Source organism: Propithecus coquereli, unplaced genomic scaffold (genome assembly GCF_000956105.1).
Source record: "Propithecus coquereli isolate 6110/MARCELLA unplaced genomic scaffold, Pcoq_1.0 Scaffold24, whole genome shotgun sequence".
Taxonomy (NCBI): domain Eukaryota; kingdom Metazoa; phylum Chordata; class Mammalia; order Primates; family Indriidae; genus Propithecus; species Propithecus coquereli.
In genome coordinates, this window is record NW_012147952.1 from 7,777,304 (window position 1) to 7,828,057 (window position 50,754).

General features: G+C 38.6%; 1 protein-coding gene across 5 annotated transcripts; it reads right to left on the reverse strand.

Moving 5' to 3' along the window:
* Positions 1–10,689: 10,689 nt before the first annotated feature.
* On the reverse strand, positions 10,690–41,598 carry HMGN3 (high mobility group nucleosomal binding domain 3). Of its 5 annotated transcripts, none has more exons than XM_012646074.1 (7): positions 41,411–41,598; positions 21,711–21,761; positions 15,536–15,565; positions 12,975–13,025; positions 11,694–11,807; positions 11,474–11,573; positions 10,690–11,172 (listed from the first exon to the last, which is right to left on the reverse strand). In XM_012646074.1, the coding sequence occupies exons 1-7, from the start codon at positions 41,423–41,425 to the stop codon at positions 11,159–11,161; spliced, it is 375 nt and encodes a 124-aa protein (XP_012501528.1). In that variant the 5' UTR covers positions 41,426–41,598; the 3' UTR covers positions 10,690–11,158. The 5 variants fall into 5 exon arrangements, with proteins under 5 accessions (XP_012501528.1, XP_012501529.1, XP_012501531.1 ...); XM_012646075.1 differs by having other exon boundaries at positions 11,531–11,573; positions 41,411–41,569; XM_012646077.1 differs by lacking the exon at positions 11,474–11,573 and having other exon boundaries at positions 11,735–11,807.
* Positions 41,599–50,754: the final 9,156 nt, after the last annotated feature.

Sequence of the window (50,754 nt, forward strand, 5' to 3'; positions counted from 1 at the left end):
AAAAAAAAAAAAAAGAATAACTATAATACCACTATCATAGCCTAGAAAGCTAACAATAATTCCCTAACATGCAATATCCAGACTATATTCTAGTTAAAGAGTAAATATGAGTTGATTGAGGGATCCAGTTAGTTGTTTGACTCCTTTTCCCCGGATACCATGCTCATCCTGTCCCCTCTAGGGAAGAATCTAGAGCGGCTTCATGTTTCTTGCTGAATCAAGTCTAAACACTGATAATCACCATTCACAGCTTTCTGTGATCATGTGGGTCTCATGTACCTAGCCACTTTCCCACATATATTTACACAGCATTTCCTGAGTACGTACTGTGTGCCAGGCATGCACATGCCAGGTGCAGTGCTTCGTGTTCACAGTCTCAGTTCCCACTGCTTCACACCATCAACCCTCCACTCAGTCATGGTGTCTTCCTATACGAATTGTGCACATTGATCATTGGGAGGAGTTATCCTGTCACCTTGGCCTTTAGAAATTCCTTGGTGTGGTAGTCTTCACATTGTGTCCTGTGGATTCAACTGATAAGCCTAGCAGCCACCTAGAAGGTCAGGTGATGGCCAAGAAGGTGGGTCATAGAGTCCCTGAAGGTCTCCTACCACCACTAAGGAAGAATTACTTGTATTACTGGTATTCTATTGCTTTAAAAAATGGTCTTATAAGTCATTAATCAAATTCAACCCAATCATTTTACTGAAGAAATGGAAGCATGAAATAGTGAATCAATTTGCTCAAATATCCAAAACTTGGTTTGGGAGAAGAACCTACTCCAGGAATATTTGACTCCTCACATTTCCCTCCAGGCTTTGGAAAGGTCGTCTGAACAACTACTCACACTCCTCTCTGATCCACTTGTTCCTCCTTAAAGGATTGGGAGCATCTACACTTTCTCCACCATTCAGTCTCCCCAGAGCTGCTCAAGATGGTTACCTTCTCTGGTCTCCTACAGCCTTTTTTAGTCTGAACTATACACGTTGAACGCTTAATTTTGTTGCTTGGAAAATATTTTCTCCTTTTTTATGTGTGTTAGTTTTGCCTCCCTGATTCAAGATTAATAGTATTCTGAAAGTCAGGTGAACAATTTAAACTTTTCATTTAGCCCACCAAAACATTTCAATAAACATTCACTGAACAATTACTGTGTACCAGGCACCCACTTAGGGGCTTCGGAGAACGTAAGGATGAATAAGTACCTGCTTCCAGAGGCTCAGATTCTACTTGTGGAAATAGACAAGGCAACAATGTTCTACAATATGAATGAAATATGTACAAAATATAGGTCAAGAAAGGCACTGTGAGAATGCAAGAGAAAAAGCAACTCATTGTGACAGAAATGATCAACAGAATTTCCATTTTTTTCTGTCTACCATGGGGCACACTATAGACAAGGGTTGTTGATTAATAGAAGGTCTTATTCTATCTCAGTTTTGAGGAATTGTTATTCAACTTTGCTGTAAAAAAAATCCAGAAGTGAATATGGCCAAAGTCCTGTCTTGCCTCATAAGAATAAAGCCAAAAATTACATCTCTTCTTGTGGTTGTGATTACTCTTAGCACAAGGCTCAGAACACAGTAGCTGCTTAACAGTTGCTTGTCAAATGCAGCTCCTGGTGCTTTGTATATATTGAGTAAACCAGTTTTTAAGAGTACCATTCTTTATCAGTTTCTCACATTGAATTCCATCAGAGTGAAAGCATATTTTTGAACCACTTTATTCTGATTTAGATCCTACCATTGAAAGATTTCACAAATTTCTCTAGAAAAAAAACATTTTTTTTTAATTCAAAGGAGACTCAGCTCCAAGAATAAAACTATATTAAATAATCACTAAGGTCAATGCCAGTTCTGATTCTCAGGCCACCTTCCTCTCATCCTTCATTCCCCCAAAACTCTATTTTACCTGTCAAGTCATTCAAATTTCATAGGTAATTTGTGTGACGACGGGGGTCTTCTAGTCCAAAAAAACATCAGTGCAAGAGCCACAAGAAGTACTCAAGAGTAATTATTTCTTGGAAGTACAACTAAACATTAATTATGCCAAACCCAAATTGCCATTTTTGGCAGGCACTCTATGGCAATCAGATGAATAATACTTTTAAAATGTTATTCACTACGTTAACTTGTTTAGTTTCTTGTGGGTTTGTTTATGGCTAACATCTGTTAAGGTCATCGACATGTAGTCCTCAAAATGAAATCCATTAGAGGAACTACATTAAAGGTTTACCATGGAAGAGGTTAGAATTCGGTAATGGCTGTTGTAAATGTACATTTATTTGTGTTACAATGTAATTAATGTTGGCTTCCCCCACTAGACTCTGAGTGCCATAAGAGTGGCGAAATTGACCTCACTACCATAACCCTAGTACCTTGCAAAATTGCCTACTATTTGATATTCAATATATTATTGATGAATGGATGAACCTGGAAGATAGACTTTGGGGGCAATTCTGGAGTATTCTTTGCTTGGTAAAACATATTTGTTAGAGATCAGGATGAACTCACAGAAGATACACTAATCAAATTTGCAGAGGGGGAAAAACTGGGAAAAGTGTAAATTGAGCAATATGGAATTGCTGTTTTTGCAAGTCCAAATGAGAAGAGAAGATAGGCATTTCATATGGTTCAACCTAATGTGATTGTTTTGAAAATTTCTGTTCCCATTTCTCAACCATCCAAACTTGTAAGACTCATATAAATGTATCATACTTTTCAAAGAGATCTATGTCCTATAACCATAACCTATGAGTATGGGTGAGAGAAAGAGGTGTTTCAGATGGGATGTGATATACATCTTCATATATCTGAGGAGCTACTGGAGGAAGAATCCAATTAGTTTACATGTCCCTGATCCTAGTTAAACTGGAATCAATAATTGGAAGCTGCAAGAAGACAGTACTTGCCTCAGCAATAAGAAAGTACTTTGTAACTTTCGGAATTGTTGGGATGATAACTTCTCTAAAACTGGATGTATTCAATGTCTGAGAAACTCTTTTCTTGGTCCTATTGCAAAGGGGAATCTACACCAAATCAGAGAGAAACTAGTTGACCTCTGAGATTCTTCCCATCCACAGAGTTTATGAATTGGCTTCAAGGAATTCAGTGAGACCCTTAACCTAGGTCCAGGTGTATTTATCTCTAAAGAAATATTTCCTGTTCAATTTTTAAGTACTTTATGATCTAAAAAAAAAAAGTATTACAGATCATGGTATAATTTTTCTAGAAAAGTGAAGTTGGATCCAGGTTAAAAATAAATGTTGAGTACACAGGCTAAACAAATATTGCCACAAATATAGTACCACAATCAACAGAAAGATGTTCTTAAAGTTATGGTATCAGTATTTTAAAAGTCTTTAGCTAAATACAAACTAAATGAGATAGAGATGACTTAATATTTGCATTAACTCCAAGGAATACTTGCCAGAATTCTGGTTCATATGTTTGGATGACACTGTCCATCTAGCTTAACTTGGAGATGGATATAGTGATGGTAACAACCCTGAGTTTGATTCTTTCCTGTCCATTGAAGACCATGTTCAGTTCAACATGTATTTATTGAGTCTCTACTATGTATCAGGCCCTATAGGCACAAGGGAGGATGAAAAAAATGCTACCTGCCCCAAAGGAGCTAATGTCTCACCTTCTCCACATTTTGACTAATAATATTAATGTTATCCAAACTGCAAAGAGGTTTTGGCTTAAGTCCAGCTACTTGTCACACAAAGAGCCAACTATTGAGATGACCCAAAGCGATCTACAGATTCAATGCAATCCCTATTAAATATCAACATCATTTTTCACAGATCTAGAAAAAATAATTCTATGCTTTGTGCAGAACCAGAGAAGACCCCGTATAGCTAAAGCAACCTTAAGCAAAAAGAATAAATTGGGAGGTATCAATTTACCAGACTTCAAGCTATACCATAAGGCTATAGTAACCAAAACAGCATAGTACTGACACAAGAACAGAGACATAGATCAATGGAACAGGACTGAAACATAAAACCATCCTCATGTAGCCATCTGATCTTTGCCAAACGAGACAAAAACATACACTGCGGAAAACAATCCCTATTCAATAAATGGTGCTGGGAAAATTGGATAGCCACATGTAGAAGACTGAAACAGGATCCATACCTCTCACCTCTCACAAAAATCAACTAATGATGGATAAAGACTTAAACCTACACCAACTAGGTGCGGTGGCTCACGCCTGTAATCCTAGCACTCTGGGAGGCTGAGGCAGGAGGATCTCTAGAGGTCAGGATTTCGAGACTAGCCTGAGCAAGAGCGAGACCCCGTCTCTACTAAAAATAGAAAGAAATTAGCTGGACAACTAAAAATATATATAGAAAAAATCATCCAGGCATAGTGGTGCATGCCTGTAGTCCCAGCTACTTGGGAGGCTGAGGCAGAAGGATTGTTTGAGCCCAGGAGTTTGAGGTTGCTGTGAGCCAGGCTGACGTCATGGCACTTTAGCCCAGACAACAGAGTGAGACTTGGTCTCCAAAAAAAAAAAAAAGACTTAAACCTATGGCATGAAACCCTAAGAACTCTAGAAGAAAATGTTGGAAAAACTCTTACAGACATTGGCCTAGGGAACGAATTTATGAGGAAGACCCCAAAAGCAATCATAGCATCAACAAAATAAACAAATGGGACATGATCAAATTAAAAAGCTTCTGCACAGCCAAATAAATTATCGCTAGAGTGAATAGACAACCTACAGAATGGGAGAAAATATTTGCATGCTATGCATCTGATAAAGGGCTGATTACTAGAATCTATATAGAACTCAGGAAAATCAGCAAGAAAAAAATGAAACAACCCCATTAAAAAGTAAGCAAAGGACATGATCAGAAACTTTTCAAAAGAAGATAGACTAATGGCCAACAAGCATATGAAAAAATGCTCATCTCTAATCATCAGGAAAATGTAAATCAAAACTACAATGAGATATCACTTAACTCCAGTGAGAATGGCTTTTATCAAGAAGTCCCAAAACAACAAATGCTGGCATGGATGTGGAGAGTTAGGGACACTTATACACTGCTTGGTGGGACTGCAAACTAGCACAAACTCTGTGGAAAGTAGTATGGAGAGACCTTGAAGAACTAAAAATAGAACTACGATTTGATCCAGCAATCCCATTACTGGGCATCTACCCAAAGGAAAAAAAGACATTCTATAAAAAAGACATCTGCACTAGAATGTTTATAGCAGCACAATTCACAATTGTAAAGATGTGAAAATCACCCAAGTGCCCATTGGTACATGAGTGGATAAAATGTAGTATATGTATACCATGGAGTACTACTCAGTGATAAAAAAAAAAGTGATGAACTCCCTATTGTATTATCCTGGATGGAGCTAGAGCCCGTTCTTCTAAGTGAAGTATCACAAAAATGGAAAAACAAACACCACATGTCTCACCATTAAATTGGTGCACACTAATGTGCACATATGGAAATAACACTCATAGGGTGTTGGGCAGGTGGGAGTGGGGAGGAGGAGATGAATAAATCTACATCTAAAGGATGCAGTGTGCACTGTCTGGGGAATGGGCATGCTTGTCAGGTGGTGTAAAGGCAATTTATGTAATCAAAGCATTTGTACCCCTGGAAATTATTAAAAAAAAATACATATAGGGGTCATTGAAATTTGTTTATAGAGCCAGTTACATTAGTACTTCCTGAACACTTACTTTGTACCACTTAACACTTATAACACTCCATAAAATAAGGACTATTTTTCTTTTTTTTTTTTTTTTTTTTGAGACAGTCTTGCTCTGTTGCCCGGGCTAGAGTGCCGTGGTGTCAGCCTAGCTCACAGCAACCTCAAACTCCTGGGCTCAAGCGATCCTTCTGCCTCAGCCTCCCGAGCAGCTGGGACTACAGGCATGCACCACCATGCCCGGCTAATTTTTTCTATGTATTTTTAGTTGTCCAGATCATTTCTTTCTATTTTTTAGTAGAGATGGGGGTCTCACTCTTGCTCAGGCTGGTCTCGAACTCCTGACCTTGAGCGATCCACCTGCCTCGGCCTCCTCGAGTGTTAGGATTACAGCCGTGAGCCACCGCGCCCGGCCAATAAGGACTATTTTTATTCCCATTTACAGATGGGAACACGAAAATATAGAAGTAACAATGACAGGACTGAACCCAGACAGTCTGGCTTCAGAGTTCACAAGTTTAACTATTCCAGTATATTGTCTTCTAAGAGAGGCACAATTCTTCCTTTTGCACTGTTCAAGGGAGACTCATGGACCTGAGTCTGACTGCCCATGACAAACATATGTGGTGTGTACTCATCAGAGCATGCTGCAAAGCCCATTTGTATCCATCTAATTCCAGTTCAGTTAGCATTTGTGGAAAACCTACTGTATTTTAGTCATCACACTGGATAATTTGCAGTGACTATCTCATTCAATTCTAACAGCTCTGTTAAACAGATATTATATTTATTTTAGAGATGAGAAAATTGAGAAGTAGAACTTAAATGACCTGTCTGTGTTCACACAATTAGTAAGAAATAGTGTTGAGATTTAAACCCAGACCTCCTGATTCTAAGTTCTGTGCTTTCAGTAGCCTTATAAATGTCATTTTTTTTTTAAAGAATACAAGTCAGTGGTTGTTAGGATATTTACAAAGTTGTGCAAACATCTAAACTATTTAATTCCAGAACATTTCTATCATCCTTAAAGACACTCTGTACCCCTTAGCATCCACTTTCCATCCTACCCACCTCCAGCTCCTGGCAACCAGTGATCTACTTTGTATCTCTGTAAATTTGCCTATTCTGGACATTTCACATACATGGCCTTTTATGTTTGGCTTCGTTTACTTCGCATATTGTTTCCAAGGTTCATCTGTGGAGTAGCATGTACCAATATTTCATTCTTTTTTATGGCTGGATAATATCCCATTGTATGGACATATATTTTATTTACCTACTCATCAGTTTATGGACATCTGAATTGTTTACTTTTTGGCTATTATGAATAACGCTGCTATGAACGTTCATGTACAAGTTTTTGTGTGAACATCTATTTTCAGTTCTCTTGGGTATGTACTTAGGAGTGGAATTGCTGGGTCACATGGTAACTCTATGTTTAACTTTTTGAGGAGCTGCCAAACTGTTTTCCAAAGAGGCTGCCCATTTTACGTTCCCATCAGCAAAGAATGAAAGCTTAACTTTCTCCACATCCTCTCTAATACTTGTTATTTTCATTTTATTATTATTATAGTCATCCCAGTGGTTATAAAGAGATATCTCATTGTGGTTTTGAGTTGCTTTTCCGTAATTACTAATGATGTTAAATATCCTTTCATGTGCTTATTGGCTACTGGTATATGTTTTCGGAGAAATGTCTATTAGAATCTTTGCCCATTTTTAAAGTGGTTTGTCTTTTTGTTGTAAGAGTTGTTTATATATTCTGGATGCTAGACCCTTGTCAGATATATGATTTGACAATGTTTTCCATCCTTTGGATTGTCTTCACTTCCTTGAAATTTTTCATTTTGGTGTCATCCAAGTTGCCTATTTTTTATTTGGTTTCTTGTGCTTTTGATGTCATATCTAAGAAATCATTGCTTAATTCAAAGTCATGAAGATATACATGTAAATATTAAAATTGAGCTTTCAAAGACTTTCTCTTTTCCCATGAGGGAGAGATGCATTATCACAAAGCTCTCTTTTTAGTTTTAAATGAGCCTAAGTCTCTATTCGGTGTTGAAATATTGAGCTTATTTTTACTAGAGGATAAGAACATTAAAATAATTAAAGAATTTGTAACTTTTTCCCCCAAATTAATTTATGTGAAGTACTTATTACAGGACATTAAATAAATTGTGGCTATTATTATCTTAATCATTATAATCATTCTAAGAAATGTTAAGTCAATGCTCTGAATAAAATAATAACTAAAAAATAATAATAAGTTTGGAATTCATGGTTAAGAGAAATGCATTCAAGGAAGAGACACATCAGCATGTGACAGCTAAGAGTTGAGATGGCGTCCCCAAGCCTGCTACAGTTGGCAACCTAAGGGATAGCACTTGTACCTCTAGCCAAGAATGAAGTCCCCTAAAATCTGGGACAGAAGGAAACCATTTCATACTTTGTTTTAAACTTCTTAGTTATGTAAATGTACATTCAAGATTTTATGGAATGGTTCACCTATTGTTAGATCAATATATCTTTCCTTTTGGTTCAGATTCTTTTCACAGAACTTATAATTGGGACTTCAAGGGCCATGTGCCCCTTGAAGCCCACTCTTACTCCACCAGAATCCACAGGGCATCCTTCAGAGAGAATTTTAAGAATGCAGACTACCTACCACCTGGGATTGTACAAGTAGTGCAACTCAACTACAGGAGACACCATCTGACTCACAGTTATTGTAGATTCACAGGGTTTTTATGATTTTTCAGCAGATTGGCAGGTAAGTGTCTTGCAGAAGAGGACCTTTTTCTAATGTGCGTAATAAATTCAGCAAATTAGCAGTGGGGCAGTGGATGGGTATTCCCACACCTTCCATGTGGTTGCAGGCAGTCTGTCCTTATCTTTGGCTGTGTGTTAATCAGGTCTTCAAGTTCTAGAGGACCGATTTGGACTTCTTGGATTATTCTGGGTAGCTGTCAGCTCTACAGTGTTCATTCACTTTGTCAATGCGGTAATGATAATACCCATATACTGTACTTAAATAGACACATACTAAGGGCCTACAGAAACCCTGATCTTTGTTTGAAACAAAGGTAATGGCATCAATGGTCATTATGAATAATAATGATTTAAAACATAGACTCCCCAATAGAAAAATACACTTGATCTTAGCCAAAAGGCTGAGAAGCAATCTCAATAGAAAAATAGACAAAATCAGAATTCATAAAAACAATTCAAACAACCATTAAACATAAGAAAAGCTCAGTTTTACTAGTAATAACATAAACTTAAAACAGGGAGGCATACTTCTCATTTATTAGACTGACCAAAATAAGAGTGTTGGCCAAGGTGTGAAAAGATGGCATTTGTATACCACTGATGGGAGTGGAAACTGGTACAACTTTTTGGCATTAGTCAAGATGTCAAATGTGCATTCCCTTTGATCCAGACATTCCATTTCTGGGAAAGTATTTAGTTGAGCAGAAATATGTAAGTAGGCAAAGTTTTGTGTACAAGCATGTTTACTGCAGTATCACTGGCAGCATTGTAATTGGAAATGATCTAAATCTCCAACTAGAGTTTACTGGCTGAGTAAATTCAAAATAGGATGTATAGTACGATTCTTTTAAAAATTATATGTGCATTTGTATGTGTGTATGTTCACATATACATACATACATATATACACATACACACATAGAGATACATATAATTAAAGAAAATGGTGTGCAGTGATTATCTCTGGGATGTAGGAAAGGGGAAAAGATTTTGACTTTTTGCTTTATATATTATTGTAATGTCTTATTTTTTAAAAAATCACCTGTATCGCTTTTGTAATTTTTAAAAAAGTAAACCTATGGAGTTTATGGTCCACTTCTGGACTGGAAACTAGCCAGCAATATGCTGTGTACTAACTGCATGTTGAAAATATTTTTGTAAAGTGTTCACAGGTATCAGATATTTTTCTTTAAGATAAAAGTGGTTTTCAAGATATCCAAAACTCATAAATTAAGGTACACTTCATAATAAGAAGCCAAGGAAATTATGAACAAGATTATTTTGCATATAATAGGGCTGATATCTACAGTCAACTAATGATAGACTTGGGACAATGACACAGGTTTAAGTTCTTAGCCCCAAAATATAAGCCGGAGGAGGGATCTCGTTTTTGGTGATAACCACAATGTAAAAGCATCTAAGGCTTAGAGGAACAACGGTTTTTTTGCAGGAGTCCCTTGGCAGTGCAGACACTACTCTCCATCTTAAAAGATTCAAATCTTCTTCATTTATGCAGAATTCCCAGAATTCAGCTTTCCTGGAGTGCTCATGCAGTTACCAAACTTCTCAGAAACATGATCAACAAAAAATTACATATATAATATAACTCCTTTGTTCCTGGCACTGCTATGTCCTTTCATAGACATATGGACACTCTTTAAAATTCAAAAGATTCAAGCCTAGATTTTCTCTTTCCAATAAGCCACATACTCTTCCACATTCCTATTTCTTAGCCTATAAGGGAGCTTTTACGATACCTACTCCAACTTCATTCTCAAATTGATACAAGGCTGAGATGTGGTCATGTTGGGTAAAGAGCTTTCAAAGCTTTGAAGTCCTCAATTGAATGTGAAAGTATTTTAATAACAAATGTGACTTAGTATTATTTTGAAAATGGGAGATTTTCAAAGATGAGACCTAGTTTACTAGCTCTTGTTTAACAGAACTCTATCCTGTTTATAAGGGTTTTTAAAAAATGTGTTTTACAAAGTTTTATTATGTGGTAATCTTTGCTGGCCACTTCTGATATAAAGTAAATTAGATGTAATTCTTCTACACTAGCAGCCACAGATGATTTTATTTAAATAATGTCAATGTTAAAGTCCAGAAAATTAAGAAACAATCCCATTTAACCTATTAGAGGTACCACCATGGCAAAGACTGCAGAAATTCTTTCTATCTTCTGCAACAATAAAATGAAACACTCCCTAAATTTAGTAAAGATACGAAGAGGCAGGTGTTTTGCAGACAAGAAAACCTTTTATTTTAAACCACAAATAGTCAGCAGGTGGCCACAACTATCCATGTTTCATTAAAACCACATAAAACCTAGATACAAAAGCACCACTGATTATTGCTCTAGAAAAACTGCATGAAAAATTCAAATATGCACAGTAAAAACACCACAGTATGCACAGGACTAAAATTTTAAAGCAAGTGCATGGAATGCTGAATCAATTTTACACACAGCTTCCAATATTAAATTGATATTTATTTTGCTGGAGGATGATGGAAATTTCCAAAAAGCATGACTATGAGAGGGTAAAATGTCCATCTTTATATATTTTTGTATGCCAACTAGTAGAGTCCTAAAAAATTAGCATTTACAAAATACTTGGTAAAAATAGCTTTTAAAAGTTGTCCCAAGAGATACATAAAATCAACCCCAATTTTTCACGACAACTCATTCTCCCTCGTTATCTACAGATTCAGTTTTCTGTGCCTGTGAAAAAGAAAGGAAAAAAAAAGATACAGTTACTACTAAAACTACTATAACGAAAGAAAATTCCACCCACCAACACACACACTTCTGAACATTTGTTTTTTTTTTGCAGTATTTCAATTCTGGGTGTAAAACAGACAAGGCAGGAATATATTACGCAAACACTTTGTTGCATTTATTGCTTTCTGCTTTTCGAACAGCCACAGAAGCCTTACCTGCAAGCTCCCACTGTTCATAATAAAAAACACCACACTACTATCTGATTCTAGTCACTGCAAACATGCAGAATTTTCTACTGTACCCTTAACTCTCACTGTTTCAATCTGCCCCTTTACTGACAGTGTGCTGGGTGGGGTACCTCTGGAGGTTGAGACATTAACAGTTGAGCGAGAGATGTGGATCTGTAATAACATTACAGGCAATAAAAAGAGACATTAAGAACATGCTATCACCGGCTGAAGGATTGAGCAATTTCTTTAAAGACACTGATTCAATCAGTGGGAGGTATTTATGGAAAGTACCTCTTCAGCTTTAGTTTCACCATTTTCAGATGGTGCAGTACCTTCCTTTCCAGCTTCCTGCTTTTCCTCCTTCTTCCCTTTAGCACCTCTGTTAAGCTTTGTTCCAGGTTCTTTCTAACAGAGGATCAAACCACAGGGAAACAGAGCATGTTAGACATGGTGTGATGCTGGCTAAAATCAACCAGCCTCCATCCAAACACAAGGGGAAGTGCAACCATAGTCACCATGGTGGCCTTTCAGGAGACATGGGAACCCGATTTTGTCAGGTTTCAACTGAGTTACACTGAGTCTCTATGAAAATGTAACAGGCTGCTGGGAGAGTCCCTCCCGTGGGAAACACGATGACATCCCCCTACTAAGGTGAGACGTGGCTCTGCCGTGGAGAGCAGCAGCATCAGGCCCTGGCGAAGGAGGCGGCAGAGCTGGGGAAGGACCAGCCGGGGGCGGCCTTGCTGCTGCTTTCCAGTGAAACACCTCGCGTGGAGACACGTGGCTTGCCGGACTAGAAAGTTGGAAAAGCACTTAAAAATGAAGCCCAGATGAAAAAAAAAACTTCCTGATTTTAAGACCAAGCCATAGAATTGAGTTCTGCTTCTGGAATCACCTACTCGTATCACTATACACATAGTTTCAAACAATTCACAACACAGAACAATGCTCTCAAGGGTAGAGTGCAGAAAAGCCATTTTGGGTAAATTTTCTAATAATTCTGTCCTTCAGTTTCCTCATCTGCAAAGCAGGATATTCAAATCTATCTCAATAGGGTTGATGTGAGGATCATATGAATAAAGCAATCAGAACAGTATCTGGCATAGTATAAGGGCTACACAAATGTTTGCTAGTATTATTTACTGGATTATAACATTATTATTAGTCATGCATGAGATTGGCCTGCTAAAATCAGTTATACAAAGTGAGAAGCCCCTCCGCCCACTCCTCGTGCTGGGGAGCAGGGTTTCCAGGGCCCAGCCTCACCCCCGCCAAGTGCCAGGCGAACTGTACGTTTGCGAGGCAGTTGCCAAACCCTCTTTGGACACGAGGCTTCGCAGAGCCACATATTCGGACTTCCTGTGCCTCACTGACCAAATGAAAAACGCATTCCTGGTAAAGCATAAAACTCTGTTTTGGGCGTTTTAAGAAAGCCTATAACAGTGGTAATGGTTTTCTGGTCAGTACATTTTAGCCTGAATCATTAAATGTGGACTTTCCTTGATTTTGGGGTATAGAATTATAATTTATTCATTGTTTAAAAAGCCAAAGGTGGGAAAGAGCACCTCTTACCTTAGTAGATGTTTTTCTTGGTTTAGGTTCGGGTTTCGGTGGAGCAGGTTTCTGCAAAGACAATTTAAGTTACACAAATATTGAAAAAGACAACTGTCAGCACCAAAAGGAACACATTTTGATTATGGCTTTGATCATTTAAAAAAGGTTCTGTCCTATTTTCAGTACCAGGTAACAACATAAAGACCTCTGCATTTCATAATTATTTTCACCCTGGGTTCACAAGAGAACGGTAGGTGAGATTGAAAAGCCAACTTCTTATCCCCTGGTCCAGGACAGCTCTCCAGAAACAGGTTTAAGCGTCTATCTCCAATGTGTCTGTACTTCTTTTTATCACAGCACAGCAGCAAGAGGAATGACTCAGGCCCTTGGCCAAATGACTCAATGAATTCAGTTGCGCTGGCCTTCCCAACAGTCTAGAAATCACAGCACAATCACAGGCAAAGTCCAACGGGTAATGAAGACTGCTGCCTGTGAAGTAGTTCAAAATCATTTCAAATCCTTCCACCTCTGGTGTAGATTCCAAGTTCTGTAGCCAAGCTTCTTCCTACTTTTATCCTCTCCGATGCCAGCTCAAGGTGAGAATCTCTGGCCCACCCAGACACTGGGCTCATTTGTCTCTAGAGCTTTTCATTAAGAACACAATTATAATGATAAGATGTCCACTCCCAATGTTTAAGATTTTTCACAGATATTATTAGCCAAAGAACCCCTGGGAAACTCTTTTTTGCCTGCCCCGTGTGCTCCTATTCCAGTCCCTGCAAACTGCGCCACAAGCCCTGTGGCCATGGTGCCCCTCCACACAAGGTTTCAGGCCTGGCCAGCTTCCCAGGCGCCTGACACCAGGTGGCACGTGGGGACCCCGGGGAAAGATAACCAGTTTAAGCCACGAGTTTTCTGTAGATATTTTAGGGCAAATATTTCTCTCCTAGAGCCAGAAAAAAATAAGTGTACATCTCTCCTGGCACTAGGAGAATAGTTTTTGAATAGAAAACACTGACCAGGGTTTCCTCCTGTGGAGAAAAATACATGTTCCTCCCCAATTCCTCTAGGTGGTTTAGGTTCGCACTGAATCTGGCCCTTTTCATCAAGGGCATAAAGTGAAATTGTAGACAGTTCAATTCCAGAAGATTGGCTGTTAGAAATGACCTTTCAAATAAAAAAAAGAAAATTGAGCTTGAAAAGTAAGGAATGTTTTTATTAATCTTCTTACCGCCCCTAAATCTGCAGTCTGCTCCCCAAACACAGCAGCTTTTATAGCTCTTAAATTTTTAGGATTTAAAAAATTTTGTTATTCCAAGCTTTGATATATTACACTAATATATATATGTTTTCTCAATTTATAGCAAACAATTTCCTTTTATATTATTTTCTGTAAGACAGACCTTTCCCCCTGACCCAGCACTCAAGTGTTTTGATGGGACCAGGAAATGAGGTTTCATAGTCTGTAATCCTGCTGACCTCTGAGGCTCTGTGTTGGCAGCACAGGGAATGATTTCAGTGGTTCCTGGTGCTGAGGAAAAGCCTTGTTTTAAATTTTGGTTTTCATTTGACGTACAAGGTCTACTCCCTTAACTGGCTAGAGATCCACAACATCACCCCAGATCTTAAGTCTTCCTTACGACTCTGATATTGCTTCCTTATAGGACTCATGTGAAACACTGGTTCACCCAATCCAAACTCAGCTATGCTTCTGAACTTGTAAGTGGTCCTAACGCCCATTTCTGCTTTGATTACCTCCACTGTACCAGGCATGGGCGTGAGCTGAGGATGAAGCCCATGAGTCTCTGAAGGCCAGAGTAGCTTGCAGTTCCCGTAGTATCTAGCATGGGGATACGTGCTGTTGGTCAAGGTGTCAGTGCCTTTCCCCCTGCCTTCTCAGTGGGCAGCCTGGGCTGTAGGAATTTTAACCAAAATCCTGCACCAGGGAGTCAGGCTGATCTGTCAAGAGGCCAGCAGCAGGGAGGAGCACAAGAGCCAGCAAGGAGCATGGACTGATGAGGAAGAGCTGGAGCACATTCAAGTCTGAGGCTCAGCCACATCTGCCCATCTCAGCTGTGTTCTAACCCTGAGCCTGGCCCACAGGAGAAGGCTTCAAGTGCAAAGTAGAATTACTACTTTTACAAAGATTCTCTAAGTCTGGAATGAGGCTGAGGTGTATGGACTCAGACAACTTTCAGAACATTCTGACACTGGACTGAAAAATGTTCTAAAGTATGGGTTGTGGACAGAAAGTCAGAATTCTGTCGACTTCAGCACGTCATAGGTAGAATCTGAAGGCTAGGACTTTGCCTAACGTATGTCTTTTGTTTCTGAGATCTAGAACTGTCAAACAACATCCTGGGCTTTATAGTCTTGCTAATGGGGCTGGCCACTGTTTTCCACTGACACATCTGATCAAGTGAACTGCTTGGCAACACTGGTTAATTCTGCTAGAAAGGATGACCCCAGGTAATTTTCAGAAAGAAAATAAACAAGCTCATTCTTTTTGCTGCTTTGCTTTGGACAAAGGGAACACGTATTCTTAAGAATGAACACCAAAGGGGTTCTACAGTACTTACTGCTGATAATCTGGCAGATCGTCTTGTGGGCTACAAAGGAAATGGGAAAAAAATTTTTTTTGGTGATTATATACAACCAGGTTAATTTCAAAAATCCATTCTTAATATATATTACTTTGTTCAAAGAATATAATGTATGACTCCCATCACCCTCTGCAGGTTAGCACAGTGAAACAGACTCCAAGTCTCCTGGGCACCGTAATACTCGAGAGGAAGTATTTCTAAAGAGGTGTAGGCACATTGTTCAACTAAGTGGCCCAATTAAGAGTGTGGTGAGTAAGAAAAGGGAAGGAAGATGAATTTAGGCTTCATCCCAAACCATAACCTCTACCTTTATGATAAAATCAACAGTGAGAACAGTGATGTGCTATTTAAGAACTAGTTTCCAGTCTGACTATTGTTCCTTAAAAAATGGAACTAAAACTTTTAAGTTAATACAAGAGACTTATGTAATGGTGTAGAAACTAAAATAGGAGTTCCCCCATCTTGCTGCTAGGTTGGAAAAGAAAATGACTACAAATCTTAGGCAGTTAACAAGAGAGACTTATCTTTACCTGAAACAAAATAAACACATTTATCTATAATATTAAAAGTCTATGTTCAAAGATTTAACTACAGTGAAAAGTTCATTAATCTTTTCTTTCAATCTCAAAGTGTGGAAAATTCAGAGAGGAACTGTGTGTAGAGATTGATACTTTTTGGGAATTCTTTTTTGCTTCAAGGACGTTACAAGTTAACAGCAAATGAGACTGTACAGAAAATTTAAAATAACAGAACTGTCCTAGGCACTTTAGCAACAGCATACAGAATTGATATTCTACTGTGGCTCCCCAAGAAATTCCACATTCTAAAAGTAGAAATTGCCTTTAAGTGTTCCAGAAATAAATGTTCCATTCGTTTTGTCTGCTTTGTTCATTGCTCTATCTCCAGTACAACAGTATACTACCTAACACACAGCACATACTCAAGAATACTTGCTGAACAAATGGATTCAAGCTTTCTCCTAATTCTTGCTGCCTTATGCAGACTTTTCCTCATTATAATAGCTCCAATGTTTCAAATGATTTTTCTTAAGAGGGTCAGCAAAAATGGTCAGTAGGAACCTGTGCCATGCTTACGAGGAATCACGGAATTCTCGAAGTGGTGCTTAGGTCAGCCTAGGCCAGCTGGTCAGGCCAAACTGGAAGAAATGTATCTTACCACCACATCTAAGAACTTTCTTGCTGCAAACAGAGAAACTAAATTCATCTTTCTTTAAACTACAGAAGGAAATGAAGGGCCAGAGCCTCCATGAATAATTTTAACCCTGAGGTCTCAGAGAAAGATCAGAGATGGACTGAAGGCCAGTTAGCGGAATGCGCCGAGAATAGGAGACTGTGCAGGTTAAGTGGTTGGCTGGGACACGCTCACTGCACAGAGCAAGAGGACGCACAGCTCAGCATACAGCCTGGTGGATTAGTACGGGAGGAGCGTGCGTATCAGGTTCTCCACAGGGAACACCGCAGCACCTGCTATGATTGTCATCGGTGCAGTCCATGACATCCCAATCCCTCGTGATCGGAATCCAAATCCTGCAGTAACTTTCCCAGGATGGTTAACTGCATTAATTACCAGCGAAGAAAAGGCAACGTTATAAATTAAACCTGGCAACAAGTGAGTAACTTGTGCTTCTTTAATAAGCTTTCTGAGCACGCAGGAGCAGAGGAGCACCCGCCAATTACCGAACAGAGCTCAGCTCTAAAGCTTCAGTGTGGCCTCAAGAACTTCCTACATCATCTCTTAAGTAAAGTACAGCAGGCAGAATGATACCCTTCAAGAGCAAAAGTGGCAGCCTCCATGCTAAAGAGGTAAATGAACCTTATCTGACTCCCTCCCCACTTGGGGTCAACTCACAGGTACCACGTTGGCCTTACCTCACCGTTCACCCCACCTGACTGGCGGCTGCATCCCCTACCACACAGGACCACATCTCCTCTTACAGTTCTGTAGCTCCAGTGTCCAGCAGGGGCGCTCAATAAATGTTGAAATGCACAGAAGGGGGGAGCAACAAAAACATACAGCAACTGTGACCTTGGTATGGGGGACTAGAGGTAAGTTAATCTCTAGTTTGGGGCCTGAAAAGGGCCCAGACATGTTAGCTATTACTCAAAACTGCCTCCCTACCCATCTAGTTGTCCTGAGTAAAATCTCATTGAACAGAGGCAAAATCATGTGAAAAACTCTCCAACGGCGATGCTCCTGCTCCTCTCCTCTCCCTGTGCACACCTGAACACACAGGACAGGCCGAGTGATGTCAGAGAGCCTTTCGGGATTTCCAGAGACACTGCAATCTAAGCACTGCTTTGAAGGGCTGCAAAGCTGTTCTGATCCAAAGGACTTAATATCTTTTTATAATTCAGGTCTACTACAAGAGTTCCAAAATAAAAAGCCTGGGAAATTATTGCAAAAACAAAATTTGCCTCTCTAAGCTGTCTAAACCAGCCAGTTTCTAAAAAGCACATCTCTTACTGTAAAATCATCTTACAACTTCCTACATAAAATTTACCAGCTCTTCTTTCTATGCCATTAAAAAAAAAAAAAAAGACTTTTCTTAAATTTTCCTTTCCAGTAGCCATCATAAGAGACTTTCATTTTCACTCCAGTGGTGGCTGAGACAAACCTTTCACTCATAGTCAGCAGTACTGATTATTCATGCAAGTGTGGATGCCTTCCTGGAAAATTCTACCAGCTTTCATAGCCTTAATATCTATAAATGATTGGACTCTATTTATTGGATATGAAATAGACTAGACTGCTATTTTTTTTTCTTTAAAACACTAGTATTTGAAGTACTCATTTGACACTCTGGCTGTTGGGTGGGACTACCAAGGAAAAAAGATATTAAGAATTTCTCTCGATTTCTTGACTAAGTGTGAATCCTCAAGAAAAGTGGTCAAAAGAGTGGTTCTCAGGGAGGGAAGGGAGGTTTCTAGAATGACAAGTCACCATGAGAGTGACAGATACAATAAATGTGAGGGCCTGCCACTGTGGTATATAGATGCTGGGCACAAAAGAATTACACAGTACGCATTTATCAATTAACTTATTTTCATTGCCTGGGTCTCAGAAAATTCTGGGGAATGCTCCTCTGAAACATATGAGTCTTCTCACTTTAATTTCCTGGTTGCGAAAGCAACATAGATGTCTAATCTCACAGTGACAAAGTTCACAGGGATAGCTAGATTCAAGTAGAATCACTGGACTTTGCTCAATACTGCTTGACACATACGGACCATTGCATTGGAATGTGGTAGTATTTTTATTTTTATGAGATTTTTTTTTTTTTGCTCCTGAGCCTGATCATGTACTTCCAAGCAAAAGCCAAAGTCAAGTTGCTTTTAATTCTCAAAAGAACAGGCCGGGCGCGGTGGCTCACGCCTGTAATCCTAGCACTCTGGGAGGCCGAGGCGGGCGGATTGTTTGAGCTCAGGAGTTCGAGACCAGCCTGAGCAAGATCGAGACCCCGTCTCTACCAAAAATAGAAAGAAATTAATCGGGCAGCTAAAAATATATAGAAAAAATTAGCCAGGCATGGTGGCGCATGCCTGTAGTCCCAGCTACTCGGGAGGCTGAGGCAGTAGAATCACTTGAGCCCAGGAGTTTGAGGTTGCTGTGAGCGAGGCTGACACCATGGCACTCACTCTAGCCAGGGCAACAGAGCCAGACTCTGTCTCAAAAAAAAAAAAAAAAAAAAAAAAAACAAATGAGAAGTTCCATAGAAATTACTCAAAACTGAAAAGTAGGGAAGGATGTACATGAGAACCTTGGCTGGGGAACAGAGAAGACAGAGAAATGGACACCGGATTACCAAATTTTTATGACTGCCACAAAAGGGGTATGGGGACAGAGGATTTTGGATCAGGAGATTCAGAATCTTTCCTGGTTCTGCTACTTCCAAGTTGCAATACCCGGGGAAAATCAGGCATTTCTCTGAGAACTTTGTTTGCTCTAGTTAAAACAGGGATAACAACATCTGCCAATCTGTTCTCGAAAACACACTTCTCTGACATTCACTATTCCCCTTCCTTGCTTTATTTTTCTTCATATCCAATGTCTAATTATTTTATTTTACTCTCTCTCCCCCCCACTAAAACAGAAGCTCCATGAAAGCAGGGATTTTTGCTTCTTTTGCTCACTGTGGGATACGCAGAGACTAGAATGGTGCTTGGTACATTATAGGTGCTCATACATTTTTGTTGAGGAATGAGTCTTCCATCCTCTCACTTTAGAGTTATTGGATGGGTCATACAAAATACTGAATGAAAAAAGGCTTTGTAAACTGTCAAGTGTAAATATCATGATACATTATTTTGTTCATTTATTGTCCAGGTCTCCTAAAGTACTATACTCTGCATAATGCCCTCTAATATCACAGCAGTGGTAGAGGACTTCCAAAAGAGAATTCCCCTTTGTAATTGCTATCTATTCACTATAGTCAAGGCTGTGCATACTCAATGACATAACTGGAAAATTTGGTCAATTCAGTGGGAAAAAAAAATCAATATACCACTAAATGACCATTACCATTAGGGTAAAAATGACAATTTTTACCCTAAATCACCAGCTAACTACCTGACCTTTTTACTTTTCAAATGACTGTGTTGATGATGGCCTGAAGACGTATCATGAGTTTTAATCTGGCCTTGGCTTAAATGACAGGTAAAGAACTCTGTCTAGAAAAGATTTTTGTTAATAATAATATAAAATACCTAAAATCTTAATATATAGAAATAATATAAAATAAAGTATAAAAATAAATAAAAACGTAAATAATAAAAATCCTTGGTTTAAAAAAATACGTATAAGACAGCAATGTGAGCAAACACACACAAATATCTTTTATATATATTCTAACCAGCTTGATTTGCATTTAGTATAGAGGGATTGGGAAGACTATCAAAGATCTATGTACAATGGTTTCCAAGTTTTTCAATTGGCAGATCAATTTAAATGCCAGTCCCAAAGGAAAAACTCAAATGTGTTTTTGTGCCCAAATCTAAAGACATTAAGGTTAGTAATTCTTTGCCAACTGTCCTAAAAATTACATTTTGCCATTTTCCAAGAAAATTTAAGCAGTTATCATTTTTTTGATTGGTTCTTATTTTTTATTTGGGTCTCATATTTATCATTCTCTGATTGGTTCTAGCATTTGTGTGGAGACTCAACTTTGGATCATAAACCTCACGATTATTCCAAACTATCAGACAGTGAATGCTAGGTACATGGATGGTTGGGAAAGACAGCTTTGTTTTACTTTTAAATTATTTCTTTATAAATTCTGTTAATGAATTTCCTTGTACAAATCTTGTGTAGGGGTTTTGGTATCATGACAAACTCCTTTGAATTATTAACCACCCTATGAATCACCCAATCAAAGAATCTGTAACTAGATATTGTTTTTGTCTCACTCATGATCCCTTTTGGTTTGTAAGTTCAAGGGTAACAGCTGTGGTTTTCCACACACTCTAAAGCTCTGTGCAAAGTGAATGGCTGTCATCACAGTTATATCTAATTTCCTACTTTCTAGTCCATCTTTTTTTAGAGGTTCATAGTTTTACTGTGGAGCGTCAAATGCAAGCACCTCTTCCAAGTTTCTAGCCTTTTTGAGGTGTATTTTAATACAAAGCATCTTTGAAACACTACCTAATTAGTTATCCCAATACCCTAAGAGTTTTCCCAGTTTAAAAAAAGCTTTAGTATTTTGACACTATTGTGTATCCTTACATAGTTTTTGACTTTAGAGATAACCCCTTTTAGGCAAATGTTCAGGACCTAAAAAGTAATTTGTAATTCACTCACTGGAGCAGAGAATTTATGAAATCAACAGCCTTTTATTTTCTTGCTGTGAAAGGCAGACTTTGTTCTCCTTGATGAATTTATCTATTATCTCGCCCTTTGCCCAGAAGGAATTCTCAGCATCCACTTTGACAGCAGGACCGACAGGTAGAAACATAAACAACACGGTAAGTGGAAAATGCTTCATCCATGTACCCAACTAAAATGTACCTAGGCCAAGTGAGACTACACATAGTCTCCCAACAACCTTGTTTATAATAGTTTTCATTTCAATGTATACAACCATAATAATATCAAAAACTGAAATTTAAATAAATACAGATGCCGAAGATACACTTACCTCCTGTTTAGTTACTTTGGATCCATCTTTGCCCTCTGTATTCTCTGGAGACTAGAAAAAAATATTTCAGTGAATTGTATTTATATAAGAAAACACACATTAGAGGAAGATTTTTTTTAAAAAAAAGCTATTTTCAATTCCCAGGACCAGCTAAGCTGACAGATTTTTTGCGGAGAAAAAGTAAGTTTATAACAGGATATGTTTTTTACACACATATGCGCACACAATGCACACTGCCCTACTTTTTAAATGGGAATGGCGAAAGAACTGATATGAGCCCCTGTTCTCAATGTACATTCACCCTAAGCAATTTTCCTTTATCTTTGATGATTCCACCATCAGTCAAAGAACAAGGCCCAGCAGTCAGAGACAGGAGTGCCTGGAATCCTCCCTCCTGTTCCACTTGCTTGTTCTAGTCACTCTGTTCCTTTAAGATAAGGGCAGGATGCTGGTAAGCGTGGGCCAACCACAAAAGCACATTTTCACCCTATCCTTGCCTCGCTTTGATTTCTAGCCCATTTCTTAATACGACCTGACAAATTTATCAAGGAATACTATTTTTCCATTATCGACTCCAACATCTCCACTACACTCTAGCCTCAGCATGACAGCCAGGCTACCTGCCCATCCCAGCTGATTTGTTTCCACTTTTTGATCCATCCCCTGGGGCAGCACCTGCCCACTCCTGTCACAGCTCAAACCTGACTCCTTTACAGGCTGCATATTAACTATGGAAACACACACGTTACATTTTTCTTATATTTTAAAGTAAAATATACTTTAGGTTTATTAGACACTTCACATATCCCAATATGTTTTTATTGTCTAAGAACTAATAATCGATATGATTAAAACAATTAAACTAATTAGAAAATTAAACTAACACATTTTAAAGCTACATAAAGCTGGAAGGTGAATACTCAATCTCTATAGCACAAATGGGTAGCTGATCTGAACAGAGCTCCCATCAGAAAAAATGCAAATAGCAAACTGACATTTGGCACAGCAAAATAAAACTGCTATGAGGTAATGGCGCATTTGATAAAATAAGAACAAAATTCAAAAGATCATAACACCCACTGTTTGGGGCTGGTGACACTGTAAATTAATATAATCTTTTCAAAGAACAGCTTGGCAATATAAAAAAGACACTCAGGACTAACAATATGATGACCCAGTGATTTCAATTTTGAAAACAGGACTCAAAAAAAGAAACTCTTTGTAAAAATATGGTTTTATCTGCGGTATTTCTAATCTGGAATAACTGGAAACAACTCACATATCAGTAAATATTAATAATAGAGAACTGTTTAAACTGTGTAATTATGAATATAATGGAATTAAAAAGTTAGGCTATGTGAATACATGAGAAGTCTACATAAAATAATGCTAAATTCAAAAATTTATATCATAACATAGTATATAAAACACAGGTACTAAATATGTATTATAAAGTCTTTGGGAAAGACAAAAGTTTTTCTTCTAGTCAAAAGACACATGGAACTTTCTCTATTCCCTGGAGCTGCCTGTTACCAAAAGCCTATTAGTTTCCTCTCTCTAGAACCTTGCATGTCTGTGAGCTTCTCTCCTGTTTCCCAAGTGAACAATCTATTTTCTCCCCCGCCATGGAACTTTCCCTATCATGAAGGGAAACAGAGCTGTTCTCTTTTCTGCTCCCCACTCTCTTGCACAGGAATGTTTGGTTCATAAACTTGTGTTACATCAGTTAGTTGAGATAGAGACAGCAAAATCTTAAAAAGTCTGAACATATGGAGACAATTCCTAGGTGTGCCATTGGGCTTTGCTCACTTCTATGGCTATAAACTCAACCTGTCTGGCCACACACCAGATTCTGTTGCCCAGAAGTGCTGGGCTCTCATTCAGATCTGTCAGGTCACTCAGCACATTTCAGTCTGGAGTACTCTCTACCTCTAATCGATAGGCAGTTAGGGCAGCAGCACATAGCTATTATCAGAAAAAACTGATGTTGATGACATTATTTTCATATTCTTCTATGCAGTGGATTAGTGACAGGCAATAGGATCACAAGATCACTCTCTAAACACTGGCCTAATGTTTGAACTGGAAGTAAATTATTCAAAAAGAGAAACTTGGAAAGACTCCGTATTAAAAAAGTAGGTATACTGAAAATGTTAATGCCTTCATAGGAATGAACATAAGATTCTAGAAGTAAAGAGTTACAACTTCAGGCAAAGTTAGTTTCTATTTACAAGGACGTAACACATTTATAATCAGGAGCAATGGAATTTTACCCTGGCTCAGTGTGATACAGCGGCATGGACGCAGGATGTGGGCTCAAACACCTGACTCGAATCTTGGCTTTTTACTTAGGAGCTGTACGACCTGGGGCAGTGAGTTGATCCCAGCAGCTCAGTCTCTTCATCCGTGAATGACAGATGATAATGACAGCTAACTCAAAGGGTCATGCTTATGATCAAGTGAGATGTTGGAGAAAGCATTTCACAAGCGGAATTGTTATACAGACGTTATGCAATAAAGAAGATACAAGATCTTAAGGAGTCTTCTGAATTATAAAATATGAGACTCTATTCAACATAGCCCTCAAATTGAGCGTATTTCCGTACACCCAGATACCCTGCAAATTGGTCATCTATTTTTGCTGCACAGAGTAGCAAGTGTACTATTTTGGACAGGCCCACCATCACAGGCTGTCTCAGCACATCACCCCCTCCAACATTAACAGTAAGCCGTGAGGGTGGAGACAGGAAGGAGAGGACGTGGTGTAAAGCGATTAAAACAGAACTCAAAGCTTTTTGTCCCAAGGGATAATGAGCAATAAAGACAAAGAAAAGGGGGAAAGGAAGGGTTGGAGGTGTATGTAGGTGACCGCAGATGTACTTCAACCTTCCAGCAGGTTGACGTGAAGGACGAGGAGGGTTAGATGGGACTCAGGGAATGTCAAGGCAAAGGGGCTCCTGCTCCAGTCCCCAGGACACAGTAGTCTGAACCAAGAACAGTCAAGAGGACAAGAACTATGGCCAAACAAAGAGGTCTCATTCACACAGCTGAGGCTCCCTCAGCTCCCAAGTGGCCTGATACTGAGTTGAGAGCCAGCGAGGAGGAGGGGGATATACGGGGTGGCCAGGTGGAGAGCACGGCAGGGATTCTGGGGAGTCTCGGCGCCACCAAGAGGTGATCTGAGGGCAAGTCAGCAGACAGGTGGATCACTGAACACCTGGTGACTGGATCAGGACAGAGAATCAGCCAAGGGAGCCTGAACTTTGGCACTAAAGGATTATTCTAAGTGAACATGGTGATCCAGAATAACCTCAAAAGGGCAGGTAACTTTGGTCAGCTACAAGCCAGAAACTTTGCTGAGTGAATGAAGCTGAATAATTGTCACCCTCTATAGCTGCTGTCTCCAAACCCCGGGCCGTGGACCGGTACACATCTGTGGCCTATTAGGAACCAGACCGCACAGCAGGAGGTGAGTGGCCAGGGAGTAAGTGAAGCTTCATCTGTATTTGCAGTCGCTCCTCATCACTCACATCACCGCCTGAGCTCCACCTCCTGTCAGATCAGTGGCAGCATTAGATTCTCATAGGAGCATGAACCCTACTGCAAACTGTGCATGCAAGAGACCTAGGCTGAGTGCTCCTTATGAGAATCTAATGCTTGATGATCTAGGTGGAGCTGAGGCAGTGATGGTAGCACAGGGGAGTGGCTGCAAATACAGATTATCATTAGCAGAGAGGTTTGACTGCACGATAAATGTAATGCACTTGAATCATCCCGAAACCATCCCCAACTCTCCCCGTCCATGGAAAAATTGTCTTCCATGAAACCGGTCCCTGGTGCCAAAAAGGCTGGGGCCCACTGCTGTAGGGGATATGTTGAAAAGGTACAGGAACCAGTAATTATCAAATAACTATATCATCAGGTACTGCCTTTGAGAAGTTGGTAAAATGCTCATGATAAATCTGATGGGCACCAGAGCCAAGCGGGCTGATACACTCTGGAGGGATTTGTATTAATCCCAGAGAAGGCTTATAAATTTGTCCCAGGGCCTAAGGGTCTAAAGAGTAACTGTCATAGCAGACCCTCGGTTCTGCCAGTAAATGGGAGAGCTAACCTCCTTAGCTGAAGAGATGGGGCATCCTTGATGGCTGATGTGTGTGTCAAGATATATCGGGGACGACTTTTTTCTTCACCATTAGAATTAAGACTTACAGTGATTCAGGACACACAGGTGGTGTGGAGTATGGACACCTATCAGGGTCAAAACGGGGAAAGTCTTTTTTCCTCACACCAAGTGCTAAGGCTGACACAGACAAGATTCCTCACCTGTTCTCTCCAAGAGGTGATTTAACTTTTGTTGTTAGTTTCTTGTGCGTTTTTAGGAAGCTGCCTATGCGGGGATACTCCTGTATGCTCTCCCACCCTATGCTAGCCCTAAGCTTTGTTTCTCGTACCCTAAAGGAAAAAAATGGGGAAGGGGGTGGCAAGGAATTCTTGCTCAATCAGATTTCAAGATTTAATAAAATAAACAACATAAGTAGCTAACACACAGCAATATATTAAAAGAGACACACCAAAAACTCAAGGACACAGAAAGCATGAAAATAAATGGACAGTGAAAAATGTATACTAAGCTAAAATTAATTAAAAACTAGAAATAACCCAAATATCCATCATCAGGAGGATAGTTAAATACATTGTAGTACATAATAAAATACGTAGCAGTGAATACTACGTAGCATGAACTATGGCTATGCAACACAGAGGAATCTCACAAACGTAAAGGGATGGACAAAAAAGGGAAGTCATGGCATGATTCTAAATAAAGTTTTAAAATGCATATAGTAAGTGGTAAATCTATAAAGAAAAGCAAAGAAATGATGAATACAAAATCATACTAGAAGTTACCTTTGGGTAAGGAGAGGGGAGAGTGATCTGATTGGGAGACACAAAGTCATTGGTAAGTGTTATATTTCTTAAGCTGGATGGTGAGCACATTGGTTTATTGTATTATTCTTATTTAAATCATAGATATATGTAGATACTATGCATGTATGATGTTTTATGTTAAAATGTCTTTGATTTATAAAAAACCTAAGAGGTTTTGAAGGAAAAATAGGAATGAAGGAAAAATAAGTAATTTTTTTTAGATTACAAACTCTGAAAATAAAAGCAGGCTCATTGAAATAAAAATCTCAAAACACGGATAAACTCTGTATCAGATACAATAGTTAATTCCTCACAGACTGCTGTGGAATTAACCGAGAATGCAACAAAGAGCAATAAAGAACTGAACAAAAGAGAGGTCAGGAGACATGGTTAACTGAGAAGCTCCTCATCTATCTAATGGACATTTCAGAAGCAGAGAACACAGGTGCCAGTAAAAGGCAAAGACATAATAATGGCTCAGGATTTTCCCAAATTAAAGTCTTGAGTCTCCAGATTAAACACTTACACCAAGGAACAAACTAGAAACAAAACAAAACAAACAAAATAATACAACAAGGCACACTGTAATAAAACTACAGAACATCAAGGAAAATGAGAAAAGTCCTGAAAGTTATCAGAGTTAAAAGGTGGATTATCTACAAAGAATTTCTTCTCCACCAGCAACTACAAATGTAAAAAATTATGGAGTACTGTTCAAGGAGTTGAGGAAAACTGTCAGCCTAGAATTCTATACCTAGCTATCATTCAAGAATGATGGCAAATTTAAGCCATTTCACAATACAAATATGAAGAGAGCTCCCTTCCAACAAAGCCTTTTTTCTATTCCTAAAGGATCAACTTTAGCAAAAAGAAAAATGAATGTAGATGAAAGGAAAGTATGTAAGAAGAAATATATAAACTACATTAATAAATCTAATTATTACTTATACATATCACCTATTGTTTATATGTTTAAAAAGTTTCAGTAGAAGTCCTAGACCATTGCTGTCCTATAGAAATATAACATGCAATTTTAGATTTTCTGATAGTTATGTTATAAAGCATAAAGAAACAGGTGAAATAAATTTTAATATTTTATTTAACTGACTTTATCTAAAACTTTATCATTTCAACAAGTAATTAATGTACAAATCATTAATGAGATATTTCAAAAACTTTTTTGTACTAAATCTTTAAAATCTGGCATTTATTTTATAGTTACAGCATATCTCCACACAAATGCTAAATTTTTATCAGGAATATCTGATATATATATAGAATATATATATGCTACTATATATATATATATATACTATATATATTATATATAGAATTCATAAAATTTATAGTAGTTTCATCCAGATTGTTTCAAACATATTTAAAATTTCCCAATAACTAAATCTAATACCAATTTTTAAACTTAAGTTGATGAAAACTAAATAAAATAAAAAATTCAGCTCCTCATTCTTTTTAAGTGCTTAATAACCTCATGCAGCTAATGACCACTATACTGAACAGCATAAGTCTAGAAAATATCAACCACAAAAGATGGGAGTAGGGTGAATAGATAAGAAGTTCAAGCATACTAGGGTCCTGGTTTTGTTCTGGAGGATGATACAGATAAAGAGTAATTTTAGACTTTGTTAAAATAAAATTTAAAGATTACCATTACAAATTTAAGAACAGAAAGAAGATCTATAAACTTCCAAATGAGGAGGAGTGGAATAAAGCAAATTTTACCCATAAAAGGCAGGGGAGAAAAGAACAGAACAAAGAAAAACACATGAGAAATAGAAAACACAAAATAAATCATTAGAAAAAATCCAAACACATCGGTAATTAGAACATACCTAAACAAAGTAGACCTAGTCATTATAGTATCAATTAACAGAGAGAAGAAACAAAGCAATACATATACATGATTCCAATTTTACAAATTTGGATGTACATGTGTATATATGTATGCATCGTAAAAGTATAAAAACACAGAATGGAAGAATACATAACAAATTCATGATAACGGTTTTCTCTAGGGAGGCTGACAAGGGAAGAGGACCAAGGGGGTGTGTAGAAAAAAAATTGAACGTTATCTGTAACTATTTTATTTATTTATTTATTTTTTATTTCAGCATATTATGGGGTACAGATGTTTAGGTTACGTATGTTGCCCTTGCCCCCCTCTCCCCACCTAAGTCCGAGTTTCAAATATGTCCATCCTTCGGGTGGTGCGCATTGCACTTATTTTATTTTTTAAAAAGATCTGAAGCAAATACAATTTGATTCAAATTTGTAAATTCTGAATGGTAGGTAAACAGGTATGTTATTATATATTATTTCCTGGATTTCTATTTACATTGTTTCCAAATAAAAATATTATCCATATTGGGAAAAAAAAAAGACTAAAGCAAACTTGCTCTATTAAACCCAGTTTAACAGTGCCATGTCTATTCCCTAACACAAATTCCATGACTAGGTTTACTCATAGAGTTTCTATATTTTCTTAAATGTCTTATAAATCTGGTTCATATACTGCCTCTTTTTCTGTTCACAACATATAATTGCTTCATTTGTGCTGATATGAAGGGACTGATTCAGAACTTCTCTTGGGGGAGTGTGGCAGGGAGCCGGGCAGGAGTGTGGATCCCTTCAACAGCTGAGCAGTTGTGCTCCCCATTCCTTCTTTACACAAAGATGCCTGGGTCCCACATGTGCAGGGCACTCAAGTGCACTGCGGGGCCACAGCTGTATTTTCCTTCAGTCTTTCCAGCAGTCCCCATCAGCAAACCAAGGGAGGAAACTTGGAATTTTACTCCATAGACCATCCATAAGGAATCCACAGGAACTGCTGAGCTTCTCAGGAGGGGTACTGTGCAGTAATGAGCCCGTTTTCTCCCTCCAAACTTAGGAAGGTATCAGAGAAGACAGGAAAATCCCCTTCAGCCATTGCTTGGGAACTGTTCTAGATGGCACCAGCCTGTGGATTTGTCACTGTGGAGAAGGACACTGAGGGCGTGGCAGGAGGCCGGCAAGTTTACGGCTAGTGCACCCCTGGTGCCATGATCCTTAGCCCCTCAAGAGAAGAAACAAAAGGGCTCAGCGTTCTCAGCACAGATTGCTGGATCTGTCTTACATTAAAGTCCCCCAAAACCTTTACTGCTAAGGGTAGACTCTTAGAGTTTTCTTTCTAAGAGTTTAAGTGACAAGGACTATTGTTTTATGACTTAAGTGAATTAGCTGAAGGCCTAGAGTCCTTAATGAAATTCAAATAACCATTTGCCAGCACCCACAGAATAAAGCCAGTCTCAACTCTAGGGGTATCCGTGCTAATGTGGAAAAGGTGGTGGTAGATATAACAGCACAAATAGATGGACAATCATTTCTTTTAACCTAGGGAATGTATTATGTTGACATGATTTTTCTCCAATTTGCTAGCCAATATTTTAAGATTTTTTTTTATTGTTTAAAATTTCTTTAAAAATTAATTTGCATTTTCTGTTACAAATCCAAGGATAGAGAAAAAAAAAAGCAGTCCAATAGTGAGGTGGTTAGCAGAGGAAAATCATTGTAGGACCAAAAATTTCAAATAATGCACCACATAAAAAACTGAAATGTGACTATACCTGTCATTCTTTGGTTAAAATGAACTCAACTACCTGATTAACACAAGGTTAATTCTCCCCACAAATGGGGCACTGCCCGTGATATCCTTACGAGGTTTTTGAAATAACAGGTAGCCTTCTTAAGGACACTGGAAGTTCTAGTCAAAGCTACAAGGACCATATGCTTAACATTGGCATGGTTGTTTTCATTCATCCTGTAGGTCTCTGTCTGGGCTCCCCCGTTATTGCATTGCTTTATAAAGTAATACAATACTTAGAATTGAGAGGTCACTTCACAAGATTAATAGTCAAGCCTATGTTAAATTTCTTTGCCATCTCCTCACCTACTTGGCTTATGAACTTCATCAGGTGACTTCTATAAACCCAAATTGCACTGATTAAGGTCAGTGCAGGCTAGTATGACTTCCCCAAATAACAATTTGTTGTTCAAGATAAAAGTCGTAATTGAGTAAGAACTCTGCCTTTGGATGAACCGAAATAAACAGCAATTGTCTCTTTTCTGAAGGATACTTTCAGAGAAAACATTTTACCTGCAATCAGGTATGAAAGATAACTACAGAGAAAAAGCTGTGTGCAAGTATGTTCAGTGAAACTTTATTAGTGTAAATACACCTAATTCAATAACAGGGGTGTATCTTCAACGTGAAAGAAATAGTTTAAAATATTTTACACTTCTTTGGTCTGAGTTGCTCCTTTTATCTGAGTTGTCTTTTTCATGTGCTGTGATTGTGTGCAGATGTGGTCATGAAAAAAGCACCTGGCTGAACGAGAAGGCTGAATTCCAGACTGGCTCATACCTGATTTCCTGGGACCTGAGTTTCTTCACCAGTAAAACTAAGAGAACGGACCTTAAGATCTCACTCAACTGACTGACTTAGCTGCTCATGTACTTATTTAGCATACCACCCAAGTCTCATGTGTACATTACAGGGATGCCAGGCACTGAGTTATTGGGAAAGGACAAGGGAATGGGCACAGAGGAATAATAGTAATAATAAAAATTGTGAATATTGTACTTATGAGCAAGGCAATGATCTAAATGCTTTAATCCCCACCACAATCCTATGAGGTTGGTAAAATAGTATTCTATCCATTTTATAAATGAGGAATTGTGGCCAGAGAGGTTAAGTAACTTGCCCAAGATTACTCAGCTTGTAATCTTGCTGGTAAATGGAAGAGCTGGGATTCAACCCAGGTAGGCTGGTTCAGAGTTCATACTCTTAAACCACTACACCACTCAAAGGGGTTTGTGCTAGCCACTGGGTGCAGATCTGGGATGCTATAGGAGAGCAAAAGGCTTCCAGTTTGGAAAATGCTTTAGTCTGCAGTCCTAGCTGAGGAGAAAATGATATGCAATGAAGTGTTTCCTAATCCCCCTCATTCAGGAGCCTAATGAAGTAACAATAAACAATATCCCATTAAAAATACTAAATGTTGAGTTGCACAGAATTTTACTATTCTGTGTTTTTAAGTGGTTATATATACAGATCTAAGTATTTTTTTTATCTCACTATTAAAACCAAAGACACAACACAAATCATTTCTATCATTTTAATAGTACTTTACATGTTCAATGTGCTTTCACATAGTTGTTGCATTTGATCCTTTCAATATTGCTGAGATAAACAGGAGCAGTCTTAATATTCCCATTTTATAGATGAAGAATAGAGATTCAAAGAGATCAAGGGACCTTCCTGAGGTAAAGAGTGGCAGAATCCACACTAGACCCATGTCTTTGAATTCTTACACAGGGCTCTTAAATAGATGTTACCAGATGGTTGCTTTATTATTTTTCTATTTTCTCAGATATGAATTAACTTCTAGCAAATGATAAACACAGTTATGATGTTCCTTGCACTTTTGCAAAACTAATCAGCTGATTGTGGTATGATTTACATGTGATCATTTAAGGGGGAATAATAAGATTAAAAATTGTAATTAAGGGGTAAAGTAAAACAATGAGAAGTAGATGGAAACAAAGTAGTTTAAAAAAATGTATTACATGGAATACATAAGGAGCTTTAGAAGGAGTCTTTAAAGCTTCACATTTTGATCACCTCCAGTCTTTGGTATGTGTATCTCCCACAAACACCATGCCTGACTTCCCAGGCCATGACTTTACACAAAGTAGAATATAACTAATTCTGTCCAATATTGTAAAAAATCACAGATTAGCCTTTAAAAGAAAAAAGGGAAAAAGAAAAAAGAAAAAGAAATAAGAAAACCAACACCTCTCATGGTAGATTTTTTATTTCTTTGTATGGGGTCAAAATAATCAAGGTATAATATTAAAATAATATCAGTTTATATTTTTAAAACAACATTTGTAATCAAACATTAATCAACTGGTAATCTAGAAGTGCAGTCCCCAATCCCTGGGCCTCGAACCCATCCATGGCCTGTTAGGAACCCGGCCACACAGCAGGAATTGAGCAGTGGGCCAGTGAAGCTTCGTCTGTATTTACAGCCACTCCCTATTGCTTGCATCACTGCCTGAGCTCTGCCTCCTGTCAGATCAGTGGCAGCATTAGATTCTCACAGGAGCACGGACCCTACTGTAAACTGCACACGCGAGGGATCTAGGTTGCGGCTCCTTATGAGAATCTAATGTCTGATGATCTGAGGTGGAGCCGAGGCAGTGATGCTAGCGCTGGGGAGCGGCTGCAAATAGAGATTATCATTAGCAGAGAGGTTTGACTGTACAATAAATGTAATGAGCTTTAATCATCACAAAACCATTCCCCCAAACCCCATCCATGGAAAAACTGTCTTCCATGAAAGCGGTCCCTGGTGTCAAAAAGGTCGGGGACCACTGTTATAGAACACTGAAATAAAAATCCATCCAGTTCTAGGTCCAGTAGAATTTTTTAGCTATTAAGCTTTTATTTTTATTTGATGAGTTCCAAAAACAAAAGCACCTGCTCACTTTTTAAATCCAATACATAACCAATGGAGGCTTAATATTTATATTATGATCCCTCGATATATTGTATAATATGCAAGCATATTTACAAGTTCCTGGACATAAAGGAGTATCCCTATTATTCTATACACAACAAATTAATGAAGACAATATATCATGGAAATAGCAAATCCGGCAGTTCATGGTGGAATTTGAGAAAATATGAAGAGTCTTAGACTTTCAATACTCAAAGAAATCAATACTTGGGTGAGGAAATTGTGTATATATATCTTGTATATAACCCTACAGTCCATTAGTTACTGAAATAACTGTAAGGCTTGATAACGTGCCTCTCCTACCAAGCACAGTCCTGGACCCTGAGGCCAGCCCTGGGGCATGATCACAGACAATAATAACTTATTGGGTAACTTTTTCTATGACTGGCACCTAGAAGTGATGGCATCAGCCTATATCACCATAAAGACAACATTTTAAACAAATTAACACTCACATATTTACATAACTCTTGATTTTTCCCTGCTTCATTCATTAGGTACCTTAGTTTAAATAAATACAGAAATAAACATGTATGGGAAGTATTACGGTGTAATGTTTAAAGGCAAAATTCTTGAGTTAAAGAGGGCTGGGTTAGAATGCTGATTCTATCACTTCCTAGCTGCCTGACCCAGAGGAATTCCTTAATCTCACTAAATACCAATACTCTTCCTTGTGTTTGAGAAAGGCCGCGGGACTCACTGGTTAAGCACAGGCTCTGGAGCCAGACTTCCAGGAGTGAAATCCCAGCTCAGCCATTCCTTATCACTGAGGCTTTGAGGAAGTCTGTTAACCTTTGGTGCCTCAATTTCCTCATCTATAAAATGGAGATTAAGAACAGTGCACACTTTACTGGGTAGTTGGAGGTATTAAGTTTATTAATGTATAGTGCAGTGTCTCACTCATAGAAAGCCACCTACCTATCTTTCTCATCCATGAGATGAGATAGCCTCATAGAACTGTTGAGACTTACTGATTTTGTTATGAAATATAAAACCACAGTATAATACTTCCCTCACATGTTTATGTATCTGATAATGTTTTTATTTAAATTAAGGTGTCTAATGAATATAAAACAGACAGCTCAGGTCCGGCACATCCAGGAATTCAATACCTAGTTCAATTTTAACAGTAATAATGTATTTATGTTAATTACTGACATAAATTGCTCTGAAATATTACATTTTAGAGCCAATTTTGAAATTTAAAACCACTTTTTCTATTTCTCTACTTCTAAATGTGCATGTCATTTACTTTCTGTGTGACTAAATATGTATTTGCCTTAGGCTTATCTAAACAGCCCTGTTTCTGGACATTCCCACAAGATATAAGAATACCAGACTCAATAAACACCTTGACCAAGAACTATATGATTTGACTGAATTCTTCTAAAATGACAGTGAAACGTACAATAAATAAGCAGCCAGTGAAAAAGGAATTCAACACTTTGATTTGGTTTGTTATCTTCAACACTGATTTTTAAATTACTCAGGAAACTAACATCATATTTCAACATACTAGGTACTGTGAAAGCAGACAGCTTAAATGGTGTTTATTTCAGTCACCATTTCCAAATTGTACCCTGCAGGAAAATGGAATATATTTAGTAAACAAAAGTAGTGTTTTAGGGGAAAAATACAGGAAAAGAAGATCATTTGATAACCGATCTACCACAGAATTTTAATGGGATATGGAGATATTTTTAAACATTTTTTTCCTGTGAGAAAAATCAACCATGTAAAAATGCACAAGATTAAAGCTTATATTCTTTCAAAAACACATTCGTCATTTGATCGTTAAACATCTACTCCTATAATTGTAGTGAACTGGACCTCCAGGGAGGGATCCCCTTGCTCTCTAATATCCGCTGCATGTGCCATTTGTCCACCTACAAAATGGAGCGTTGGTGCTTATTACAAGCCTATTATTTCATTGTGGTTCTCTTAATAATTAAAATCGCATCATCACAGTGATGAACATCCACTGACTGTTTTACACAGGCCAGGCACTTTGCTAAGTACTTTGCGTTCGCCATCTCATTTAAATTCCCACAACAATTCAGTAAGGTAGAACATATTATTATTCCAGTTTTACAGATGAGGAAATTGAAGTTTAGGGAGAGGTTAAGGAAACTGCCTTAAATCATATAGCTATTAATAGTGAACAATGAACACCAGAACCATACTGGACTTCCTCATGGTATATGAAATTACTAAACTTACTTATTATGAAATAATTGAACTTACTTTCTTCCTTTGAAAGCAATTCATTCATCCACTTGTTCGACAAATATTTACAGTACCTGTGGCTAGGTGCTATGGAGGATAAAAGAAAGATCAGAACCATCAAGGACTTCGTGGTAAAGTCAAATTAGAAGGATTACAAAACAAAGTTAATTCAAAAACAGGTAATCAATCAAGTAACTTGTGCTGATCTAGAATCATGGTGGCAGACAATAATCTTTAAAACACAAGAGAGTGGTTAAAAGCTAAAACCCTAACCCTTTTAACCAAACAGCAACTCTATGTCAGTGTTTCTTCTTTGGACATTCAGCCTGGCCACCCTTTGAATACTCACAGCTCATACCTTTTCTCGTGGCTCATTATCACTTCTTGCCATGAATTATAAACACCTGCCTATGTGTCTTACCTACCCTGTCAGAGTCAAAGATCCTTAAAAACAAGGGCATTTATTCATTCGGTTTGAAAAAAAAACAATAATTCTTCACTTAATTTGCCAAGGTGATGGTACCCTGCATAAAGGCAATGCTCAATGAATGTTTAAAATGGAGTTAATGAATAAATAAAATGTACAGCCCTGTCATTTTGGAGCCTTTACTCAAATATAAGTTCCGTATCAATACTTAATTAAACTCAGCAAGCATTTATGGATGTCAGGCCCTTTAACATTCAGACTGAGAGACTCAATATTGCTAAGAAGGCATTTCTCCCCAAATTGACTTACAGATTCAATTCAATCCCTATCAAAATCATGGCAGGCTTTTTTGTAGAAATTTATAAGTTAATTCTAAAACTTATATGGAAACACAAAGGACCAAAGAGCCAAAATAATTTTGGAAAAGAAGAACAAAGTAGAGGACTGATATTACTAGATTTAAAATCTTACTACAAAACCACAGTAATCAAGATAGTGTAGTACTGATGTAAGACTAGACCTATAGATATTGGAATATAATTGAGTGCAAAATAAAGTGCAAAAATAATTGAGTGCAAAGTGCAAAAATAAAGCTTTATATTTATGATGAATTTAGTTTCAACAGGTGCCTAGGCAATTCAGTGGAGAAAAGATGTCCATTTCAACAAATGGTGCTGAGATAACTGGACTTCTACACACAAAATAAATAAATAAATTTAAATCTTTATTTCATACCATACACAAAATTAATTCAAAATGGATCATAGACCTAAATATAAGAGCTAAAACTATAAAACTTCTATGAGAAAATATATGTGACTTCAGATTAGGCAAAGATTTATTAGATGTGATAGTAAATAGATTTCATCAACATTAAACTTTTGTTTTACAAAAGACACCATTAAGAAAAAAACTTTTGGCCAGGCACGCTGGCTCATGCCTGAAATCCTAACACTCTGGGAGGCTGAGGCAGGGGAATTGCTTGAGCTCAGGAGTTGGAGACAAAAAAATAGAAAAACTAGCTGGGCGCTGTAGCGTGTTCCTGTAGCCCCAGCTACTCGGGAGGCTGAGGCAGGAGGATTGCTTGAGACCAGGAACTTGAGGTTGCAGTGAGCTATGGTAATGCCACTGCACTCTACCTGGGACGACAGAGCAAAACTCTGTCTCAAAAAAAAAAAAATTTTTTTTAAAAGCCAGACTGGAAGAAAATATCTATAAATAATATACACAATAAAGGATTTGTATCCAAATATATAAAGAACTCTTACAACTCAATCAAATAACTCCCAATTTAAAAAATGGGCAAAATATCTGAATAGACATTTCACCTAAGATATACGTTATGCTAGTAAACACATAAAAAGATGCTCATCATCATTAGCTATTATAGAAATACAAATTAAAATTCATTAGAATGTCTATAAGCAAAAAAACTGACAATATGAGGTATAAACAAGTATCTTGAAACAGGAATACTTATGCACTTTGGAAAACAGGCTGGAAGTTTCTTAAAATGTTAAACATAGACTTCCATACCACTTTCATACCATCTTAGAAATCTTCCCAAGAGAAATGGAAATATATGTCCCTGAAATGATTTATACAAATATTCGTGGCAGCGTTGTTTATAATAAACCAAACCTGGAACAATCCAATGTCCATCAACTTGTGAAAGGTTAAATAAAAAATGGTATATCCATACAATGGAATATTACTGAACAACGACAAAGAATGAAGTATTGATACATGCTACAAAATGTATGGATCTCAAAAACATTATGCTGAGAGAAAGAAATCAGACACAAAAGACTATATATTGTATGATTTCTTTGATATAAAATTTCCAGAAAAGGCAAATCTAGAGAGAAAGTGGATTAGTGATTGCCTGGGGCTGGGGTGGGAGTATGGATTGGCTGTAAACAATGAGAGACCTTTTTGGGATGATGGAAATGTTTTAAAACTGAATTATGGTAATAATGTTTGCACAATTCTATAATTTACTGAAAATCATTGAATTGTATACTTTGAATGGATGAATAGGCTTTGTGGTAATTAGATTATACTTCCACAAATTTTTTTAAGGAAATTATACTCTCATAATTGAGAGTGCTGAGTGTTTATATTCCTCACCACTGGGCAATAATACTTTCAGTCTTTTTAAAACTAAATTGGATTTTTAAAAAATCACATCTCTTTATTCTTAATATGTAACATGTACATTCTTAATAAGGTACATTTTTTTGATTTCTAGTAAAACCAAATATTTTTGTCTACTTGAGTCTTTGTTATATTCCTATAAGAATAAACAGCTTTTCCATAAGGACACGTGCGATGTAATCTTTTTAAAATAGTAAACTTGGTCAGTACATTGTGGTACAAATATTTTTTCCCAGTTTTTCATAAATTTTGAAATTTTGTTAAGTGTTTTTTTTTTTTTGCCACGTTAAAATATTCATTTTCATGTAGCCAAATTTATCTATGTTTTCATTTACAGTTTCTGTCTTGGGTGTTATGACAAGTAATATTCTTTTGAAAGATTATCAGAAACCTTGAGCATTGTTAGTTAAGAATCCCATATGCCAAGCCCAATGTTATTGGGCCTCCATTTTAAGAAAATAGATAAAAACCTACTTTCAAATTTCAAAGCTCGAGGCAGATGGGCTTTCCTTCTTAAACCTTTAAGTGTAAAAAAATGCTATGGTTTACATGCCAAAATCATGGAAAATTGACTCATTAAAGAATTTCTGATGTGATACAATAGTGATAAGGACTGGAAAAATAAGATGGATGTGAAAATGTGTTTGCTATTGCTAATCATGGCAGGACTGTGATTCTAAGCCTCACTGGCTGGTGCCTCTTTGCAGAACATCAGATCATCACATAACGACATGACCAATGGAGGCATCTGTGGATGTCTGACCAGAACAGTCTAGAATTTAGTTACTCATTGTCCCACCACCACCCTAGTCCACTAATGTTATCATTTCCTCTGCTCTTCCATTCACTCACTACCCATTACATAATAAATACAGCAAAGTCAACTTTATTTATTCCTTGCAAACTAAGAAAGAGATTAATGGAAGAACTCCTCACTATGAAGTTCTGTATTGCTTCAAAAAATAAAAATTTATAAAAGTTATAGAAAATCATTTTGTTTAATGCAGCTACAACTATCATACACAAAGATACACATAAAACTTACAAAGAAATGTCATAAAAACCTTTTATATTAACGCAGATGACATTATGGCCTTGAAATTATATTAATAATAACTCCAGGATTCCATGAGGCAGCTCTAAGATGTGACTGATAAATGGGATGGCCTGATAGCCATGTTTTATCTGTGGCTGCTCCTGCCCAGGTACCAACCCAGGTCTTTGGTATGAATCCAGGTATGAATCAAATGCCTTCCCATTAATCAAGGAGAGGTTTCTCATCTCTGAAGAACACTCTGATGTCCTGAAGGATGACTCACAGGTTGGCCCATAGTTCCAGGACAGTTGGACAGTTTATTGATGGGAGTTTCCTGCCTTCCAGGGAACTAAAACCATAATCAAAAGCCAGTTACCCTACTTTTCTTGTTTTCTTCCCTTTTGTCTCCTGGAGAGGGGTGGACAGTGAGGAAAAATAAGAGTAATGGTTCCACCAACCCTGGCCCTTGGTGTGTTGGCCCTTCCTTGTTCACCAAGTCAGGGTCTATTGTAAGTAGTGTGCACATCTAACCTCTGTTTATCTAAACATTTGTTAATAATTCCCAGGAAAAGAAATGATCCCAACTGACTTACTTTGTAACTAATTTCTTGATGATTAGTTCCTTTGACTCTACTAAAATTCCTAACCCATCATTAACTTTCAGATAAAATACTGAATATAGTGACATCATTTGAATATCCTCATTCTAGTATAACAGTGCTGGAAAATAGTACTTTCATAAAAATTAAGTTTAAATAATAAATCAGCTATTAGTACTCTTAATATGCCATCCATCTTCTTAAACCAGGAGTCTCTCTGCATTTCCTAAATTCCTCTTGACCCACCCACCACTAAATAAAGAGAATGAGTAAACAGTGATTGAGAGTAAGGACTCTGGGATCTACAGCATCTGATTAAATCTTTGCTATTATTGGTTGGTGAGATATTGGACAATTTATGTCTCTAAGCCCCAGTTCAAAGAGGATAACGCTGCTCAAGATGTTCTGAGAATTAAATGAGATAACGCAAGTCAAACTCTTTGCACAGCACGAGGCACACAGTATGTGCAAAACAAACTCTTAAGAGTTTTTAAAACTGTTTCCATTATTATGTTTTTTAAAAAAGTAGGATAGGACTCAAGTTTCCACCAAATTCTTAGTAATGACATTTAAGGTAAAAATTTCCAAAACTTAAATATTTTTTAATAATGCAGTCACACAAATTAGTCCTTAGTCTTTAACTGATAAGGCAGGATATTACAAATAATTTTGCTTCAGATTTAATACCCACACTAGTTAACACTGTTGGAAACACTGGGGCAGGCGGTGGGAGGGTGGAAAGCGTTTTCTTAGGAACCAGCCATCACACACTGGTTTTATCAGGGAAGAGGAAAGCCTTCCCTTCCTTCCCTGGGACAATGCCAAGTTGCAGCCAGACCCCGAGGGAGATTTGTGTCCCCGTGCGTCGTACTTGTTGTCCGGGGCCTGCGCGGAAGAGGACATAGTCCACAAGGGGCGGAAGATGAGACTAAAATGACCCCAGTTCCCTAGACGCACCGAGGGGCGCGAGAGCGCGCGGACCCCACCTTGCCGACCGAACGTGGGATCGAGCAGCTGGAGAGGACTTGGGGGCCCCTGACCTTGGACTAGCCATATTGGGCGCCCCTGGCGCCGTCCCGCCTTCCACGCCGCCAACTCCCCTGCGAACTGCGGGTAGGTCCAGGCCGGCCCGGGCCCCGCCTGCGCCGTCCCCAGCCCTGATTGACACTGGAGTTGGTACATACGGGTCTGTAGCGGAGGCGAGCAGGAGGGTGAGCGCTATTTAAAACATGGCTTTCTCTCTCCCTTAGCCTCGGAGCCACCGCGCCGCACCCGGCCGTGGGCACAGCCCACATGGGAATAATCCCAACATCTGCCTGATTTCTTTTTTCTTTTTTTCCCTTTTCAATCTCCCTACGTTTGTACTTGTTTTTCTCCTCTCTGTGCTTTCCTTCCACACTAATCACAACCTGGCAGTTTGCGAAGAGGAAACTCCCCTTCCTGAAGGGGTAATGGAAAGCCGCTTTTGCTTCTTCTTGTCGGGGGTGGAAACCATTCCAGCGAAAATGAGTTCATAAAGAGGGGAAACCGAGTCGCTGGAGAGAAAGTAACATTCAGAGATCGATGAGGACGCAGGGAGGGAGGCGGGGTGGAAAGGAATGTCTGCAACAGGCATCTGAAAACCAGCGTGGAGGAGCAAAGAAATTCCCAGTCCCCGAGTTACTACCGCGCGCATTCTGCGCGATCCATTGCAATGACAGGATGAGCACAATTTGAAGGCCTTTGAAATCTTTTTTAGTAAGACTTACCTTTCTCTTCGGCATAATGACTATGTTGGTGCAGCAAAAAGTAAAGCAACGGGCTGGAACTGCTGGCACCGCCGCTGGATGCTGCCTCTGCCCGCTGCAGCTGTTCACGCGTAGGGCACGGCGTAGCCCGGCCTCTCCGACCTGCACCTCCGCGGCTCCCTCCCGGGGCCCTCCGCTCGCCTCTCCGCTGCTCCAATGAGGAGCCCCGCTAGCCGGCCGCGAGGCCCCATTGGCTGAAGCAACGTTCTAAATTCCACGAGGACACGCCCACCTCCGCGCGCACGGTACGCGCTGTTGTAGTTTCTACTTTACTGAAAAATCTGCCTGGTGACTGAGCATGCCCAGTTCAACTAGTAGCCCTTAGGTCACACAATTCTGGAGTTTCATTGTTTTGCTGTTCCTTCTTTGGATTGTGTTAATCAGAAAAGCGTGCTCCTTAATAAGAAGGAAAAAGAGTAAGGATGGACACAGTAACTTCATGATGTAGATACATGCACAGCAGGTACTTTATACCCATAAAGATTTGTAATGAATGTTACATGATAGAGACCTGTAAAGAGTGTACTCTGTTCTGAAAGAGTAGCAATCTCTAAGGGTCTCGGTTTCCCCCTCTAGATATATAATGACAATAGTCCCTAAAACTGCTTAGCTCTAATTTTCTAAAATCTGTGATCATAAGTAAACTTTATTTTTGAAATATGTATTTAAATGACACCTGTCATGCCACATTTTATGCATAATTTAATATTTCTCAAAGTTCTGCAAGGCATTAAACAGGCATTGCAAAAATACTTCTGGATTTATTCTATGAGAACAGTTTTACCCTGATGCCAAAACTAGCAAAAGATCTCAAAAGAGAGCTACAGACCAATATCCCTCATAAACATAGACACAAAAGTCATCAACAAAATTTTGGGAAATCAAACTCAACAACATTTAAAAGGATGATACATCATGACCCATGAGGTTTATCTTGAAAATGCAAAGTTGCTTTACCATCTAAAAATTTATCAATGTAATTACTATATTAATAGAATAAAGTGAGGAAATGATCGTTTTAACAGATACGGACAAAACACTAGTGAATGGGTAAGCAAATTGTAAACATGTACAATGGAATAGTACTCAGCAATAAAAAGGAATAATATTCCTACATGGATGAATATCAAAACCAAAATGATGCATGAAAGAAGTCAAATACAAAAGACCATACTGAATGATTTCATTTATATGAAATTATAGAAAAGGAAAAATTAGGCAAGATTAATTTCAGAATCATCGTAGAAGGCTAAGTTCACATCATAGGAAAATGTACTGAAGCCATTAACTGCAAACGTGGCCAAATCTACTTTGGTCACACAGAGGCTGCAGATGTGTATTAAAAATATCATCAAGCAGTTAATTTTAATACTTCACTTTTTCTTTATTGATTTTCAGGATAAATGAATTGATATCCTAGCAAACTCCAGAGGTGGTAAATGACTTTCTTTTTTGGAACATCTTTAGGAACTTATGACTTTTATGTATTTGGTGTGCTTCAGTGTATTGCTATCATTGTTAGTTTTTAATGCTCATATTGCCCCATATTTAGTCCACGAGGACCTTTTCAAATTAGTGCCTATGCCCTTTTGACATGATCCCAATTCTTTGATACATTCCTTGTTCTCAGGCATTCAGTATTCTCATGACAATAGTATCCTCAAAAAACTAAGACAAAACCAATTCATTGCTTAGAGCTGGATAAAAATGTAGAGGTTGATAATTTTACCATCAAAAATAATATTTATAATGAAGATGTCTTAGAAGAAAGTTTGCCTAGTGCAAAAATTTGATAGTTTTTTTAAAAAGGCAGTGAAGACATTTTTGATATGTGTGGGGAGGATACTGGGTACCACTTGAATTCTGGATTGGATTGCTGTTTTTCTTTACGGAGATGAAAAGTTGCCACAGCAAAGGTAGTGCTAAGGTGAATTTTTCCCTTCTGTGATGAAAAGTGACTCACAGAGTTGACTTCCTTGATATTTTTCAAGGCCAAACACTCAAATCAAGAACAGAAAAAAAAAAAAAAAGATTGTGAATGTTTTTACTGCACATAATAAAACGGCTGCAGTGAAATTGAAGCTTGCTAGTTGGGTAAGGAAGGTTGATTGTGAGGACCTTGAGTCATGAGAATCTCTGAGTTCATTTACAAGTGGTGAAAATAACAGCATCGGTTATCTTTCCTTTGATACAGCTTTCACCCGACTGAGCCGTACTCGAGGAAATGGAGTGTTCTCCCTTGTACCTTCAGTAGCCTTCAAGATCTGGGAAAATCAGCACAGACTTCTGTTGGTGGCCCTGGAGGTAAGAGGAGTAGGCTAAGAGTGTGATTTGGTGGGTCGCTAGAATTCCAGGTTAAGAGATGAAGACAGCTGAGCAGAAGTGAACATGCCACATGCAAAACAGTGAGGAGGTCAAGGAGGTAAGAAGTAAAGACTCATTTGTTTGTTAATAGATTCTACTAAGCATTTCCCATGTTTTGAAATATCAGTCTCTAAGATAGTAAAAGCAGGATGCGTATACTATCATAGCTAAGAGAGACATTGGATAAGTTAAGGAACTTACTGCCTGAGGAATAAAGAAAAAAAATTAGTGAACAAACTTCTTTTCCAATTCTAGTTCCTCTCACTTTCTTTCCTACTCAAAACTGTTGTAATTGTACACCTACCCCAGCATTTTCAAACAGCAGGGCAAAAGCATTTATATTGTTATAACTATCATTAAGGAAAAGACAGAAAGGATTCAGAGACAGAGAGAGAGAGGAGAAGGAAGGTGAAGCAAGAAAAGCAAAGAAAGGGGCAAACAGAAAATGTCAGAGTGCATTTCACATGGTAAAGGTAAGTAATGTTTCATAAAATGATTGTTTCCATTTTCCATACATGCTCATATAAACACACACATAGCACACATATATGTGTGTATGTCTGTGTGTGTGTCTGTGTGTGTGTGTGTGTGTGTGTTGGGTTGTGATACGAAATGTATTTTTAATATAGGTCTTGATCAAAAAAATTTAAAGCTGTTACACAGGGCTAATGAATCTAATGGATCTTCGAGGCTCCAGCAATTTCTTTCTCTGAAGGAAAGGTGCTTCATCTTTAAATCTTGGAAGGAAATTTTGAGAGGAAGTTTTAAAAGGGAAGGATGACTTGCAAATCCCCTCCCTCTTGATCTGTCCCTCCTTCTCTCTTTTGAGCAGACACGGACAGGGTCCCTTAGGCTTTTGCTCCAATGACAAATTGCTGGAAAAATCAGGTCTAGAATCTACATATTGTTGCTTCTGATACCTCTGTTATTTGACACTAAGTTACTGTTCTTCAGTAAATAGGCCAAAGAATTCCAAGGTGAAGAATTCAGGAGTGTAGCAAGACAACATCAAAAACAACAAATAAGAGGTGGCAGAATACTGTTTTCTTTGTATTTTTACCAATCAAGTCTCTAATTTGATTGGATGCTAACTTTTGAGAAGACCAAGGTTAGTTTTTACAAAGCAGCCAGGGGAGTCCAAGAGCCACTGGTCCCAAGTCCCATGAGGTGCCTGATAATAATGCGGATCCCCAGAACCCAAGTCCAACATACTGAATGAATCCTGGATGGCTGGGCCTGGGAATTTGCATTTCAAAACAAGTTTCTCACATGATTTTTACACTAGAATTGGAAAATTCTAGACTAGGCCTTTGCTCTCAGTAAGTATTTACTGAATGCTGGCACTTAGAGTCTGATGATGGATATCCATAAAAACTTCCCAATATGCTTCCAAATCAGGAGTATAATTCTATGGGTGAAACTCCCCCCATAGACCTCACCTTGTGTTCAGGCTCCATCTCTCCTCACTTTCAGTTTTGCTGGGCACTACCTGCTTATTTCACACTCTTTTTCCTCTTCTCTAGTTGCGAGGAGCATGCAGGGTGATTTTAAAACCTCACACATCCAGATATCTAGAAAAGCACCTCCTTTGTCTTCCCAGGCAGCACTCTAGGCAGCTCCTTGGGCCCCTGAAAGTTTAAAGTCCCTGCCCCCACATCTTCTAAAGGAGCCTAACCTTAGCCAAAGCCCCACAAGCCACACCCTTTCAAGGTTTTATTTAATATTATGTCAATGATTATACAAGCATACATTGTAACCGCATTAACAGCAAGTGGGGCCACAGCATTTGGTGACCTTCCAACAGGAACCCACTCTTTGTTGTCCCAGTCTTCAATCAAACTTAATCTCTGTCCAGATTCTTTACCCCAGGTATGTTTTGCACAGTTTTCCCACCTCCAGTCCTTTCGGGTTCAATCTCTGTGCTATTTACCTTTCCTTCTTCTTGCTGCTGTCACTTAAACTCACAGAAGTGTGATTAATTTGCTCTTTGTGGCTCCCAAATGACTATTTGAGGATGAATTAGGCATGCTCAGTGGCTAGAACCAAGGATTAGGCTATGTTCGTTTAGCCATTCCTGTCTGTTAGACTGTTAGTATGGCCAGTGCCCAGAGCCATCCAGGTTCGAGGAGGGGAAAGTTAAGGGAAAGAAATCCCCAAGGTTCATGGCGAGGACACAGCAAAGCAAGGACTCATCCCACCCGCTTAGGGAAAAAGCCACAAGCTGCAAGGTGCCAAAGACCAGATTCAGGTTGTTGCAGAGCTCTCGGGCTGAGTTACACATTCTTGTAGACTACTGTCAGTGCCAGTACACTCTCAAACAAGACCACACCCTGCCCTCTAAGCTGGTGATCTTGGCTACCCATTTCTGATGGCTTCTGCATTTCTTTAAATCTCAAAACCCCTGGGAGCTTGTGAGAAACATCCAGCAGCCCCATCCCTGTCACAATTCACAGTGGTCCTGCCTTTCAGGGCAAATCATAACATTTTCCTTTTTTTGATGAAAGCAAGAAAAATCCAGGTTTAGGGAAATAGGAGTCAAATGAATCATTCTGGAAAATACCATATAGCAACTGGAGATGATTTTCAAGTTAGCTTGATTAATAACTATTATAAATCTCAAGCACTAGGTAAGAGTTAACAGAGGCAATAAAATGAGTTTGGCCAGGTCAGAATGAATTCTAGCCACAAGGCAATAAATTTTACCTAGCAGTGGAAAACTAGCCTGGAAATGTGCCATAATCTTCAAGGCTGCTTATAAGCATCGGGTTTTTGTTGTTTTTAAAACATGGGATCGTGCTATTCTCACGGAAAGGCTCTCATCCTTTTACCCCTTTTGCTCTCCTACTTTTGCTCTCTGGAATCTTAAGCAAATAAGATTTTTCTTTTTCCTCTTTCCTAAATAATCCAAGTTACCTTTTACACGTCAAGAATTTTTTTTTTTTTTTTTGAGACAGAGTCTGGCTCTGGTGCCCGGGCTAGAGTGCCGTGGCGTCAGCCTAGTTCACAGCAACCTCAAACTCCTGGGTTCGAGCGATCCTCCTTCCTCAGCCTCCCGAGTAGCTGGGACTACAGGCATGTGCCACCATGCCCGGCTAATTTTTCTCTCTATATATATTTTTAGTTGTCCAGATAATTTCTTTCTATTTTTTAGTAGAGACGGGGTCTCGTTCTTGCTCAGGCTGGTCTCGAACTCCTGACCTTGAGCGATCCACCCGCCTCAGCCTCCCAGAGTGCTAGGATTACAGGCGCGAGCCACCACGCCCGGCCTGCATCAAGAATTTTTTAAAAATTTAATTTTAAACATTTTTAAAATAAATACTTAGCAAAAGGTCCTGAATTTGCAGTCATAGGCCTGAATTCAAATCCCAACCCATTGAGCTATCATCCCATTACTCAACTTCTTTGAACCCTCGTTTCCTTGTTGAAAAATGAAGAAAATAATGTTTATCCGAGGCAGATCCTGCCAGTTACCTGCCTGGTGTGCACACTGGTCTTCTTCCTACTAATAGAATTTTGATTTTGGCAATAGGCTAGGCCTGGCCAAAACAAAACAAAACAAACAAAGCCTTTAGTTCCCCAGCTTCCCAGCAGAAATAGATGTTGCTATGTGACACCATTTGGACTAACAAATGTATGCAGAAGTCATGAGGGGGTAGTGTAAATATCAGCAAATAATATGGAGGCAGACCCAGCCAGGCAGCTGCCTTTTGCCCTTGTTCTTCCCCTTCCTTCCATCCTGGAAGTTGCTATAATATCAACATCCAGAAGTAGAAAAGCCATCTTATGTGCATCAAGAGGAGGGCCCCAAGTTAAGAATGAAAGAGCAGAAAGACAGGCCTCTGGGTCTCTGTACTGGCCCTAGATAGCCCAACTATAGTCTACTTTTTATGTATGGAAAATGACACCATGTTTGATCAAGCTGCTGTAGGTGGGTGTGACGTGCAGCTGAATACGATCCCTAACTGATGCACTGCTTCGTGGAATTAGTGTGAAAATTGAAGATGATAAACTACCAAACTCCAGGAATGCACATATGCCTGAAGGATGATACTTAACATATTTTGTTTGAAGCAAGTATATTATATCCCCCCAAAGATGATAAAAGAGAGCCCAGAAAATTTTAACTTTTCCTGAATCCCTAAGGGCCTGATTATAAACATTCAGTGTAAACCTCTTAAAATGACTTTGAAGTAGGCAGGGATAAAAATGATTTAAAAAGCATTTTATTGTTGCCATAGAATATGGTGCCCTACATATGGCCTATTGCTATGCTTTAAGGATGGAGATGCTGGGTCGTTGTTCAGCTCCCTCGTTGCTGTAGTCTGCCTCCGCATACTGTGGATGCTGGAGTCCCCTCTGCAGCCGGGGTTCTGTGTGTGATGTGCATTTGGCAAATCAGATGCACTAGCATGAGATTTGGAAAGCGGAGATTGGGAAGAGGCCACACTTTTGCTACATCTGCTGCGTCTGCTGCTTCCTGTTTTCCTACAACAGCATCAAGAAAAATCCCAGGGCACCAGCTCTGTGAGTTTTGAGAGTTTGGTCTCCCTGCATTCACTCTGTAGGCATAGACTGTAGAAGGTGTTGTGTGGTCTGGAACTGACAATGATAGTGGTTTCCTGATTGAGAAAGTGTTTTTATTCTTGTAGAGTCCTGATACTAGTGGATTCCTGACTGCAATAGAGGCACAGCTCCTTTCATGACCTTATTCTGGGTGTGACTTTGGCAGACTTTTCTGAAAGTTCAACCTAAAGTCTGTTTCTTTCGTCCTCCCAACTATCCCATAAGCTATTGAATCTTTGAATTTTTCTTCTTAACTTAGAGTTCTGTTCTATTCTGTTCAGGGTTCTGTTCTCTGCAATTGAATCCAGACCTACAGAGCTTCTTTTACTGTTGCTAACCAAATATTTCCAGCTTTAAGAGGCATACTCTCTTCCCAATGGAGCTATGATTGTGGAAACAGATGTTGAGATGGAGACTGCCTATGTATGTCCTTGAGTGACTACAGTGAAGAGTCTTTTGAAGACCCCCGCCCAATGGACATGCAACACAAGTGAAAATAAACCTTTTATTTAAGCTACTGAGATTTGGGGGAAATTTGTTACCACAGGATTATTTATCTTATCCTGAAATGACATAGAACTTAGAACCTAAGAGTTGAGGGCTGCTTTAATAATAAAATACACTCTAAAATATTTGGCATCAACTTAACAGCTGGTCAGAGGGAACCAAGGAAACTATTACTGAAGTCTGGGGGAATGGAAATCCATGTTTTTTAGTAGTGAAATATTTGGTAAAACTGTTGCCTGCAGTAAATTGAAAGGCAAAAGACATGTCTAACTTCAGGGAGGAGATTGAAAACAGATTATTACTGCTTATTGGTTGCTATTAGCTGCATTTAACATGATATTGTAAGAAAGAGATAGGTTCAGAGAATTGTCAGTTTATAAGGATAAATAAGAGAGACTAGAGAGTCTACAAATTCAAGGATTTATAAGGTTGAAAAAGGCAACTGCTTCTCAGCCCAAACAATGAAAGATAAAATTGATCCTTTGAGCAACAAAAACCTATTAAAACTCAGCTTTGAAGCAAGGATTGGATCACTGATCATGGATTAGGGTGTGGTGCCTTGTAATGCCTTTCAGTTAGAACAAATGGCTCAAGATAACTTAAATTGGTTTAGGTGAAAAAGTGTAGCTCTCTCTGCTAGGCTCAGGGAACCTAATTGATGGGGACAAGGGAAGAGGAAGAGGAAAAGGAAGAGGGAGGGAGAACAGAGCAGTGGGACAAGAGAGCACAGAAATATGGCAAAGAAATATGTCTAGAAAGGAGGCATGAGAGTGGGTAAGTAGTCAACTAAGTTTGATTTTGTAAGATACTTTTACTGCTAAAAAAGGCTCCTACCTGGATTGAATGTGATTGTAGCTATTTGAGACTTAAGATGACTCTTGGACTCTACCATTTATAGGCAAAACGTAGGCTGGGAAAGCTGCTCAATTTCTAAGGCAGACATATTCTTCAATGCTTACTTCAGACAAGGCCAAAAGAGGACCTTCCCAAAGGGAGAATCCAAGAATCATGGAGATCGACGGACAGGGGAGCCCCTCCTAGACAACCCACACGGAGCCTATTCAGGGGACATTTTACACCTCACGGGTAGGGAGTTTAAAACTTCTGCCTAATCTAACATCAAAATTGTTTCAGGCCAATGACTGCTATGTGTTTTCCATTCTTCCTATTCTTAATGTGTTTTTTGAAGTAATTTTGACTCTGTTCTAACACTAGATTTTGTGTGTGTGTGTGTGTGTGTGTGTGTGTGTGTGTGTGTGTTTGGAGAAGGCCAGGTCTCTGGATGAAGAGAAGATACACTTGGACCTATTGCAGAGCCTACTTGCACATTATCCCCTGACGTAAAGACTACCATGCATCACCAAGAGATCCTGGGCTTTGAGGTTGATGCCATCACTGAGACTTTTCAGTTATCTTCCCTTGGAAGAAAGTGAGTGAATGAATTTTGTATGCAGGAAGGAGGGTGAAAGAAATGTTTCATGCCCAGTAGAGAAGACTCTGATAATCATTAGTACTATTCACCAGGTGTTTCTGCTTTACTCCTTTATGATAGGATTATACTTTCCCTCCCTCTCTTTTTTTTTTATTGTTTTTTAAAATATAATTTTATGAGGTACAAATGCAGTTTTGTTATGTGTGTAGATTGTGTAATGTTCAAGGTAGGGCTTTTAGCATATTCATCACCCAAATGTAACCGAGATAAAGGTCTGAAAAAGGGCAATGGATTGTTTTACAAGTCATCTCTTTAGAACCTTCCACCCTTTTGGGGAATTAAAACCTGCATTCCTTCCTGAGACCAGTAATCAAAGGGGCAGAAAAATATTTTTTTTTTTTTTTTTTTTTTTTTTGAGACAGAGTCTCGCTCTGTGGCC

Bases quoted from the DNA above. Each gene is read 5' to 3' on its own strand.
- HMGN3 (XM_012646073.1), bottom strand. The intron at 15,566-21,710 runs GTAAGTGTATCT...TTTCCTTTGTAG, and splicing joins CCAAAGTAACTAAACAGGAG to CCCACAAGACGATCTGCCAG. The intron at 11,574-11,693 runs GTACTTTCCATA...ATGTTATTACAG, and splicing joins GTGAAACTAAAGCTGAAGAG to ATCCACATCTCTCGCTCAAC.